Source organism: Hoplias malabaricus, chromosome X1 (genome assembly GCF_029633855.1).
Source record: "Hoplias malabaricus isolate fHopMal1 chromosome X1, fHopMal1.hap1, whole genome shotgun sequence".
Lineage (NCBI taxonomy): Eukaryota > Metazoa > Chordata > Actinopteri > Characiformes > Erythrinidae > Hoplias > Hoplias malabaricus.
In genome coordinates this window covers 24,357,634-24,429,046 of record NC_089818.1, presented here as the reverse complement: position 1 = coordinate 24,429,046, position 71,413 = coordinate 24,357,634, and the positions used below count along the sequence as shown (strand labels likewise).

Genomic DNA, 71,413 nt, shown 5'->3' with positions numbered 1-71,413 from the left:
ATGCGGAGGTGTGTGTACCGTGCACAGAGGTGATGCACCCATACGACCCAGAATCTCTGAGTCTAAGACATGATAATCATCATAAAAAAAGTGATAACAGACAACAACTAAGAATCAAAAACGAGTAGCTCACTCACCTGTTCAAATTCTTTCAGCGTATGAGCCTGGAGCGATGGTGCTTTATCCGCACTGTCGCACAAATAATCTACAGAAGAAAACGTTGCAGTATCACATTACACCCATGATGCATTGCACATACAAAGCCACAATCACTTCTTCAAATTAGGCCTAAGTCTTGATTACAAAGAATATACAACTGCTTTAATGCTCCACATGAAGACATCCATTTCATGCGAATGTAAACGTGCAGTTATTAATGTATACATTTATATGCGTGTATTGTATGTATATACATTTATGTTGGTATTGTAAGGTTTCAGACAGGGGCCCGTTTGCCCACTAGGCCACGCCTGGCCAGCAGAGGAAGGCATGGAGCCACCACACCTTAATTAGGAGAAATCAGCAGCACCTGCTCCTCTTGTACTTAAGGGAAGCCAACACACACCTCAGCGCTCAGTCTTGGGTTCCGCTTCTCAGGAGTGCCACACAAGTCTGGCTGGTAATTTTGGTAAAGCTCCTAGCGTGGCCTCCTGGGTCTCTTTTCCTCCTACCTTTCACAGCTCTTTTGGTTTGGCCTCTTTGCCTGTTTAGATGTCTATTTCCTCTTTAATTTGGGGAAGCCCCTTTTGTTTTTAGTTGCCTTTTGCTCTCAGCTTTTGAGCCATTCACCTTCCCTCTGAGGAATCCCTCTGATTCTTCAAATATTGCAGCATTTATCTCAAAACTAATCAATATGGTTTTCCCCTCCAATATTATTCAGTTGTCACTTCCTGATACTGCAGCTTTAGACCCATTTGTAAGATCCCTGTCACGTTTTGTTCAGATGCAGAAGTTAAATCTGTTCTGCCAGCCTCAGTAATATGACTGTGCTTATTGCACCGCTACAACATCTGTATGAATACATACGTGTCTTACCTGTCACATGACCTGTGTTTCTTGATACATTACCCTCTTGATCAACAGTGCATGTCCTGAAAACACATAAAAATAGGTCATTAAAATCACACCCACACACACGGAGGCGGCATGGTTGAGCAGCAAGTAGTGTCTCTGTCACAGCTCCAGGGACCTGGAGGTTGTGGGTTCAAGTCCTGCTCCTGGTGACTGTCTGTGAGGAGTTGAGGAGTGTGGTGTGTTCTCTCTGTGTCTGCGTGGGTTTCCTCCGGGTGACTGGGAGGAGTGTGGTGTGTTCTCCCTGTGTCTGCGTGGGTTTCCTCCGGGTGACTCTCTGTGAGGAGTGTGGTGTGTTCTCTCTGTGTCTGCGTGGGTTTCCTCCGGGTGACTGGGAGGAGTGTGGTGTGTTCTCTCTGTGTCTGCGTGGGTTTCCTCCGGGTGACTCTCTGTGAGGAGTGTGGTGTGTTCTCCCTGTGCCTGCTTGGGTTTCCTCCGGGTGACTGTCTGTGAGGAGTGTGGTGTGTTCTCCCTGTGTCTGCGTGGGTTTCCTCCGGGTGACTGTCTGTGAGGAGTGTGGTGTGTTCTCCCTGTGTCTGCGTGGGTTTCCTCCGGGTGACTCTCTGTGAGGAGTGTGGTGTGTTCTCTCTGTCTGCGTGGGTTTCCTCCGGGTGACTGTCTGTGAGGAGTGTGGTGTGTTCTCCCTGTGTCTGCGTGGGTTTCCTCCGGGTGACTCTCTGTGAGGAGTGTGGTGTGTTCTCTCTGTGTCTGCGTGGGTTTCCTCCGGGTGACTGGGAGGAGTGTGGTGTGTTCTCTCTGTGTCTGCGTGGGTTTCCTCCGGGTGACTCTCTGTGAGGAGTGTGGTGTGTTCTCCCTGTGCCTGCTTGGGTTTCCTCCGGGTGACTCTCTGTGAGGAGTGTGGTGTGTTCTCCCTGTGCCTGCTTGGGTTTCCTCCGGGTGACTGTCTGTGAGGAGTGTGGTGTGTTCTCCCTGTGTCTGCGTGGGTTTCCTCCGGGTGACTGTCTGTGAGGAGTGTGGTGTGTTCTCCCTGTGTCTGCGTGGGTTTCCTCCGGGTGACTGTCTGTGAGGAGTGTGGTGTGTTCTCCCTGTGTCTGCGTGGGTTTCCTCCGGGTGACTGTCTGTGAGGAGTGTGGTGTGTTCTCCCTGTGTCTGCACTGACAACTCAGTGTCCGTAGGTGTGAACGTGTGGGTGTATGTGTCGGCCTGTGAAGGACTGGCGCCCCCTCCAGGGTGGTTTCCCACCTTGCGCCTCTTTAGAATTCATGTCCATTTTAGGCCAATAGCTATAGTATGATTTTATTGAATGTTTCATTAGACAGATCAAAAATTCTTGGATATCTTGGAAATTCTTGAAATCCAAAGCCTGTAAAAATGACTGTTCAGGACGAATGAAAATACTGCAGGTTCAACAGTGAATACATGGAAAATCACATAACTACATTTCCCCTCAGACTTCACAATAACAAGCCATTACCATTCATTTCTACTGAAGCATGAAGCCTGGGTTGTGGTTGTATTTAAATGATGCCCTGGTAGACTCACGTACTGAAGGATAACATTGGGCTTGTTTAGATGTGATTTCTGCTGTTCATCACATAAACAAATATATAATATAAAAAATCACAAGGTATGACTGGCAGAGGTAGTCAAAGATGTATAATACATATTACTAATGATATATAAAAATAAAAAGGCCTGGAATCTATTGTCCACATTCATTGGGGTTAAGAAAACAATCCTAATAAAAGGAAAGAAAGTGTCCAGTGACGTACAGTACATTCTCTTTTAAAAAGGGTTCATTTTTTATGAAGCACTCCGCCAAGTTACAATTAAAAGAAGGCCTTGGAGAGTGTTCAAAAATAGGGCAGTGTCTGGAGCAGAATCCTGAGCACTACACACTGAACAAGGCTGTACCATTCAATGTCTAAGGGCTCTGGAAATAAAAGATACATTTCTTAATTTCTTTTCCAGAATTAACAAAGAGAAAATACACATTTACACATTTCACCTACAAGTTTTAGGAAATCCTGTTATAAATCCATAGACATAATATGGAGTTGGTTCCCACTCTTGGGAAGATGTTGGAGTGTGTCTCTGGGAATTTTGAGCATTCATTCAGAGCAGCATTGTGAGGTCAAACACTGATTTCCCAGAGGACGTGGTTCATCCTAAAGGGGCTCTGTGTGGGCCAGTCACGTTCTTCCACACCAAACTTAGTCAACCATGATTTTATGGACCTTGCTTTGTGCACTGGGGCACAGTAAACACTGGAGCAGAAAACCTCCTTCAAACTATTCCCATAAATTTGAAAGTAGGCCTGGGCTATAAAACAATAGCAATATTTATTGAATAAAACATATCATCAATAACGTTAAGAAAAAGGTTTACTAGAACATTTGATACTTTCGATTAAATGCAGGCGGCCAGTTAAATTCACAACAGCCTCTGGCCCTGGCTCCGAAAGGAACACTAAGATTTGGGTTTTTTGGATTCCTACCCTCGTCCAATAGATACATGGTGCAGTTTCCGCAGTGCTGAACGCAGAGTAGCATTGACAGCAGCTCTATTCTCTGTTACAGTTCAGTGAAGCATCACAATGATTTTGAACAATACTCAGAGTTTATCTTAAAATGTTAAAGTGGGAAGAAATTTCATGAACTGACTTGATGCAACGGTGGCACGATATTATTGTACCTCGCACTCATCCTTTAAAAAAATATTTATAAATGGAAACTGCATATTTAGGTGCTTGATTTTATATAACTGTTGACTGAAGATAACACTTACATTATTAGGTGTGTGTCCCAAAATATTTTTGAATGAATCCAATCAACTTCTGAGTCTGGACTTTTCAAGAAGAAATGCTGCATGCTTTGTTGGATGTAATTTTTCTGTTTGTTAAATGATTAGCCATGGCTCCCCTTTCATTATCTGTAACCCTTATCCAGTTCAGGGTTGCGGTGGGTCCAGAGCCTACCCGGAATCACTGGGTGCAAGGCGGGAATACACCCTGCAGGGGGCGCCAGTCCTTCACAGGGCAAAACACACACTCACACATTCACTCACACACTCACACCTACGGACACTTTTGAGTCTCCAATTAACCTACCAACGTGTGTTTTTGGACTGTGGGAAGAAACCGGAGCACCCGGAGGAAACCCACACAGACACAGGGAGAACACACCACACTCCTCACAGACAGTCACCCGGAGGAAACCCACGCAGACACAGAGAGAACACACCACACTCCTCACAGACAGTCACCTGGAGGAAACCCAAACAGACACAGGGAGAACACACCACACTCCTCACAGACATTCACCCGGAGGAAGCCCAAACAGACACAGGGAGAACACACCACACTCCTCACAGACAGTCACCCGGAGCGGGACTCTCAGAGACACTACCTGCTGCACCACCATGCCGCCCTATCAGTCAATCAAAAATCTACAAAAATTATCATCAACCAATGGGCCACATGTATAGTCATGTGACTCTGACCCATTTAATGTGCTACATGGAAGCAACATGGAGGGGAACCTAAACACTGAGGCCAACTTAGCAACTCAGGAATCTCATACCAAAGAACAATGCTGTGTCTGTCGTTTGGATGTGTTTTGACTTTAGTGAAGACAACACTGAACATTAAAAAGTCAAATGTAAACACAGACAAATGTCATTTAAAAATGTGAAAGAATTCAGATAAATATTAGAAATATACAATATTCAGATTCAAATACATGAGTTATTTAGCTCCACAGACTGCTGGAACGTGTGGGTCATGTAGCTCCAGCAAGACAACAGATGGTACCAAAGAATTCATGCCTCCACAATCAACTGAGTATGACCTGATGGCATTCTCCACCTCAGGCAAACAGCTATAACACTAGTCCATTCAAAGCTTGTTTTGAGACACTGACTGGAAGACAACTGTCTACATTTATCACGTCTCTGTGTAAGAATGCTGATCTGCCTTTACCATACCTTGAATAGAATTAAATTTACTGATGAGACAATACTGGACGTTATTCTCTTAAAAGTCTCGATAAACATGGGCCGTGTTCATTTTAGAAAAATTAAGAGTACTGGTTATTTTAAATGTAAATATTCTCAAAGCATTTCACCTATAAGACTGGGCACTGGGGGAATTTATTGTGAAGGTTCCCGTCTCTCTTCACACACCCTGCCATGTTTAAACAGCTGTTAAATCTGACACACCCTTACAGTACGTCTGTCAGTCAAAGTCTATTCAAATGATTTAACCGTGAAGAATATTTTTCACCTGAAAGTACATTTTATCAGTTTTTTCAGTTTTACAGCGATTATTTTTTCTGCTTATTTCATTTGCTTTTTCTGTATTCCATATCAATAGTCTGAACCTTTATGTCCTCCAGGTTCTACATTGTTAAGAAGCACAGCTGGCCCGGTAACAGGCACCTACCAACGTGTGTTTTTGGACCATGGGAGAAAACCGGAGCACCCGGAGGAAACCCACGCAGACACGGGGAGAACACACCACACTCCTCACAGATCCCAGGAGCTGAATATATCTTGAATATTCTACAGGTTTTGTCACTCTTATTTTGCCTCTACAGGCATCCAATTGTAAATTTATTCCCACAAAACACTACCAAGTTAGTCATTTAAAGCATTTGACATTTTTTCTTATACCAGTTAAAAAAAAGTCCAAGAGAAATGAGAAATCACACATTTTTGTATTTATTGCATAATACACATAATCACCACTTTTCTGCTAACAGGGACCATAGTTGTGGTAGTGTGAATGTGTACACCACACAGGGCTGTTTGCGTTCATTTTTGTGAAAATTTAAATTTGGATTTCAACCCTGTAAAGGGTTAATAGGTGGACTGCAGTCTACCTGTCAAACAGTTATCTCACAATTATAGTCAGTAGACCTGATAAAATGGACCCTGAATGAACGTACAACACATTTGGACTTTAAATGTGTCCTGTGTGTATCTTCCAGGCGAAATTAGCTTAGCTTCCACATCACACCTCAGCAGGACGCCATATTACACAGGCGCATCTGGTCACGTGACGCGCTCGAGCTGGAGCAGCTGCTCTTACAACCAATCACGTTAATCAATCAATCAATGACACGGGCTATTGGCCTCTATTACATTAAATAGAATAGAAACAAAGGCGAGAAGTAGGGCCTAAGATTGGGGCGTTTCTTCTCTTTAGAAACAGAGTAAATAAGAACATCAGAGGCCTGTTGTGACGCTAGTCTTCTCCAAGGTGTGAGAATTTAGGAGAAAACCAGGGAACTACATAAAGGCGCGGATTAAACGCTGTGTTTACTGAGCTGTGATAAGGCACCGCCACTGAAAAGAGTCGTTAAGCCGAACCAGGTGCTTTGCCTCGTATCCCCTCGTTAACACATACACGCACTGTAAATGCTGTTTTAAGGTTATTAAAGCCCCTCTCGGCTCTTCTCTCACCTCTCCGTCTCTCTCCAGCTCGGTTCTTCAGAAGTATCCGTCCACTCCATCGTGTCCAAACCGCGGAGTGATCCCGCCCCTCTCCGCTATCGTTACATCTTCGAGCGGTTTAAAAGGTGCTACTTATTTCCTCAAAAATAAATGAAAGAGACGCGCCTCGAGGCTCTTCATCTCCTCGCTGAAGGAGGGATGGAGGGATGTTCCTGCAGAGTGTGAGGGAAAGACACGGCGCCCCCTCTGTTCAATATGACTGTAACCAGCACCGATATCGCTCTGTGGATGTGGGAGACGCGAACTGAACTGCGTGGTCATTTAGGCTGCAATATAAAACCTATTCCGGGGTTTGTACACTACCCCAACCTGTTTAAAGGGCCCCTCCCCGTACAATCAGGCTTTTAACCTTGTTAACATGCCCATGTGGTGTTTTTAAAGTGCTAGAAGACTATTATTCCAAAATGAGCAGTCAGTGCCATGGCCCAGCATTTGCACTTTGAGACTGAAGTGGTCCAAAGACGATCTTAAGCAGGCTTTCTGATGTCATAAACCTAAGGAATGAATCCAATCAACTTCTGAGTCTGGACTTTTCAAGAAGAAATGCTGCATGCGGCTTTGTTGGATGTAATTTTTCTGTTTGTTAAATGATTAGCCATGGCTCCCCATTCATTATCTGTAACCCTTATCCAGTTCAGAGCAGTGGTGGGTCCAGAGCCTACCTGGAATCACTGGGCAGTAATACACCCTGGAGGGGGCTCCAGTCCTTCACAGGGCAACACAGACACTCACACCTATGTACACTTGAGTCTCCAATCCACCTACCAACGTGTGTTTTTGGACCGTGGGAGGAAACCTACGCAGACACAGAGAGAACACACCACACTCCTCACAGACAGTGACCCGGAGGAAACCCACGCAGACACAGGGAGAACACACCACACTCCTCACAGACAGTCACCCGGAGGAAACCCACGCAGACACAGGGAGAACACATCACACTCCTCACAGACAGTCACCCGGAGGAAACCCACGCAGACACAGGGAGAACACACCACACTCTTCACAGACAGTCACCCGGAGGAAACCCACGCAGACACAGGAAGAACACACCACACTCTTCACAGACAGTCACCCGGAGGAAACCCACGCAGACACAGAGAGAACACACCACACTCCTCACAGACAGTCACCCGGAGGAAACCCAAACAGACACAGGGAGAACACACCACACTCCTCACAGACATTCACCCGGAGGAAGCCCAAACAGACACAGGGAGAACACACCACACTCCTCACAGACAGTCACCTGGAGGAAACCCAAACAGACACAGGGAGAACACACCACACTCCTCACAGACAGTCACCTGGAGAAAACCCACACAGACACAGAGAGAACACACCACACTCCTCACAGACAGTCACCCGGAGCGGGATTCTACCACCCCTCATCGTTTTACCGCTTAGTGTGTAATCTCTAGCCATATTTAGAATTATTATTAATATATTTACAAGAAAAAAATCTCCAAAGGAAAAGGTTAAGGTGGAAATTTACTTTTATTTAATACAAGATAATCTACAAGAAGTGAATTCATTCATTCATTATCTGTAACCCTTATCCAGTTCAGGGTCGTGGTGGGTCCATTGTTTCCTTGACGTTGTCTTTGTAAAATCTTGTAGTATTTCAGAAAGCATTCACTTTTAAGTTTTCTAAATAATACAAGTAGAACAACACACATTGTATCTTTAAATGAAAGGTTTGTACAAACATTGGAACGTCATTATCTAGAGCTCCAGATATTTAAACAGAAACAGCAAAGACCAATATTTTTTAACATCTTTTACTTTGAATAACTCAGTATGTGTAGAGCCTTATGACATTTACATTACACTCTTTAAAAAGACGTATCTCTAATGGTTCTATTAGTGATGCCATAGAAGAACAGTGGTATTTCCCTAAAGGATCACGTTTGTAAATGAGATGTTTCAGTGCAAAAACCCTTAAAGTTTGTGAATCCTTCACGTCACCTCAGGTTCTCTGCCGTCGTGTGAGCTCTTACTTTGACCATTACATTTTCTAGGAGGAGAGGGCAAGTGACTTTATGAGTTTTTTCCAAACGCGACACGAGGCCCAGTGCGGGGGGGTCTGGGTTCGTCTGAGATCACCCAAATGGCTGGGCCGCGGACGTTGCCTTCCATGACCACTTTGATTTCCTCGGCTCGGGCCAGCGCCTCCAGCTCCGGAGTGGTTTCCGGACACCAGTCCACCATGAACTTATCCCTCGCCTCAAAGAAGTTTATCTGCTCCTCTTCCGGCTGCTCTCCAAACAGCCAGTCTGGAAAAGAGGGAGGGATCGGGGGTTACTGGGACAACTGCACTGGAGGATTGAGTTATTAATCTGTGAAGGAAGGATAGAAGATGGAACTGTGATGCACAAAGTATTGGAAATAAATGTAATACAGAAAAAGCTCCACTCAACCTGGAATTCCAAAGCAACGAATAGAAACTACTGGGATTGCTGCTATTTGTTGCTTTGGTATTCTAGCTTTTTCTGCATTATTACATTCATTCATTCATTATCTGTAACCCTTATCCAGTTCAGGGTCATGGTAGGTCCAGAGCCTACCTGGAATCATTGGGCGCAATGTGGGAATACACCCTGGAGGGGGCGACAGTCCTTCAAAGGGCAACACACGCACACATTCACTCACACCTACGGACACTTTTTAGTCACCAATCCACCTACCAACGTGTGTTTTTGGACTGTGGGAGGAAACCGGAGCACCCGGAGGAAACCCACACAGATACAGGGAGAACACACCACACTCCTCACAGACAGTCACCTGGAGGAAACCCATGCAGACACAGGGAGAACACACCACACTCCTCACAGACAGTCACCCAGAGGAAAACCACGCAGACACAGAGAGAACACACCACACTCCTCACAGACAGTCACCCGGAGGAAACCCACACAGGCACAGACAGAACACACCACACTCCTCACAGACAGTCACCCGGAGGAAACCCACGCAGACACAGAGAGAACACACCACACTCCTCACAGACAGTCACCCGGAGGAAACCCACGCAGACACAGGGAGAACACACCACACTCCTCACAGACAGTCACTCGGAGGAAACCCACGCAGACACAGAGGGAACACACCACACTCCTCACAGACAGTCACCCGGAGGAAACCCACGCAGACACAGGGAGAACACACCACACTCCTCTCAGACAGTCACCCGGAGGAAACCCACGCAGACACAGAGAGAACACACCACACTCCTCTCAGACAGTCACCCGGAGGAAACCCACGCAGACACAGGGAGAACACACCACACTCCTCACAGACAGTCACCCGGAGGAAACCCACGCAGACACAGAGAGAACACACCACACTCCTCACAGACAGTCACCCGGAGCGGGAATCGAACCCACAAATAGTGAAAAGAACAGCAGAAGCATTTACTGCAGCAAAAGGGGACAATGCTCTCAATACTTTGTCACAGTTTTCCAAATGTTTGGGCCATGAAGACAATAACGTGAAATATATGCTTGAATTTCCATTCCACAGCTGGAATTACACATTACCTGCGAAGTCATGGATGAGGTCTTTCATCAGGTGACCGATGATGGCATAGAGGGTCATGATGATGACGATGGTAGCGAGGAGCATATACAAGACATGAATGGGCATGTGGATGGCATCTCGAGCAGGAGGGATGTAGCTCTTAAATAGCACCTCTTCACTTGGAGGCTTCACCTGGAGGACTGGGGGCTCACGAGTGGTTGCCATGGAGGTGGGTGCGTGGAGAGGAGGGGGCAGAGGTCAGGGTGAGCCCTACTGACCTGGACAGGTTGCAACTTTAAAGCGAGGCAGTATTCAGCTGTAGATTAGAATGTAATGTGACCTTTGCAATACATAGGTGCTATACAGGGTTCTTTCAGTGATGCCATAGAAGAACCACTTGGGTTCCATAAAGAACAACGAGGAACAAGATCATTAGCGAGGTCAAGTACTGAGAAAATTCCACTCCAACACACCCCACAGATACTGGAAGGAGCACAGTCGTGGCGGAGGGTGTGTACCTCTCTAGCTGAAGTAGCTGCATTCATTTGTTGCAAGGGGTGTCTAGTGCTTGGACAATCTCCATAGAAATGAACTGGGACCCCCTGGTCATCATGCACAATGTTAGTTGTCAAATAGAAGAGTAGAAACCACTTCTGCACCAAGCTGTAGAGCACTGAGTTTGGAGTGGCTTCTATCATCAAAATGAACCATTCAACCTTTGCTCCTAACGCTCTCAGGTCTGAATGCAGTTAAATCTTTAGAGCAATTTTCAGATATAAATATAAAGCCTTCCTAGAAGAGTATAGAAGCAGTTATTGCAGCAGAAATTGAGAAAATGTCCTATTAATAGCCGTAATTCTAAAATAATGTTGTATTAAACGAATCATTTGGTAGATATAGGACACATATATAGGACACAAGGTAGGAGTTTGTATGTTAGTGAATATATAATAACATTATACACATTTACAGAATACCAGATCATGACCATGCATTACTAGTCTCAAAGTGCATACCTTAAGAACGTAATGAAGAATCCAACAAAGGTGCAGCTACCACAACACCACAGGGATCTTCAGAGTTTTCTTCTTGTGAATCATTTCCATTTTGCTTATCTTTTATGTAAATGAATGGGAGAGATATGGCCTATTACTCCATGCTCACTGCTTATGCCGTCGCGGTGGATCCAGTCTTGTGATTGGCTAAGAACCTCAAGGTCAAAGGGCTTAACTACACATCTTATCCTTCAGCAGGTGGGGCTTAGCAGCCAGCGTCGACAGTTTATCGTCTGAAAGTCTAACGCTGTAGGAACCATTCACGTTCAAATGCTATATCCCTGAATTACTGTAAAACCATTTCAGAACCTCCTTGATAAAGATCTGTTTCACAGTGAAATCAATGCACTTCCACCCACATACTCTTCTTCTCGTCACCTGCGCAGGTGTGGCGTGGCGTGATGGTTAAAGAAAGTGGGCTGCTGGTTCCAGGGGCAGGATGTTGGTGGCAGGGAGAGTGAAGAACCAGCACTGTCCTCTTCCCTCAATCCATGGCTGAGGTGCCCTTGAATAAGCTCTGGTGTTGGCTGCCCACCGCTCCGGGTGTGTGTTCACTGCCTCTAGTGCACTATTGTGTGTGTATGTTCACTTTTCTGGGGGTGGGGCTGAATGCAGAAGTGATACAAAAACCAATAAACACACATTTTTAAAGACTTTCAATGCACTTGTGGTTTTACTGTTATCTACATTAAGGAAAACCCTTATAAACAGGTGAACACTGAGGACATTTAGACCAATTTTTCATGCGCAGCTTGAATAATCTTCATAGAAACCCATTAAACAAATGGGATGCAGCTTACAGTCACCGTGCTCAGTGCCAATTATTGGCAAGAGGGGTATAGATCATGCCAGTGTTGTGTGACGGGGCAGTGGACTGATCAAACAAATCCATATCTTTGGGGTGAGTTTCTGTAGCAGTGAACAACGCCTCTCAGCAATGTTCCAACACCTACAGTATAGCTTTCCCAGAAGAGGAGGAACGTAATACCCTTAGTTCCAGAAGAAACTGTTAAAGTAGTATATTCATTTGTGAAAGGCGAACGTGTGCTTGGTCCAGGTAAGATAATAAATATACAAGCAGTAGAAAGTCTCACACATTTAACTGACCTCTGTGTCATGAACAGCACATATTTTGAAGGGAAATGTAGGGAATTTCTTTCCAGTAAGTTATTCTATAATGGTTAAGTTATAAACAGCCATTGTTTTGTAATTCTAGATAAACGTACTAACTCTTAATGGTTCAGTGTGTCAGTAAGAAGAGCCAGAACATCTCAAGAGGTTTCTTGTGTCTCTAAATAAAAAGGTTGTAGATAAAATGGCTTTATATTTGATGTCTGGTAAATAATTTCCCAATTCAAATTGGCCTTAAACATGTTGTTTGAAGCATTGTGTGGAAACTTCTCACAAGAAACCTATGGTTCGCTGGTTGTTTTCGGTGATGAATACAGTGGCTATGTAATGTCTTGTGGACACCTGTCTGTCTGGTGGTTCCTATCATTACCAGTCATTATTAAGAGATTCAGTGATATTCCCCTTTTAGTTACGGACATTCCTATAATGTTTTACAACTGTTAAAGACATGCTCCAGTTATGAGACCTGAAAAGTACCTTTGTCCAGTTTGGATGACCCTGACACGGACCCTAAGCTTTCTGTTCTGTTCCAGGCATTAGTGATGACACACCACAAGATGACTCAGTGTATATCTTTATTGAGAAGCTTAAACAACCACCTGTTACACAGGACTGTCATTCAGAACAGAACAGGACGTTTGGGAAACAGATTATATTCCAATAAGGTCTGTGGCCTATGAAGAGCTAGAACTCTGACCCAAGAAATTCTAGAACTCTGTTCCATAGAACCAACTTACATCATTTTTTTTGTAAACAAAATTCTGGAATCCTGGAGCAACACATCACAGAGTTACGTAGAACTACTACTGTTTGGTAAAACTCTACAACTGTGCAACAACATAGCAGGTTAATAACGTCACGGAAGTGTGATACAAATAATCCAATGCGTAGTTTGTGCTGCTCCCAACAACAGAAAACCACACTTTGCTTTTCTACAGCAACAAACTGAGAAGGATTATAATGGAAAGGTACAATAAGAAGGATTTTCCATGCTACCTAAATATGAATAGGTTTAATGTGCGCTACTAGAACGTTCCGTTAAATATTCTCCGCCTGCAGTGGTCTGATGAATAATCAGTGTCCAGCCCGCAGTAAAGACCATACTAAGAAATATAAAATACCGCTTATTGTACCTTAAAAAATTAAAAATAACAAAAAAAGAAGACGTGTGTTTAAAACTCATAGGGTAGTAACATATGGAATTGAGATTGATATTTCACTGGAAGAAGGACAGGAGTTTCTGTGCTGACTGGAAATAAGAGGTCGGACGCCATGTTGGTTAGTGCAGGGATAAGAGAGACTGGAGCATCTCTGTAACCCCGGCAACAAACCAACAACTTCCTCCTTAGTATGCACGTCTCCATTCATCCTCCTTCCTTCTTCGTTGTTATCGTCATTACTATCATCATCATCATCATCATCCTCATCCTCATCTCCTACTCCTACGCCAGAGCCTCTTTCTGCATCCCTCACTTCAGTTTTCAGACCAAGGACCCAGTCTGGAGAGAGAGAATAAAAAGCTAGGTGAGACAAAGATTAGCATGAGTTTATTCAGATTCATCTCTAAAATGGGTTCTTTCATAGCTTCTGCTGAAGGGTTGGAGAAGCGTACAGAACCTTTGAAAACTCCCTGCTATTTACTGAAGAAATCATAGTAGACATACACTGATTTTTCCAAGTTCAAATCTGTTGTTGTGGCTAACTCGGCTAATTGCTAACAACAAATGGTGCTCATTGGTAACGTTAGCTTGATACCATGGTGGTGAACGCTAACAGTGAAGCTTTTTACTAACATTTAACTTTGGAGTAAAAGAGTAAATAATGCTCTAAAGAACTTTTTAAAGATTTTTTTCTTCCTGTGTAAAGGTGGTCCAACCTCACAACACAAGCTGTAAAAGACAATGCATGAGTAGGTCATTTAGCATGCTAATCTTACTGGGTTTACAATATCATTTTGGAAGCATTAGGAATTGTTTCTCACTCCACATGCCATCAGACACAGAAGGGGCTCCATGGGGTACAGCAAAGTGAAGTTAGTTCATTTAGACAGAGGAAAATATGTTAAAGTCATGGCCACAGATGGACGTAACTTTCTGTTTGAAATGCTGAAATGGTTCAGACACTGAGTGTAAGGAAAATTCACAGAATTCACTTCACGAGTGTTTTATGGGACAGGCACATCGACACCAAGCTACCTGCCAGGTCGAGCATTAGGTCATTAATGAGGTGGCCCACTATGGCGTAGGTGGCTACAACCACCAGGACCACCCCAGCCAGAACATACAGAACATTGCGGGGCAGAGTGATGGCGTCTCTTGCTGGGGGTTTGTAATCCACAAAGTAAACTGCATCTCCACTCTGGGCCTGGAGCAGGTTTCGGGAACCAGTAGGACGCAGGCCTGTAATGTTCCATATCAGCTCCTCTCCACTGCTAGCCATTGTTCTTGACTCTTGCTAATCTTGTGGCTACAAACGCTGTAGATATTCTGTATGGACAGGAAGAAGTCCAGCACGGTTATATTGTCTGGTCTTACAGTTCAACTGTTTGGAAACAATGTTTAATTTATTAGTCATTTAGCCATAGCTACATACAAAACATGCTAATATGCTAGTTCTGTGCAGCTTTGTGATTTTAATAAGTAGCTGGAGGCACTGCAAAATTCTTTGATTTTAGATGTGATTAACTTTCTTTTACAGTCTGAAACATCTAAAAATAAGCAAAAACAATGTGAATCAAACACAAATATAATCAAATTGTGAGGCTGATAATTGAGCAACTGTTGAAAACAGACTACTATACATTTTTTAAATTACTTAATACATTTTATTTATCCTCAAAATATTTGGAATATTACTGAATAATATTAAATATGGTGTGTAGTGCACAATATATAAATATACATTTGCATTTGTAATTAAATATAAAAACTGTATTAGCGGTTACTGACAATGAATGAATGAATGAATGAATGAAGGAATAACACAAGTGGTGTTTATAAGGCCATAGGCTCCCAGTCTATTACTCAAATATACAGCAAGAAAGAGATAATTGTGTAGGTGAGGACATGAGAATTAACGCTTAGCTCTGTTTAATCAAGTCCTGCACATTTAGCCCATCCTCATTATGGCTGCCATGCAGATACTGTTTTTAGGATCGGATGTACTCCTGGATAAGAATAACGAGGAGATGTTAAGCTCTTATCCTTCTGAGACCATGAGTAACTTTGGGGAGTGTAGTGATGGATAAACGATTGATGGAGAACTCCTTCAAGGCACTGCAAGACAACGTTTACACCTTAATTTTGAACAAATGATGGAATTCTTCTTTAAATAAGTTGTGCATTATTATCCCAAAAGGCATAAGGAATTATCCCATCTGCACAGTTGTCAGAATATGTGCAAGAATTAGGTAGTGATGCAAGAGTGGATTCAGTTTTCTCAAGTAATCACACAACCAATCAAATGCAGTACAAACCAGAGCCCCTGGGCAAGACTCCAAATAAAGCTGCTGTCTAGTTCACGCTCTTACCTTAACACGCTCCTTCATGTTGCAGATGGCGCTGGTCGACAAGCAGCTGTTTCGAAACGAAAGACATTCTCCTACAACTATTCTCCACGAGGAGGTCTGCAGACCCCATGCTATGATTACAGACTGCTTGGTAGCATGCGCCTACACCGGAGCAACTGAATTCTCCTGAGTTTCTTCTACCTTCATGACCTCGTTCATCATCCAGGTCCACTCCACCACAGTGATCAGAGTGTTGACCGTTACGATCCCAATCATGAGCGGATGCAGCATGGCTGCTTTGCAGACGGAGGAGCTGGAGGAGCAGAATGGTGATATGGACACAGTGCTCTCACACTCCTGAGAGAGATGACTAGCAATGTGTGACAAATGTATGTTTGGGGCTCTCCATTATATCTCACTGTAATCCCAGGGGCATCCTGAATAACCTCGTCATAAGCGCCTCAAAAATAATCTACGTTGCATAAGGGCTTGAACTGACAATGCACCGATAGCACTTCTGAATGCCAGCACATAGACCAAGTGGTCTCGGCCTAATAATAACTTAATACGGATGTCGTAAACAAGCGCGGGTACTTAATATGTTACAACATACCGTGCTGTCAACTCATGTGACAACCCATGCTGTGAAGCAGAATACATTTCAACAATTCTAGCAACAACAACACAACTCTTAAACCTCACAATGTTTGAATACATTTGCAATCACAACTTACTAACGACACTAGGGCTGGATCGCAAGAGATACGCCAGAATGAGTTGATAACTTCATGATACAGGAGTGATCTGCACTGCAAGCACAGCAGCACTGTGCTGGTAATTGGACCTGGATCAGACACAGCAGTGATGTTTAAATTTTTAAACCCTGTTCCCACTCACTGTCAGCTGTTTTAGATACACCTACATTTGTGTTCCACTTTGTAGATGCAAAGTCAGAGACAGGAGCTCATTTGCTATTGCCTCGTTTGTTTTTCCTCTAGTCCTTTATCGTGTGTCAAAGGACGTTGCCCAGAGGACACTGTTGGCTGGATACTTTTCTCACTCCACAGTTTCTCACAGTTCTCACTCCAGCAGCACATTTCACATTCGAGCAGCAGACATGAAATATATACTTATTTTTACTATTCATCTTCATTAATCAGGTAAATCTCTATACTCCACATTAATAAACACTGGACTCAGAATTTAGTAAGAACCTTCTTAAGCTCACCATGACCCTGAATGAATGAATGAATGAATGAATGGATAAATGCTTAAGCTCCCGTTTTCATTAAAGATGTCTTCATCATTATGTTATTAATTTGTAAACACCTTCATTCCAAGTGGCTTGAGTTTACTTTGTGAAACACTGTTGTAGCAAACCTCACCGAGCCTGAGTTATTCACATCATTGGTGACAGGAATCACACCTCCACATTATTTAAAGATACATCAAATAAACCTCAAAGAAATGACACTGTTCCAAATCCACGAATTGATGCTTGAGATATTGTTCTTGTGAAATACGACTTTGGCGCGGATCATACTTTGTTTATGAATTGATTGAAGGTGTATGGAGACATTCAGAGCTTTGTGAGACAAAACAGACCTGCAACACTTTCAGATTTACTTCAAAAATGATGAAGACGTGAGTAGGTTCAGTGGTAACTTTGGAAACAGCCTGAAATCATTCCTCAATAAAAATCAGTTTCTAGATTGGATTCAGGTTTAGAACACGTTCCTCTACAATGTGCCTTTTATTTCAGAACACAGTGAAGTATGCTGTTCAACACCGTCATTTCAGAAAACTGGAAAAACCTGTGGACTTCCCCTTTAAAAACAAGCTGGTAAGGTATAGCTTTCACAGAAAACAGGAGCCAACGGAATAGAACCGTAATCTGTTCAGGATTATGAGATGAGATGAGATGAGTGTGTGCTGATCCTTACTCCAGCCACGGGGAATGAAAAAGACGATAGAGAATGAAACACAGAGAAAATGTATCATATAATATCAATACTAATATTATCCTAATAATCCATAATAATTGAAAGGTGTAGAATATCATCAGGACTTTAAACATTGTAGGGTGCAGGATAAAGGTTTAAAAAGTTTACAAAGACTACAATTAATACGTAATCAAGAAGATGATAACTGTAAAATGCTATTTGTGTAACTTCAAAAAACTACACATTACCTTGTGTTGGAGCCCTGGCTCCTCGTAGTTGAGATGGTAGTTGAATTCTAAAAGAAAATCTAAATCCAGGTGAAAAGAAAGAAAGAAAGCGCTAGAAAGCCATAAAGAAAATGCCGGACAGTGCTCAGGTCAAGCTACATGATGTCTGGGCTCCTATGCTGGAGAGACTTTGCTGGACTTGGGCTTGCTGGGCTCGTCCTCGTATTCTTTGAAGAAGGAGTTGGCTAGAAGCAACGTCCAGAACATCACGGACATAGATGTGTTGACGATGACGATGCCGATCATTAAAGGGTGGATCATTTTTGCAGTCGGCTGGGTCACGAATGCCGATGTTTTGGTCCCAAGAGTGTGTGTCTGTGTGTGTTTATGGCACTCTCTCTATCCCTGCCACCTGCCCCCTCACCCCCTTCATCCTTTCTTATTTCTTTGCCTGTTATAATTCTCCCTCGCTCCAGAAAAGTAATCCTCCTAGCTGCTAGCACCCGGCTTCATAACTGGAGTAACGGTCAGTCGAGGTCAGTGCTACAGGTCAGACATGTAACCGTTCCATTATTATTCCCTTAAAATAAGGTCTCTGATTGGTTTACACTTTAGGGTTAGTGCTCATTTATTAGCTATTCATGACAACTGACATAAACCTGCATGAGCATCTGACTTGTTGAAATAATACATGTTTATGTAGGTAGATAGTCACTCTTTACTGAAAATATTTACATTTATATATATATATATGCTAATTAGTACACACAGTATTTTGGTAGTGGTGTGTTCTCTCTGTGTCTGCATGGGTTTCCTCCGGGTGACTGTCTGTGAGGAGTGTGGTGTGTTCTCTCTGTGTCTGCGTGGGTTTCCTCCAGGTGACTGACTGTGAGGAGTGTGGTGTGTTCTCTCTGTGTCTGCGTGGGTTTCCTCCGGGTGACTGTCTGTGAGGAGTGTGGTGTGTTCTCCCTGTGTCTGCGTGGGTTTCCTCCGGGTGACTGTCTGTCAAGAGTGTGGGGTGTTCTCCCTGTGTCTGCGTGGGTTTCCTCCGGGTGACTGACTGTGAGGAGTGTGGTGTGTTCTCTCTGTGTCTGCGTGGGTTTCCTCCGGGTGACTGTCTGTGAGGAGTGTGGTGTGTTCTCCCTGTGTCTGCGTGGGTTTCCTCCGGGTGACTGTCTGTCAAGAGTGTGGGGTGTTCTCCCTGTGTCTGCGTGGGTTTCCTCCAGGTGACTGTCTGTGAGGAGTGTGGGGTGTTCTCCCTGTGTCTGCATGGGTTTCCTCCGGGTGACTGTCTGTGAGGAGTGTGGTCTGTTCTCCCTGTGTCCGCGTGGGTTTCCTCCGGGTGACTGTCAGTCAGGAGTGTGGTGTGTTCTCCCTGTGTCTGCATGGGTTTCCTCCGGGTGACTGTCTGTGAGGAGTGTTCTCCCTGTGTCTGCGTGGGTTTCCTCCGGGTGACTGTCTGTGAGGAGTGTGGTGTGTTCTCTCTGTGTCTGCGTGGGTTTCCTCCAGGTGACTGTCTGTGAGGAGTGTGGTCTGTTCTCCCTGTGTCCGCGTGGGTTTCCTCCGGGTGACTGTCTGTGAGGAGTGTAATCTGTTCTCCCCGTGTCTGCGTGGGTTTCCTCCGGGTGACTGTGAGGACTTATATTGTTGTTTTATTTAACAGTTCTACAGTGAATTAATTCAGATATTTACCTCTTATTCTGGAGAATAGAATGCCATGCACCTTTAGCGAGCACAACTTAAGTTTAAAAATACTGTTGGTACCTTTAGTGACGATAATGTACCTGTACAGTACCTGTTTTCTGAGAGTGTATCAGCTCTGACTGCACTGGTTAAATAACATTTAGGTTGATTTTCCAAGTGAAAAGAAGTAGCCCCCATTTACACCGAACCAACACATGTTCGGATTTAATGCAATTTAACATTCTGATCGAATAAATACAGAAATATTGTGGCACGTGCAAAGGCACCTCTACAGTTGATCCCCTGGTGTTATCTTTTGATAATATCTCAGAGCTCACTTGACTCATCAGGCCTTAATCCAAGTCTGGTGTAAACAGATCCAGCGCGTAATAAACGATGCGTGCCTTCAAACCACTCAGAGTTCAGACATTAGCTCGTCTAAGTAGCTAACGAAGGACTAGATAATAAAGATAACTTGATTCTCACATCACAGGAGAGATGATCAAACACACAGGTCCTCATTGGTCAGGATACCACCACTGAGTAGGTCTGATCTGGGTAGTGGATCGTTCTCTGTGCCGCAATGACACTGACGTGGTGGTGTGTTAGTGTGTGTTGGCCATGGCAAGCCCTTGATTGTGTGATCAATAAACCATTTCTGTGGTGGTTGTAAGGTCAGATTTGGCTGTTGTCTTTGGTTGAATGCTATCAGATCCTCACAGCAATGTTCAGACATGTCTAATGCGTTCTCAGAAGAGTAGAAGCTGGACAAATGGCCTACTACACGTGTGTATAGAGGCATCACGTATATACACTCCAGATAACCCCTTGTCGGCCTTTATTTTTTTAAAGGTATAATAACTCCACTAACAAAAATGATTTACATAATGAACATCCATAGTGTGTGCAAACAAGGGAACCACTGCTTCTGTGATTCAGTTAAAAATGCTTCAAATTTGAACACTAATGGTTTTCAGTCCAATTTTGTTTTCTCCAAATGAGCTGAACACACAGCAGACATCAAAGAACCGTGTCTGCTAAAATGCTCTGACCCTGATGTGTCTGTCTGCTCACATTCCAAAGCATTCCCTTTTACACAACAACAGGGAAGGTCTATATATATACGATATAATCCTCAACATAATCTTAACCCAGACTCTACCTCCTAGCCATTCTTAATCTAAATCTCCACCAGCACAGCTGCCGCAGCACAACAGAGGAACGCAGCTGAGGAGATTCGTGTCACCTGAGGGTTTCTGGGTAGCTTACATGAGTCTAGACTTGTGGGTCACCTCAACAGACACAAAAACAACATTTAGACCTATATATTATGAGTTAGACACACACTGCAGGGACAAACTGGGTGGTTTGGCATGACAGGGATATGCTAGTTATTAATGCCATCAAAGGGACCTTGAGGAAAGAAAGAGGGTTCTGCGTACAGAGTAAAGTTAGTTCAATTGATACAATAAAGGGAATATTATGAGCAAAAAATCATTCTTTACAAGAAAGAAGTGACATTAATCGCCTTAAATACAAAGACATTGAACTTTTTGGAATTTTTATTTAATAATCTGTTCCAGAATGCATTTTTGGCTGCGTCCACCCACAATGTAGTCTCCCACTGCCAGAGTCTAGTGCCTTTCAACATGGTCAACAACCGCCTACTGTGAGGAGTGTGGTGTGTTCTCCCTGTGTCTGCGTGGGTTTCCTCCGGGTGACTGTCTGTGAGGAGTGTGGTGTGTTCTCTCTGTGTCTGTGTGGGTTTCCTCCGGGTGACTCTCTGTGAGGAGTGTGGTGTGTTCTCCCTGTGTCTGCATGGGTTTCCTCCGGTTGACTGTCTGTGAGGAGTGTGGTGTGTTCTCCCTGTGTCCGCGTGGGTTTCCTCCGGGTGACTGTTTGTGAGGAGTGTGGTGTGTTCTCCCTGTGTCTGCGTGGGTTTCCTCCGGGTGACTGTCTGTGAAGAGTTGGTGTGTTCTCCTTGTGTCTGCGTGGGTTTCCTCCGGGTGCTCCAGTTTCCTCCCACAGGCCAAAAACATACGTTGGTAGGTGGATTGGCGACTCAAAAGTGTCCGTAGGTGTGAGTGTGTGTCGCCCTGTCAAGGACTGGCGTCCCCTTCAGGGTGTATTCTTGCCTTGCAACCAATGATTCCTGGTAGGCTCTGGACCCAACTGAACTGGATAAGGGTTACAGAGTGAATGAAGGAATGAACAACTGCCTACTTCTGTAGGAAAAGAAATTTGACAAGTCTGCTATTGTGGCATGACATGTGAAGGCCGTCTTCCACGTCGGACCAATACCAGAGCCGCTACAAAACGATACACGGAAGTTTTGTATATGCGCATGTACAGAGAGCCAAACAGCAGAATCCTGACGGTGAAGTCACTGAAAGTATCCGACTCTCCGACACCTTGGGGGCTGGTCTTATTTATTTTTTATGAAGATTACACAAGCTGCACTACCAGGCTGTGGTCATTTTGGGTGCATTAGTGAAGTAGCTATATTCAATGAATATAAGGCAATGGTGAATTTGTTATATACCTGGCAACTCTCAAACACGACATTTGAATGCACCATGTACAAGTGTGAAATTACTTACATTTTCATTTAATAAAAATGCCTTTTGAGAATTTATAAAGGATTACAATGATCAAAGTTCACCCAATCATGATGAAGCCATTATAAAATATAAAGGATGAGAAGGAACACGTTCATTAAAAAGGTTACAAGGTACAAATGTAACAGGTGGGAACAAATAAAGACATCAGAAATCCCAACCTGTAAAACAAATGTATAAAAGAAATATTGTAAAAACATTAGTATTTTATACAATTACGTTTTTTTTCCATATAATTCACTGCAAATGAATCCACCTTAGAACTGTGGAAGGGAATGTGGGAGAGAGATTTCTAATTCCTGGTCAAGGACCGCCTTTAACTTTGATTACGATTCATCGTCCATCGTGTTTAAGAAGCGTGAAGATACTCACTACATTAGTCAGAGTTAAAGGAATCGTTGCACTGCAGTAATTACCCAATCACGTGCACATTATTACTTTGATCCGGAACTTACAAACCGTAAAATAAAACAATGCATTTTTTTCTCAGAAATCGTGGGATAAAATGAAACGGTCTGACGTTGTGCTTCATCTTACATCTCACAGAGAGTAGAGACGTTAGAATTGTGCCTCCTCCTCATCTGAGAGTCTCACAAGGGACCTGCCTTTATTCAGAAAGGTTCAAAAAGGAGAGTAAAAGAAGAAAAACGAACACAACGAGCGTGGAGGAATAAGTGTTCTGATTAAATGTGGTTAAAGTGAGAACAGAAGACAATCAAGCAAAAATGGCTAAAAGAAAAAAGATTCTGCTCTTCGCTTCTCACTCCTGGGTTCTCAGTGTGGAACTGAGCTGTGGCTCATTGTCATTTAAAGGAACAGGGTCTAAAAACAGTTGTTCTGAACAGGACTGTGTAAGGGCTACGTTAAAATGATGCTGTGTTGTTTGCTCCTTGTGGTTAAGTGTTAAAAACCTGAGGATGACAGTGGGGTTTTTTTGGTTGATTCTTGTGCTGGAGACTAAACAGGGGTGGAGCTGAGCAGTGCCTTAATAGAAAAATATTAAAAATATTCGGGGCCAGCCCTGATTTACATGTTCGCATACTTCCACAAAAACATGGCTCAGTCGTTAAGTTTTAGAACAGCTCTCTTCTTAATGACAGCCCAATACACTTCTGTCAGTGTCCATCCACAAACTTTACTCCTGTTGAGAGTTCTCTCTGATTGGGCTTAAATTATCAGGCAAAACTGAGGGTGTCCGAGCCTTAATGTTGGGGAGTTTGGGGGAGCAGAGCTGCCCTCAGTTCTGCTCCTCTGGTTGGTTCTGCTGATTCTCCTGCTGCAGGAAATATTTACAGTACAGCGCTCTGACCTCCTCTCCTGCAGGACTGTCGCCCGAGGCCGGAGCCTCGTCGGCTGGCTGCGGGTTGTCCTCCTGCCTCACAGCCTGCACCCACTCATCCATGAAAGTGTCCCCATGCACTTCACACACGTTGTGGAGGATGCAGCAAGCCAGGATCATGGTGGGCACCACATCCATGTGGCAGTCATTTCTTTTTAAAAGGCACTGCCAGCGTGCCCTGAGCCTCAGGAAAGCATCATCCACCACACTGCGGGCCCTCTCCAGACGGCGGTTGAACGCCCGCTGGCCAGATGTTAGGTCCTCCGATTCGGGGTAACATTTCAGCAACCAGCTTTGTAGGGGATACCCAGCATCCCCCAGCATCAGGTAACCCAAAGGCTTCCCCATGAAGTTACGAGGTGGTGGGTCTCGGGGCGAAAGGCCACCTTCACATCCCATGACCCACAACGTGGAATTTTGAAGGATTTCAGCATGCTCAGTGCCCCCAGGGAAACCAGCACAAACGTCCCAGAACTGACCGAGGCCGTCCACCACGCCCTGAGTGACCACAGACAGCCAGCCACGGCTGTTCCAATAGCTGTCTGCGTTTCCAGTCGGTGCGATAATTGGCACGTGGAGGCTGCCCAGGACCCCTACACAGTGCGGGAAGCCCCAGCGAGTGCTGAAAAGACGTGCGGCATCCTCCAGCTCCTGTTGGCTTGGTGTGCGAAGATAAAGTGGGCGGAGCATGACGGCGATGGCATGGCACACCTCCCGCACACACTTGCAAACAGTGGAACGACCCACACCAAACAGTGTGCTGATGGTGCGGTACTCCACATTCGAAGCCAAGCGCCACAAGGCCACGGCCACACGCTTCTCCAGGGGCAGCGCTGGGCGCAGGCATGTGTCCTGCCGAGTCAGTCGTTGTTTCAGCTTCCCACAAAGGACAAAGAAGGTCTCCTTGCTCATTCGGAAGCGCTCTAGCCAATCGGAAGGCTGGAACTCTGTCATGACTACCCTCTCCCACCAGTCAGTGCTCTCTATGTTGGTCCAAGCGCGTGTGCGTGCCACGCTGACCGAGCGGGTGCTTTGAGCAATCAGCATCTGCAGAGATGAATATGGAAATTTGATTCAATGTTTGAAAGAGAAGTCTATTATTTACATTATTTACAATCTGCAAAAATAATAATAATAAAAAAAACTAACGTAATCAAAGAATGGCATGAAAATAAAAGAGAAACACTTCAACACCAGAACAGTGTTCATAAAGAGTTGTACTTTTATTTGGTTATCACTGATCTTAACTAGGGCGTCACGGTGGCGCAGCAGGTAGGTGTCGCAATCACACAGCTCCAGGGACCTAGAAGTTGTGGGTTTGATTCCTGCTCCGGGTGACTGTCTGTGAGGAGTGTGGTGTGTTCTCTCTGTGTCTGCGTGGGTTTCCTCCGGGTGACTGTCTGTGAGGAGTGTGGTGTGTTCTCTCTGTGTCTGCGTGGGTTTCCTTCAGGTGACTGTCTGTGAGGAGTGTGGTGTGTTCTCTCTGTGTCTGCGTGGGTTTCCTCCGGGTGACTGTCTGTGAGGAGCGTGGTGTGTTCTCCCTGTGTCTGCGTGGGTTTCCTCCGGGTGACTGTCTGTGAGGAGCGTGGTGTGTTCTCCCTGTGTCTGCGTGGGTTTCCTCCGGGTGACTGTCTGTGAGGAGCGTGGTGTGTTCTCCCTGTGTCTGCGTGGGTTTCCTCCGGGTGACTGTCTGTGAGGAGCGTGGTGTGTTCTCCCTGTGTCTGCGTGGGTTTCCTCCGGGTGACTGTCTGTGAGGAGCGTGGTGTGTTCTCCCTGTGTCTGTGTGGGTTTCCTCCGGGTGACTGTCTGTGAGGAGTGTGGTGTGTTCTCTCTGTGTCTGCGTGGGTTTCCTCCCACAGTCCAAAAACACACGTTGGTAGGTGGATTGGCGACTCAAAAGTGTCCATAGGTGTGAGTGAATGTGTGTTGCCCTGTAAAGGACTATCGCCCCCTCCAGGATGTATTCCCGCCTTGCGCACAATGATTCCAGGTAGGCTCTGCTATGTTTACCTAGATTTAGTTTGTGTGTGTAGGTGAGAAAGAAATGAGTAATGTTACATTTGAAAGGTAGTCATAAATATGGCCAATAAACATAGTTTATAAAGTTAATCTCTTTTATTAATGGAGTCCCAGTCTTCTTTCACCAGTAATAGAGGAGCTTGAGTTTCTTACCAAAGGGACATGGGTTTGGTTTCTGCAGTGTGTCCCCAAAGGTCCAAAACCCAACAGATAAAGATGTCCCAGTGCACAGGAGCAGTACTCCATTGTGCCCAGTACCAAGCCCGACTAGTACGGAGATGTGTGTTCTTTGGAGAGATGGAGAACCATTTAATACCTTTTAGAAAACTTGAAGTGGCACTTGGGACCTAGGACTAATTATAAACACCAGTGCCTAACCTCATTAAAGCCATTAATATGTTCACAGCACTGTTCCACCCTGTTTTAGGGGGTAACCTTAATAACCCAATGCCCTGTGCCTTCACACACTGTAAATGAGAATTAGTACATGGACGACACTATTAAAGCACTGTTTTGACACACAGCAGACACTTGGAGTTGTGGTAGTTTCTGATTGGCTAACTCTCAGGGAGACGGTTACAGACAATGTGCTCAATTCGAAATGACGTAAACACAATCAGCAGGTGATGAATGTACAAATAAAACTGTGTTACCATCAGCATTCTTTTCTGTCTCTGCAGAAAATACTGTCTGTGTCTAATTCTCTGCTGAGTTTCATTCCGTCTCCTCGTCTCAGAGTCGTTCAGGTCTCTCCGCCGCTTCATTAGCATGTACGTTAACGTGAACATTAGAGACCGCAGCTTCTCGTCGTTCTCCATTTTGAAGGTTTATTACTCTCACAGGAGCCTTCGAAACTCCGAGTCATACGTTCATTTATAAAAACAGCAGTACAGAGCTTTGTTTTTGTAATGTTTTTAGCTAGCGACTGAGCTAGAACATCTTCTTCTGTGTGAGAGAGGAATGGAAGAAAAGCACCTGAGCTAAACTCGCCACCTACTGGTCAGCGGTGACATTGACACTACCGCCTCGTCCGTTTTACCAGCTCCACCGACCACATATATGCGCTTTGTTGTTCTACAATTACAGACTGTAGACCATCCGTTGCTCTGCATACATGGTTAGCTCGATTTTATCCTGTTCCCCAGTGGCCAGTATACCACCATAAGACCACCACAGGACAGGTAGGGCCATTATTTGAGTGGTGGATCAATCCCAGCATTGCAGTCACATGAACAAAGTCATAGGTGTGTTAGTAGTACATGTGGATCAGACACAGCAGTGCTGCTAGAGTTTTTAAACCCAGTGCCCACTCACTTGCCGCTCTATTAGACATATTAGAAATGTCCACCACATATGTTTCCCTGCAGTGTTGAGGCTGATCCATCCAAAACAATATTCTTTATCTTATTTGTGGTGGCCCTTTATGGGTCGTGACCACTGCAGAACAGTGCAAAAAAGGGGCTAAAGAAGTTTTTTCATCATATTAACTGATGAACCACAGCCTATAACTGTGAAATTCTACAGTGAAATTGGAGCTGATAAAATGGAAAATGAATGTAAGGTAACAATAAAGGGCTGATCAGTTTATTTTAAAAACATAAACTATATATACACTGTGTGTTGTAATGAGAGCAAATTATCAAAGAAATAACACAAAATCCATGTGAAATTTCAAATTTGGCTAATGCCAGGAGTTTGGCTAATGCTCCATTCATCCATCCTTCCATTATCTGTAACCCTTATCCAGTTCAGGGTCGCGGTGGGTCCAGAGCCTACCTGGAATCATTGGGCGCAAGGCGGGAATACACCCTGGAGGGGGCGCCAGTCCTTCACAGGGCAACACACATTCACTCACACACTCACACCTACGGACACTTTTGAGTCGCCAATCCACCTACCAACAAGTGTTTTTGGACTGTGGGAGGAAACCGGAGCACCCGGAGGAAACCCACACAGACACAGGGAGAACACACCACACTCCTCACAGACAGTCACCTGGAGGAAACCCACGCAGACACAGAGAGAACACACCACACTCCTCACAGACAGTCACCCGGAGGAAACCCACGCAGACACGGGGAGAACACATCAACTCCTCACAGAGAGTCACCCGGAGCAGGAATCAAACCCACAACCTCCAGGTCCCTGGAGCTGTGTGACTGCGACACCTACCTGCTGCGCCACCGTGCCGCCCTGAGTATGCTATATGGCCATACTATATACCATGAAAAATAACACATTCCTGATTGTCACTAATTCTTGAAGCACAGTGAGAGAGAATTCCTATTGTATGTTTTCTTTGGTTTACACTACATGGGCCAAATATTTATGGATACATATTCCAAATATAACAACATTATAGATAACTTCATGTGCATGCTTTTCTACTGAGGATATACAAGCTGCTTGTTCACAAAGTTCCACAGTGGATGCACCACGAAGCAGAAGTAAATAATTATAATGGAGGTCTACAAGCAATTAGACACTCTTCCAGGATGTGAGGGTGTTCCTCCTTTCAGACAGCTAGTTTCAGAGAGAGAGAGAGTTTTCCAGAACGAGTGCAGTTTTTCTCTAGTGGGATCTTGTTGTAAAGTGGTGGAGTGGTAAGGCTTTTTTCAGTGTATTCTTTGATGAATTTTAACAGGACACGAGGAGAAGCTTTCCCACCCTGAGCTCGGAGATCTCTCTGGATTTCTCAAGTGCTTGTGTCCAAGGAGCCTCCAGTCACTCTTTCTTCCTCTGTGAATTCTGCCCTTCTGTTTTCTTTCTCTTCTCTTCCTTTCATCATAACATCCTGTGATTTTAGGGTGGGAAATTGCTATCATCCAAAATAACATGGTGTCATAAAAGCTCTCAGCAATCCATTTGCTTTTTGACAGAAACCAGCGGTGAAATCCAAGAATACAACATGTGTCCTCAACTGCATCGAACAGTCGTTAGACCACACACAAAACATACAGTTCATATTTTAAAGCGTTATATGTCCGTAAAACATGCACCAAATTCATTCCACGTGTTTTACTAAATACTTCGCTGTGTTATAGCGACACGTTTTGTTCGCTCCCAATGTTGTGATGAATAATTTGTGGATTAAACTATGGGAAGCCATTTTGACTTATAACCCAATGTTTCTTGTTGTCAGAAATTCAATTTAAACTAATAGAAAGACTTTTATTTTAGGACAAATTGTGTCCGGTTTCCTCCCTCGGTCCACAAACACATTGGTAGGTAGATTGGTGACTCAAGGGAGTGTGTGTGTGTGTGTGTGAGACCCTGTGAATGACTGGTGCCCCCTCCAGGGTGTGTTCCTGCCTTGTGCCCAATGAGTCCAGGTAGGCTCTGGACCCACCCTGGATAAACGACAATGAATGAATGAATTAATGAGTACATGAGTGAACACTATTATTAAAATGATTGTAAAATGCTAAACATTAATGTCAGTATGATTCAATATTATTAACACCCAACCAACAAAAGAGGGTACCACAACAACCACTATGCACCTAGCTAGCAACGCTCTGGACCCATAGCAACCACCTAACAGCACACTAGCAACTACCTGGGATATCTAACCAATCACCATGGCCAAAGGAAAAACAGTAAAATAAGGGAAAAAATATATATGTATGAATAAATATTATAACGTTTATAACGTTTCACATATGAAACTGATTTAGTTTACATAGTCGTACACGTTCAGCTGTAACCATAGAAACACAAATGCATTTTCTAATTCAAAATGGTGACGTCGACCATTACCCACAATCCCACGCGCTCTACAGAACAACAATCGCAGAGTCTCGGTTACAAAAACAACAGCGGAGAGCCTTTATCAGCGCTAGCACTCAGACCGGTACGAAACGAGCTTTTACTTCACATTTACACTTTAATCCACTGCCCGGTTTCTGAAGACTGTGGTTTTGGAGTAGACTTTGCCGTTCTTGAATGTTATTAACGCTCCGTTACTTTTGTTAACGTTAGCTTCTCTATAAAATTATCATTAGCGGCGACACTAGCGTCAGACCGAACTCAGCACGGTTTACGGTGTCTGAGAAACAGAAGCCTGTGTTTTTATTTAATACACGTCACCGTACACTTACTACAGACTGGGTCTAGCCTCTATAACGTGTGTTTAACCCCGGGTTTAACACTGTTTACCACTTAGCTTAGCCGAGGCTTAACTCCAGATTTTTGAAAGCTAACATCTGTTTGCTTCGTCTGCTTTTCCTCTTTTCGGACAAAAACAAACCGCTTTATTATGTGCACACTACAGCCTGTGAATTCAGTTTATAACCTCAACCCGAAAACGTTTTTTTAATGTACATAACTGGGCTGAATAGTCGCTGTTATGTAGCGTTACAAGTGAAATCCCTGCCTTTATAGTTTATGATATTATTAGGTGTTTGTTGAAGCTCTAGGAAGAACACAGTGGATTCTCTGTACTGTAAAAAGTTGTGCTTATTTCACGTTGTCCCCACCTTCCGTAGGTGAGTGACAGAAGCGAGTGTCATTGTGGATAGGGTTTACATGCCTATACATGGCTGAGAGCCTTAGTGGGACTTAAAGGTGCACTATGCTGTTTTATTATATTTTCACTGTCGTAAAATTGAGCTGTAAAACTAAAAATTAAAAATCAGATGTTTTGGAAATGGCATTAACACAAGTGTATTTTTCCAGAGAAAGTCTGTTTAAACAACTACACTCTGGTCCAAGTGGCTGTTTTTGTTGTTGTGGTTTGCCTGCTCGGCCACTGGAGGTCGCCTTCACTAATGCACTAGTCTAGTAGTCAGGATTCAGGATCTGTTGCGCTTTGTTGGAAGTGTAGGTGAATGGAATATTATTGCTTAGTTTATATTTGTATTTATTTAATTATGAAATAGTAAAATGGTGACGCAGCTGGTAGTGTCACAGTCACACAGCTCCAGGCGCGTGGAGGTTGTGAGTTCGATTCCCGCTCCGGGTGACTGTCTGTGAGTAGTGTGGTGTGTTCTCCCTGTGTCTGCGTGGGTTTCCTCCGGGTGACTGTCTGTGAGGAGTGTGGTGTGTTCTCTCTGTGTCTGTGTGGGTTTCCTCCGGGTGACTGTCTGTGAGGAGTGTGGTGTGTTCTCCCTGTGTCTGCGTGGGTTTCCTCCGGGTGACTGTCTGTGAGGAGTGTGGTTTGTTCTCTCTGTGTCTGCGTGGGTTTCCTTCTGGGTGACTCTCTGTGAGGAGTGTGGTCTCCGGGTGCACCGGTTTCTTCCCACACTCCAAAAACACATGTTGGTAGATGGACTGGCGACTCAAACGTGTCCGTAGGTGTGAGTGTGTGTTGCTCTGTGAAGGACTGGCGCCCCCTCCAGGGTGTATTCCCGCCTTGCGCCCAATGATTCCAGGTAGGCTCTGGACCCACCTCCACCCTGAACTGGATAAAGGTTACTGATAACAAATGAATGAATGAATCAACAATGCAGGCATATACAGCTACATATGCCTGCATGGGTTTACTCCATGTCTTCCAGGTTGCTTCCCACAGGACACATAATGACCATAAGTTATACAAAATGGTTATATAATGAGTCATTATTATTATTATTGTTATTATTATATTGTAACATTCTTATTGTGGCAAGGTAAAACATCACTGTACATTTTCGTCGACAGCGATGACTTGTGTGAATGCATTAAATTCATCCAAACACCATCTAAATCTCCGTCTGGAACATGAGGTCAGACAGGATGCTCACACCACTTAAAACACAGACTCATAGGCTCCAACCCACATCCCCAGGACCCTAGAGCTGTGTGACAGTGGCACTGTTACTTCTGCCACCAATGCCGTCCCTTATTTAAATGCGTATGACTTTTAATTACATTCATGTTGCAAACTACTCCACATCTTAGTTCCTATTAGTAACAGTGCACGGCTAGATGAGTAGTTCACTGAGGTTGACCTACTTTAGTTTGAACCATCATAAGCCCCTCTCTTTGTCTGCTGACCTTACTCTGACAGGAAGCACACCGTTGTCTCGTGTTGATGCCTTGTTCATTTACTTATTTAATGCTGTATTACTGATTTGACATGGTTTGGATACCAGTGATTGAACATTGTGGACTTGCCAGTTACCGCCAATGTCCTGGGGTTAGAGCCCAGACTGATTTATTAAAAAGACTTGAGAACATCCGTGGGATACGTGTGTAGTATTTGTTTATACATCAGTAAAGGCTCTAAGTGTCTCAGTGAGTAAAGGCAGTCTGTGTTTTAATGTTATTTTAATAACACATTGCTTTTGTAATCTTCCACAGCCATGGACCAGGATTATGAGAGTCGGCTGCTACGACAAATCAATATACAGAATGACAACGCTAGCCCTGTTGTAAGTCTGTGTTTCGCCTTCTTAAACACACTGTTTTCTTTGGGTTATCGTCATTAATTTGTACTCAAACCATTCCTTCAGTGATGAAGGAGGCACTATAGGAGTAATGCCACTATAGAGAGGGAAATAACAACATCACAGCACTCCTAAATGTTAAAATACCTCCCTTTTCTGAAATACTAATCTGTTCCTTTGAAGCAACAAACCTCCTTAAATTCGTATACATTTTTCTGTTAATGTTTTATTTGCTGCTACATTAAATTTCTTCAAAATCTAAATAATTTCTCAATGTTTCTTTTATTTCTCTGTAGAAAGTGACAGAGGTCATGCGAGCGCTGACGCCCACAAACTCCCCCCTGTCCTCACCCAGTAAACACGGAGATCGCTTCATCCCGTCTCGAGCCGGAGCCAACTGGAGCGTTAACTTCCACCGAATAAACGTGAGCCTTTAAATCAGTTCAGTGGTTTGGTCAAAACTATTATTGGCATTATCACATTCCCATGCCTAGTGCTGCTTCGCCTTTTTCCTTTATGTTTATCAGAATGTCATGAAGTTTAAAACATTAGGAAGTGTATTTGAGATTACTCCGCGCAGTTTGAGGCCTGTGTGCAGTTTGCAGTATTATAATTGCTAATTATAATTATTAGCTATTACTCGCTGGCTGCTTAGCCAACTGTCATTGAGAAAAGAAAGGAGCAATCTTCAAACACCAGACATAGTTCTGCTGACTACATTTAATGAAAGGGGGAAATTGGGTTAATTTAATTTTTCATTAAAGTAGCACTGTATCAGAGCCCTTTGAAGATTTTTTTTAACAGAAATCCATTGTTTCTGGGGGAAAGAAAAACAACAAAACCATTGCATTGATTCTTTACTGCACTGTTATGTTTTGTTCTAAGGAAAACGAAAAGTCATACAGTCAGAACAGGAAGACAAAAGATGGCACGTCAGACAACAGCAAAGGTAACTTTTCAGTCTCAGATTTTGTTGTGTATCTTAATTGTATTTAACTGGTACCTCTCCTCTTCCTCCTGCAGCAGTGAGTAGGGCTGGGTGTGTTGTTACTAGTCTCTGCTTCTGATTATCTACTTGCACGGAAACAGCATCTGATGTCTTTTGCGCACTAAGCTGGCAACAGCTGTCGGGATTTTGCCAGTTTCCCTCTGATTGCGTAGCCACACCTCAGTATTCAGGCTCTTTTCTATTCTTTGGGAAATGCAAAAAAAATAAGTTTTGCTTTTCCAGCTAAATTCGAGTCATCGAGGTGGGAACTGAGTAAAAACAAGAGTTTTAGAGTTTTTTACAAAACCGCCTCTCCCTTAACGCTGTGCCAGAACAAAGGGATTTTTAATGAGCTGATTATCTTTACACCAGTGCCTCGATTCAGGGGAAAAGCCCAGTGGCGAGTTCAGCTAATAAACATCTGATTTGTCCTTCCCTTTCACTTTATAAATGTTTAACTAATGGTATGCATCCACATGTACTTACTGTTGCACAGTATGCCTTTTCAGATCTCTATGGACACTTTTTTGTAGCCAAAACCTTGGGAGGAAACTGGAGCACACCACACTCCTCACAGACAGTCACCCGGAGGAAACCCACACAGACACAGGGAGAGCACACCACACTCCTCACAGACAGTCACCCGGAGGAAACCCACGCAGACACAGAGAGAACACACCACACTCCTCACAGACAGTCACCCGGAGGAAACCCACGCAGACACAGGGAGAACACACCACACTCCTCACAGACAGTCACCCGGAGGAAACCCACGCAGACACAGAGAGAACACACCACACTCCTCACAGACAGTCACCCGGAGGAAACCCACGCAGACACAGAGAGAACACACCACACTCCTCACAGACAGTCACCCGGAGGAAACCCACGCAGACACAGGGAGAACACACCACACTCCTCACAGACAGTCACCCGGAGGAAACCCACGCAGACACAGAGAGAACACACCACACTCCTCACAGACAGTCACCCGGAGGAAACCCACGCAGACACAGAGAGACGCTCACCTGGAGAGGGGTTCAAACCCACAACCCCAGGACCCTGGAGATGTGTGACAGCGACACTACCAGCGCTTCTGTGCCACCTTTACTTGTAAATCTATTAGCTTTAAAGAAGAGAAATATGGCCATTTTCCCCTTCCCTGCCCTTTGTACAAAGATTTTGTTTTTTGTTGGTGATGAAAGCTACTCCTCTTTTGCTTCACTGAACACAGTGCAGCAGGTGGTGTCTCTGGCACAGCTCCAGGGTCCTGGAGGTTGTGGGTTCGAGTCTCACTCCGGGTGGCTGTCTGTGAGGAGTGTGGTGTGTTCTCCCTGTGTCTGTGTGGGTTTCCTCCGGGTGACTGTCTGTGAGGAGTGTGGTGTGTTCTGTCTGTGTCTGCATGGGTTTCCTCCGGGTGCTCCAGTTTCCTCCCACGTTCCAAAAACACACGTTGGTAGGTATCCATAGGTGCGAGTGTGTGTGAAATTGTGAGTGTGTGTTGCCCTGTGTAGGACTGGCACCCCCTCCAGGGTGTGTTCCTGCCTTACGCCCAGTGATTCTGGCTAGGCTCCAGACCCACCGTGACCCTGAACTTGTTTACTTGTGTCATCAGTATTTTAGCCACTCACTCTGTTCTGTTCTCTTGTCTTCTCTAGTCTCTCTGTTGTGTTCTCTTGTCTTCTCTGGTCTCTCTGTTGTGTTCTCTTGTCTTCTCTGGTCTCTCTGTTGTGTTCTCTTGTCTTCTCTGGTCTCTCTGTTGTGTTCTCTTGTCTTCTCTAGTCTCTCTGTTGTGTTCTCTTGTCTTCTCTGGTCTCTCTGTTGTGTTCTCTTGTCTTCTCTGGTCTCTCTGTTGTGTTCTCTTGTCTTCTCTGGTCTCTCTGTTGTGTTCTCTTGTCTTCTCTGGTCTCTCTGTTGTGTTCTCTTGTCTTCTCTGGTCTCTCTGTTGTGTTCTCTTGTCTTCTCTGGTCTCTCTGTTGTGTTCTCTTGTCTTCTCTGGTCTCTCTGTTGTGTTCTCTTGTCTTCTCTGGTCTCTCTGTTGTGTTCTCTTGTCTTCTCTGGTCTCTCTGTTGTGTTCTCTTCTCTAGTCTCTCTGTTGTGTTCTCTTGTCTTCTCTGGTCTCTCTGTTGTGTTCTCTTGTCTTCTCTGGTCTCTCTGTTGTGTTCTCTTGTCTTCTCTGGTCTCTCTGTTGTGTTCTCTTGTCTTCTCTGGTCTCTCTGTTGTGTTCTCTGGTCTATTCTCTGGTCTCTCTGTTGTGTTCTCTGGTCTATTCTCTGGTCTCTCTGTTGTGTTCTCTGGTCTATTCTCTGGTCTCTCTGTTGTGTTCTCTGGTCTATTCTCTGGTCTCTCTGGTCTATTCTCTGGTCTCTCTGTTGTGTTCTCTGGTCTATTCTCTGTTGTATTCTCTGGTGTTCTCTGGTCTATTCTCTGTTGTGTTCTCTGGTCTATTCTCTGGTGTGTTCTCTGGTCTATTCTCTGGTCTGTCTGTTGTGTTCTCTGGTCTATTCTCTGGTCTCTCTGTTGTGTTCTCTGGTCTCTCTGTTGTGTTCTCTGGTCTATTCTCTGGTCTCTCTGTTGTGTTCTCTTGTCTTCTCTGGTCTCTCTGTTGTGTTCTCTTGTCTTCTCTAGTCTCTCTGTTGTGTTCTCTTCTCTAGTCTCTCTGTTGTGTTCTCTTGTCTTCTCTGGTCTCTCTGTTGTGTTCTCTTGTCTTCTCTGGTCTCTCTGTTGTGTTCTCTTGTCTTCTCTGGTCTCTCTGTTGTGTTCTCTTGTCTTCTCTGGTCTCTCTGTTGTGTTCTCTGGTCTATTCTCTGGTCTCTCTGTTGTGTTCTCTGGTCTATTCTCTGGTCTCTCTGTTGTGTTCTCTGGTCTATTCTCTGGTCTCTCTGTTGTGTTCTCTGGTCTATTCTCTGGTCTCTCTGTTGTGTTCTCTGGTCTATTCTCTGGTGTGTTCTCTGGTCTATTCTCTGGTCTGTCTGTTGTGTTCTCTGGTCTATTCTCTGGTCTCTCTGTTGTGTTCTCTGGTCTATTCTCTGGTCTCTCTGTTGTGTTCTCTGGTCTATTCTCTGGTCTCTCTGTTGTGTTCTCTTGTCTTCTCTGGTCTCTCTGTTGTGTTCTCTTGTCTTCTCTGGTCTCTCTGTTGTGTTCTCTTCTCTAGTCTCTCTGTTGTGTTCTCTTGTCTTCTCTAGTCTCTCTGTTGTGTTCTCTTGTCTTCTCTAGTCTCTCTGTTGTGTTCTCTTGTCTTCTCTGGTCTCTCTGTTGTGTTCTCTTGTCTTCTCTGGTCTCTCTGTTGTGTTCTCTTGTCTTCTCTGGTCTCTCTGTTGTGTTCTCTGGTCTATTCTCTGGTCTCTCTGTTGTGTTCTCTGGTCTATTCTCTGGTCTCTCTGTTGTGTTCTCTGGTCTATTCTCTGGTCTCTCTGTTGTGTTCTCTGGTCTATTCTCTGGTCTCTCTGTTGTGTTCTCTGGTCTATTCTCTGGTCTCTCTGTTGTGTTCTCTGGTCTATTCTCTGGTCTCTCTGTTGTGTTCTCTGGTCTATTCTCTGGTCTCTCTGTTGTGTTCTCTGGTCTATTCTCTGGTGTGTTCTCTGGTCTATTCTCTGGTCTGTCTGTTGTGTTCTCTGGTCTATTCTCTGGTCTCTCTGTTGTGTTCTCTGGTCTCTCTGTTGTGTTCTCTGGTCTATTCTCTGGTCTCTCTGTTGTGTTCTCTGGTCTATTCTCTGGTCTCTCTGTTCTGGGACCATTATGTGGATTTGTTTGAACACAGTGGTTTAGTATTACTTTGGAGTATTTAATGTCAGAATATTCTTAATAACTAGTTTATTGCTGGAGGTTCATTGCTGTTTAAATGGGTGTAATTGGATTCTTATGCCATTTTAATATCATTATTATATCAGTGGCATAAAATGAGGCTTCCCTTTGAATGCCAAAGAGGGACACCCTACCCTACAGTCCTTTCATGCATTGTCTCACAGTTGAGGACCTGTGAACCAGAGGAATGCAAGGCCAACAATTGGGACAGGGCTCGTGCAGGGCGTGGTTTCTTCTTTTGTAGTGCTGCGAACAATAAAAGCCCCCAATGCTATCTCTAGCATGTTACAGTCTACTGTACGGACAGTGAATGCATTTAAATATTCGAAAGCATTCAAGGTGCTAAAGTCTTTTTTTCGATTTGAAGTAATTGAGTCATCAGTGTTTTCACAATGTCATTTACACCTTTGAGGACAGCCGTTGTGGCCTTAATAGAAATAGACATTCATCATGTGTCATATTCAGTTCAGGTGTGTGTGTGTGTGTGTGTGTGGATATATAACGGCATTGAGCAGCTTGCTTAATATGAACCTGTTCTCTGCTCAAAACATTCAGACAAGGCCTCCCTTATGGCAGCCTGGTAACTATGACAACCGGGTTCTAGTTTGCCTCCAGTGCACTCACTCACCCCTTCCTGTCCTTCTGTTTGTTGATCTGCTTCTTCTTCTCTTCCTTCTGGGTTTCTGTCTGTCGTTTGGATTCCTCGCCCCTTTCAATCCATCACTTTATCTTTCAGCATTTTGTTATTATTATTATTATTTATATGTTTTTTTCTTCAGCTGTGTTAACCCCCACCTTGGTTTTTGACTGTGTTCTCATTTTCCCTCTCTCAGATGGCCTGGCGTACTCTGCCCTGCTTAAAAACGAGCTGTTGGGGGCAGGCATTGAGAAGGTGCAGGATCCTCAAACAGAGGACAGACGGCTGCAGCCATCTACTCCAGAGAAGAGGAGCCTGTTTAGTGTGAGTGATCACTGAGGGCATCTTAATGTGGTCACGATACCGCTGCTTGCACACAATCCCACGACCTCTGTCCGTTTCACGTCACTCAAGGAGCCACAGTTCTGAAAAATAATTACATTATAAAGCGTAATTCGTAATGCTCAGTTAAACAGTATGGATGTCAAGCAGCTAATGCAGTTATAGCACCCAGCCTTGTGGCAGTGGTAAGACACATTGTGAGTAAGGCACCCAAACATTGCAGTGTTAAAATCTTGCCTCCGCAACAACGCTATCCACTCTCCCACTCCCACTCATGCCATCGGCTTTGTCCAGCGTGAAGGACATGACAGAGGAGGAGTTCTAGTGTAGGCGGCTTCTGAATGGCCTTGGACGTGTGTTTGTGTGAATGAAGGTGCATGCAGCTAAAGCTGACCATTCACTAAACAAAACAATTCATTCCTTGTTTAGTTTCCTTGTACATTATTCAGATGTTTTTTTGCCTGATTCTGATCAGCGCACTTATGAATGTGAGTTTCTAGGAGAATTTGCAGTAGAAAATCTGAAGATTCTTTTGATAAAGGATCCAAACTATTGACAGACTCTAAGTATATTGCGATTATGTTGCTACGTGTTACGAGTGTGAGGAACAGATCATGAACTTGAACGAATGGCGCATTCTTTAAGGATTTGTTTAAAGTGTTTCTCTTTATTGAGCCAAAGTGATATTTGAACTCATGAATGGAAGGAAAACAATCGTGCAAAAGTAGTGCATTTGCAAATTCTGTTCACATATCTCTGTGAGTAATATTTGAAATACACATCATTGGATCTCACTCAGTACTGGCTGAAGGTATTCGTTGTACTCGTTCTTGTCTTTTTTGCTGTGGGAATATGGAGAAATATGTTGATGATCTATAAATTGCTGTTATCAAATAACTCCACTATATTTTCAAATATCCAAATTTCTAGTGGGGGGTTGTGGTTCTCTTCTAGTGGGGGGTTGTGGTTCTCTTCTAGTGGGGGGTTGTGGTTCTCTTCTAGTGGGGGGTTGTGGTTCTCCTCAAGTGGGTTGTTGTGGTTCTCCTCAAGTGGGTTGTTGTGGTTCTCCTCAAGTGGGGGGTTGTGGTTCGCTTCTAGTGGGGGGTTGTGGTTCTCTTCTAGTGGGGGGTTGTGGTTCGCTTCTAGTGGGGGGTTGTGGTTCGCTTCTAGTGGGGGGTTGTGGTTCGCTTCTAGTGGGGGGTTGTGGTTCTCTTCTAGTGGGGGGTTGTGGTTCTCTTCTAGTGGGGGGTTGTGGTTCTCTTCTAGTGGGGGGTTGTGGTTCGCTTCTAGTGGGGGGTTGTGGTTCGCTTCTAGTGGGGGGTTGTGGTTCGCTTCTAGTGGGGGGTTGTGGTTCGCTTCTAGTGGGTTGTTGTGGTTCACTTCTAGTGGGGGGTTGTGGTTCGCTTCTAGTGGGGGGTTGTGGTTCGCTTCTAGTGGGGGGTTGTGGTTCTCTTCTAGTGGGGGATTGTGGTTCTCTTCTAGTGGGGGGTTGTGGTTTTCTTCTAGTGGGGGGTTGTGGTTCTTTTCTAGTGGGGGGTTGTGGTTCTCTTCTAGTGGGGGGTTGTGGTTCACTTCTAGTGGGGGGTTGTGGTTCGCTTCTAGTGGGGGGTTGTGGTTCTCTTCTAGTGGGGGGTTGTGGTTCGCTTCTAGTGGGGGGTTGTGGTTCGCTTCTAGTGGGGGGTTGTGGTTCTCTTCTAGTGGGGGGGTTGTGGTTCTCTTCTAGTGGGGGGTTGTGGTTCGCTTCTAGTGGGGGGTTGTGGTTCGCTTCTAGTGGGGGGTTGTGGTTCTCTTCTAGTGGGGGGTTGTGGTTCTCTTCTAGTGGGTTGTTGTGGTTCGCTTCTAGTGGGGGGTTGTGGTTCTCTTCTAGTGGGGGGTTGTGGTTCTCTTCTAGTGGGGGGTTGTGGTTCGCTTCTAGTGGGGGGTTGTGGTTCGCTTCTAGTGGGGGGTTGTGGTTCTCTTCTAGTGGGGGGTTGTGGTTCGCTTCTAGTGGGGGGTTGTGGTTCTCTTCTAGTGGGGGGTTGTGGTTCTCTTCTAGTGGGGGGTTGTGGTTCGCTTCTAGTGGGGGGTTGTGGTTCGCTTCTAGTGGGGGGTTGTGGTTCTCTTCTAGTGGGGGGTTGTGGTTCGCTTCTAGTGGGGGGTTGTGGTTCGCTTCTAGTGGGGGGTTGTGGTTCTCTTCTAGTGGGGGGTTGTGGTTCTCTTCTAGTGGGGGGTTGTGGTTCGCTTCTAGTGGGGGGTTGTGGTTCTCTTCTAGTGGGGGGTTGTGGTTCTCTTCTAGTGGGGGGTTGTGGTTCTCTTCTAGTGGGGGGTTGTGGTTCTCTTCTAGTGGGGGGTTGTGGTTCGCTTCTAGTGGGGGGTTGTGGTTCTCTTCTAGTGGGGGGTTGTGGTTCTCTTCTAGTGGGGGGTTGTGGTTCGCTTCTAGTGGGGGGTTGTGGTTCGCTTCTAGTGGGGGGTTGTGGTTCGCTTCTAGTGGGGGGTTGTGGTTCTCTTCTAGTGGGGGGTTGTGGTTCACTTCTAGTGGGGGGTTGTGGTTCGCTTCTAGTGGGGGGTTGTGGTTCGCTTCTAGTGGGGGGTTGTGGTTCTCTTCTAGTGGGGGGTTGTGGTTCGCTTCTAGTGGGGGGTTGTGGTTCGCTTCTAGTGGGGGGTTGTGGTTCGCTTCTAGTGGGGGGTTTGTGGTTCTCTTCTAGTGGGGGGGTTGTGGTTCTCTTCTAGTGGGGGGTTGTGGTTCGCTTCTAGTGGGGGGTTGTGGTTCGCTTCTAGTGGGGGGTTGTGGTTCTTTTCTAGTGGGGGGTTGTGGTTCTCTTCTAGTGGGTTGTTGTGGTTCGCTTCTAGTGGGGGGTTGTGGTTCTCTTCTAGTGGGGGGTTGTGGTTCTCTTCTAGTGGGGGGTTGTGGTTCGCTTCTAGTGGGGGGTTGTGGTTCGCTTCTAGTGGGGGGTTGTGGTTCTCTTCTAGTGGGGGGTTGTGGTTCTCTTCTAGTGGGGGGTTGTGGTTCGCTTCTAGTGGGGGGTTGTGGTTCTCTTCTAGTGGGGGGTTGTGGTTCGCTTCTAGTGGGGGGTTGTGGTTCGCTTCTAGTGGGGGGTTGTGGTTCGCTTCTAGTGGGGGGTTGTGGTTCTCTTCTAGTGGGGGGTTGTGGTTCTCTTCTAGTGGGGGGTTGTGGTTCTCTTCTAGTGGGGGGTTGTGGTTCGCTTCTAGTGGGGGGTTGTGGTTCGCTTCTAGTGGGGGGTTGTGGTTCTCTTCTAGTGGGGGGTTGTGGTTCGCTTCTAGTGGGGGGTTGTGGTTCGCTTCTAGTGGGGGGTTGTGGTTCTCTTCTAGTGGGGGGTTGTGGTTCGCTTCTAGTGGGGGGTTGTGGTTCGCTTCTAGTGGGGGGTTGTGGTTCTCTTCTAGTGGGGGGTTGTGGTTCGCTTCTAGTGGGGGGTTGTGGTTCTCTTCTAGTGGGGGGTTGTGGTTCGCTTCTAGTGGGGGGTTGTGGTTCGCTTCTAGTGGGGGGTTGTGGTTCGCTTCTAGTGGGGGGTTGTGGTTCTCTTCTAGTGGGGGGTTGTGGTTCGCTTCTAGTGGGGGGTTGTGGTTCTCTTCTAGTGGGGGGTTGTCGTTCGCTTCTAGTGGGGGGTTGTGGTTCTCTTCTAGTGGGGGGTTGTGGTTCGCTTCTAGTGGGGGGTTGTGGTTCGCTTCTAGTGGGGGGTTGTGGTTCTCTTCTAGTGGGGAGTTGTGGTTCTCTTCTAGTGGGGGGTTGTGGTTCTCTTCTAGTGGGGGGTTGTGGTTCGCTTCTAGTGGGGGGTTGTGGTTCGCTTCTAGTGGGGGGTTGTGGTTCTCTTCTAGTGGGGGGTTGTGGTTCTCTTCTAGTGGGGGGTTGTGGTTCGCTTCTAGTGGGGGGTTGTGGTTCGCTTCTAGTGGGGGGTTGTGGTTCGCTTCTAGTGGGGGGTTGTGGTTCGCTTCTAGTGGGGGGTTGTGGTTCTCTTCTAGTGGGGGGTTGTGGTTCGCTTCTAGTGGGGGGTTGTGGTTCTCTTCTAGTGGGGGGTTGTGGTTCGCTTCTAGTGGGGGGTTGTGGTTCGCTTCTAGTGGGGGGTTGTGGTTCTCTTCTAGTGGGGGGTTGTGGTTCGCTTCTAGTGGGGGGTTGTGGTTCTCTTCTAGTGGGGGGTTGTCGTTCGCTTCTAGTGGGGGGTTGTCGTTCTCTTCTAGTGGGGGGTTGTGGTTCGCTTCTAGTGGGGGGTTGTGGTTCTCTTCTAGTGGGGGGTTGTGGTTCTCTTCTAGTGGGGAGTTGTGGTTCTCTTCTAGTGGGGGGTTGTGGTTCGCTTCTAGTGGGGGGTTGTGGTTCGCTTCTAGTGGGGGGTTGTGGTTCTCTTCTAGTGGGGGGTTGTGGTTCTCTTCTAGTGGGGGGTTGTGGTTCTCTTCTAGTGGGGAGTTGTGGTTCTCTTCTAGTGGGGGGTTGTGGTTCGCTTCTAGTGGGGGGTTGTGGTTCGCTTCTAGTGGGGGGTTGTGGTTCTCTTCTAGTGGGGGGTTGTGGTTCTCTTCTAGTGGGGGGTTGTGGTTCGCTTCTAGTGGGGGGTTGTGGTTCGCTTCTAGTGGGGGGTTGTGGTTCGCTTCTAGTGGGGGGTTGTGGTTCTCTTCTAGTGGGGGGTTGTGGTTCTCTTCTAGTGGGGGGTTGTGGTTCTTTTGCAGCACATTTGTTAAATGCAACACATGCTTTCTTTTTGTGAAATTTTTTAGCTTTCAAAAATGTGCAGTTGCGTTCCTAAAACGGAGCATGTATATTATCACTTTAACAGTGATAATGAATTTGCAGTTAGTTTATTTATTTATTTATAATTTTTTTCATATTTGCAGCACATTCTCAGCCACTGTAGGGTGATTATTGGCTGACATAAATTTCACTGCTGATTTCGCTCACACACACGTCTCCAGTGATAAGCGTGACCCTCAGCTGTCATAATAATATACTTTTGTGGGTTTGGACAGAATGTCTAATGTTTTTTTTAATTGACGTGTGTCTGTCTGTCTGTTACAGTATTCTTTAAGTGCCAAACGTTCACTTCCAGATGATGGCAACAGCATCTCCCCCTACTCTCTCTCACCTGTCAGCAGTAACAGGTAAATCCTCATATAATTCTTGACTTTGTTTTTTTTCTCCTTTTAGATCTAAGGAGCTGATCACTTTAAAAGACAGAGTTTACAGAGAACTGTTAAATAAAAAGCAGGATATATTCATTAATGTCACAATTGTGTGCTTGTTTTCCTTTGTTTTATTTTATAAATCTGACTTAACAACAAGTCAGAGCAAATATTGTTAGGCTCTTCTCTCACAACAAAATAAAAATCAGACGAATGAAAAAGAAATGTATCAAACACAGTTGGGCTAAAGTGCTGAAGGAAAAGCCGCATTTCACTTAACAACTGCGTGAGTCTTTGTCCTCTGTGTCCTCTCTTGTTCCCATTTAGTCAGAAACTCTTGCGGTCGCCACGGAAACCCATGCGCAAGATCTCAAAGATTCCATTTAAGGTGCTGGATGCCCCAGAACTGCAGGACGACTTCTACCTCAACCTTGTGGACTGGTCCTCCTTAAATGTGCTGAGCGTGGGCCTTGGGACTTGCGTATACCTGTGGAGTGCATGCACAAGCCAGGTAGGGGTGTGTGTGAGAGGGTGTGAGAGGGTGTGAGAGAGTGCGAGAGGTCGAAGCTGTCACCTGTGAATTAATTGTAGATTGGTTGGTTTTGCTTTTAATACACTCCCCGCTCTCCGCCTGCAGGTGACAAGGTTGTGTGATCTGTCCGTTGAAGGCGACTCGGTGACGTCGGTGGGCTGGTCGGAGAGAGTAAGCACGCTTGTGTTGTTTATCGTTTTTTTTTTTTTTTATGATCATTATAATTCTTTTACAAGTTGTAGATGTAACAGCATCTTGTTTCTATTCGCTGTATTCAGTCTGCTCTCTGGGTTTCGAGGTTTGTATTAGACTCCACCTCAAGCCTTTCCTTTTCATAAATTTCTTTTAAAAGCACCATAGTCTTCACTTATGAGCGTTCATGTTTGAATAGGCTTCCTGCCGACATTAATTCCCAGCTAAAAACCTACAACAACCCAGCAGCATGGATCAGTGTTCGGCACATGAAAGCCAACAAGGGAGCTTGTGAATTTTGCAATTTAGAGCAGGAGCAGAGCTGGGAAATGTAGAAATAGTCTCATGGGGCGAGGTGTAAAGCTCTGACTTCGACAGGCGTGGCTCAGTTTTTATTAAGGGAATGCTTAAATTGTTGACCCTCTCTTATAACTTGGTTTCCTCACACGTTTACCCTGAGGACTGGGAAATGCCTGCATTGTAATGCTTTGCTGTCTTTTTTTTCTAGGGGAGTTTAGTGGCGGTGGGCACTCATAAGGGCTTTGTGCAGATTTGGGACGCGGCTGCAGGGAAAAAGCTCTCTGTATTAGAGGGACACACAGCTAGAGTGGGTGAGTGCACTGCTGTTTTGGAGCATGGACGCTAACTAAGTTGGTTCCACTTGCTTGAAATCGGTTTCAAGCTCTTTGAAAGTTAGATATTACTGTAAAACACGTGTCTAGTGCCTTTAATCCTCTGTGTTTCTCTGTTACGCCGTCTCTGCCTTTCTCTCTCAGGAGCGTTGGCGTGGAATGTGGACCAGCTGTCTTCAGGCAGCAGGGACAGGCTGATTCTGCAGAGGGATATCCGAGCACCCCCCCTGCAGTCTGAACGCAAGCTCCTGGGCCACCGGCAAGAGGTGTGCGGCCTCAAGTGGAGCACAGACCACCAGCTTCTCGCCTCCGGTGGCAATGACAACAAGGTAGACCACGCTTCACGTCACAGGCCACGGTCTCTGCCTAAACACTAGCGATATCCAGGATGCTGCTGCTATGACGTTTGGGCCACAGAGGGGTATTCATTTAACAACACAAGATTTCATATTTGGTCAGAACTAAGTTATTAATGAAGTATATAAACATTGTTTCAAACATACCACTCAGAGGAAGTTGCTTGTAGCTTCAGTTACCCTTAACTTATCAGATTATCCACTTTGAAACAACCCTCAGGTAGACGTCTAGTGATTCTCTTTCTCACACAATTGCAGTATAGTGCAGTGTGGAAGCCGATATTGGATTAACGCTTGTGCAGACAGATGGGGAACCTGCATGTATACGTCTCTCTCCCTGTTTCTCTCCAGCTGCTGGTGTGGAATCACTCCAGCGTCTCACCCATGCAGCAGTACACGGAGCATCTGGCCGCAGTGAAGGCCATCGCCTGGTCACCGCACCAGCACGGGCTGCTCGCATCCGGTGGAGGTACAGCTGACCGCTGCATCCGCTTCTGGAACACACTGACCGGGCAGCCTCTCCAGTCCACTGACACCGGCTCACAAGTCTGCAACCTGGCCTGGTCCAAACACACCAACGAACTGGTGAGTAGTCTGGGGAACACACACATGGTTTCTGATGGTGTTAAAGTGAATATGGGCTAAATGTGCCAGCGCTTAAACTGATTACTGAATCTCTAAATGTTAGCATGGGTTTTCATTAGGGTAATACTGAAGAGCGTGTGTGAAGATGCACAGACATTTTGTTACACAGACACAGTTAAAATTCATTCATTCATTCATTCATTATCTGTAACCCTTATCCAGTTCAGGGTCGCGGTGGGTCCAGAACCTACCTGGAATCATTGGGCGCAAAGGAATACACCCTGAAGGGGGCGCCAGTCCTTCACAGGGCAACACACACACTCACACAACTACGGACACTTTTGAGTCTCCAGTCCACCTACCAACGTGTGTTTTTGGACCGTGGGAGGAAACCAGAGCACCCGGAGGAAACCCACGCCGACACAGAGAGAACACACCACACTCCTCACAGACACTCACCCGGAGGAAACCCACGCAGACACAGAGAACACACCACACTCCTCACAGACACTCACCCGGAGGAAACCCACGCAGACACAGAGAGAACATACCACACTCCTCACAGACAGTCACCCGGAGGAAACCCACGCAGACACAGAGAGAACACACCACACTCCTCACAGACAGTCACCCGGAGGAAACCCACACAGACACAGGGAGAACACCACACTCCTCCGGAAGACACCCTGGAGGGGGCACCAGTCCTTCACAGGGCGACACACACTCACACCTACGGACACTTTTGAGTCGCCAATCCACAGTTAAATTGGATCCTTTTTATCCACCACAGCTATAACATTTATGAAATGATATTTTGCTATTTTTCTGTTGAGATGTTTTGCAGTTTAAGAAAGCCCTTGTTTGAGAAGTAACCCTCACTTTGGTTTTGCCTGCAGGTCAGCACACACGGATACTCTCAGAATCAGATCCTCGTGTGGAAGTACCCCTCCCTCACGCAGGTGGCCAAGCTCACTGGACATTCCTACAGAGTGCTATACCTGGTAGGACCAATTCACGTTAATAATGTCATCATCAAATGCATTCTTTCAGAGATCCAGACACATCATAAGAACAACAATAATAATCCCAAAGTATTTAAAAAGGAATCGCGGAACACTTTTTATTTCTAGTGGCGTTCACCTTGAGCAGCTAGCATTCGCTACATAAGGAGAGACATTCAGAAAGAGACGCTGAGGCTGAGGATCTCATCGAGCGTTCATTCCACTGTTACACTGCACACTACAGAATATTTCTTGTTCTTATTTATTGCAAACGTTAATGCTGTTTTCTGACAGGCCATGTCACCGGACGGAGAGGCCATAGTAACGGGAGCAGGAGATGAAACACTGCGCTTCTGGAACGTCTTCAGCAAAACCAGATCCACCAAGGTTAGCCTTAAGCATTGAAACAAGACACACAGGTGTAGCTCAAAGTGGTTGAGGTTGTGAACTTAGATGCAATAAATACATATATTTGACCTCACCCTTGTGGGATTAGTGTGGACACACGTTGGATTGTTAAAAACTATTAGATGCTGTGTGTTTTCGTGTAGTGACTATGGCTTGTCTGTTGCCACAGATTATTACAGTAGGGTGACACTGATGGTTCTCTTTTTTTCTGTCTTTTTTTTAGGAATCTATATCAGTTCTGAACCTGTTTACACGGATCCGGTAATATCTGCATGTCTGGAAGTGCTAACATTTAGGACTCCAAAGAGAAAATATACACTGTTTATTACCATGACAACCTGTGTGACTGACGGACTTTAGACCACACCCCTGTTTGTGTGGCGATGTATTGAGGACCTGGTTGTGAAGAGAAGAGGCATTGTGAGAAATATGTCCTCCATTTTCTTTTTTTTTTAAAACGTTCACAGAGGAGCGGAACCATTACTGCCAAATAACTCACATCTGAATGTTTTATTTGTTGGTTTTTGTTTAAGCTTCGTTTCACCATTGTGCTTTTCCTAAATCTGTTTTTTATTCTTCCTCTTCCTCTTCTTCTTACCACAGTGGATGCCATTCTCTCTGTGGTAACGAGCTTTGTGACCATTAGCCTTAACTGCGATGTTGAATTAACCTGAGAGGGTTAACCCTAGGCCTTGGAACGTCGCAGCTGTTTTTTTACTTTTAAGCAATTATTTATTTGGACATAGACCCCTTGTTTTGTAATGTATAGTTTGTTTGATTTTATAGAAAAACAATATCAGAACGTATATTTAATTTTGACGTATCATAATATTCACTTTTAAATTCCATAGAACACATGGAGGTGTCGGTGTGTGTATAAATGACATAGTGGCAGAGATTTATTTTAAAAACCAGATTTAATTCTAAAGATGAGCGAATTTGAAATTCCACAACGTCTACAGTGCGTACAGCATCATATAACGGATCTTTGACTATATCTACACCAGTGAAACCACTGTTTTACTTCAGCAAACTCAAATATTCGTCCTCAGCACTTGTTTTATTCCAAGTTCCCCCCTCCTGGTAAATCAGGTTTCTTTCCTCTTGTGTCTTGTGGTTTGAATGCTGGGCTTGGCCCTGGGAGAATGAGTGGTATTTATTTGATTTGTGAGACTGTGGTAATGAGAGCTAACATTTTTATGTAGGTTGAAAGATGAATGCTTGCCTTTATCTACGATCCGCAAACAAATCCAACATAGCTGCCGTGTCTGAACGGCTTAAAGAATGTTGTACACGAAATAAGAAGAACAAAAGCGAAAGTAAGCTGGGAACAAATTGACGGTTTTCCTACCAAGGATATTGAATAAATAAGTGTTCCATGTTTCTCTTGTTTGTGTGTTGCTTTTAACTTTTGTAGTCTCCAGGCAGCCGTGAAGGTCTCTCTGCTGAAGTGAAGGTTTGGCTGTATGTCCGAGTGTGAATGAGATGAGTGGGTTTGAAGAGTGTGTTAGAAATTCCACGGTCAATACCGAAGCACTTGAAATGGTATTTAAAGCATCTGTAGATGTCAACACAAACATATCCTCTGAAGTAAGCGTTGATCTCACAGTTATAATAAAAAATGTGTTTGAATATGAGCTTTCTGTCTGTTTACCTGGAACTAAAGCTTACGAGAACGGGTTTTTGAAATGCAGTATTTAATTGTGAAAAAGGGATAGAAAAAAGGTTATACACTTAACGGACAGATCTTATATTATATTAATGCTAGTATATTAATCAAGCAGTGTTTATAAAGACCACAAAACTGAAATACAAGACGGTGGGAGTTGCAAAAATGCTAAAATTCATTTGTTCATTATCTGTAACCCTTATCCAGTTCAGGGTCGCGGTGGGTCCAGAGCCTACCTGGAATCATTGGGCGCAAGGCGGGAACACACCCTGGAGGGGGCGTCAGTCCTTCACAGGGCAACACACACACTCACACATTCACTCACACCTTCTGACACTTTTGAGTCACCAATCCACCCACCAACGTGTGTTTTTGGAGCATGGGAGGAAACCAGAGCACCCGGAGGAAACCCACGCAGACACAGGGAGAACACACCACACTCCTCACAGACAGTCACCCAGAGGAAACCGACGCAGACACAGGGAGAACACACCACACTCCTCACAGACAGTCACCCGGAGGAAACCCACGCAGACACAGGGAGAACACACCACACTCCTCACAGACAGTCACCCGGAGGAAACCCACGCAGACACGGAGAACACACCACACTCCTCACAGACAGTCACCCGGAGGAAACCCACGCAGACACAGGTAGAACACACCACACTCCTCACAGACAATCACCCGGAGGAAACCCACGCAGACACAGGGAGAACACACCACACTCCTCACAGACAGTCACCCGGAGGAAACCCACGCAGACACAGAGAGAACACACCACACTCTTCACAGACAGTCACCCGGAGGAAACCCACGCAGACACAGGGAGAACACACCACACTCCTCACAGACAGTCACCTGGAGGAAATCCACGCAGACACAGAGAGAACACACCACACTCCTCACAGACAGTCACCCGGAGGAAACCCACGCAGACACAGAGAGAACACACCACACTCCTCACAGACAGTCACCCGGAGCGGGAATCGAACCCACAACCTCCAGGACACTACCTGCTGCATCACCGTGGCACCAAAAATGCTAATTTGTAGATATTAATTATTTAATGTGACTATGTGAATGATGTGGTCATTTCTTGTTATATTTTTACATTCAAGTTTGTTTTTGCAGTGTTATTTCTAATTATTCTTTAGCAGTTTCCATTTATACACATCAGGATGATGTGTATGAATGTATTTTTATAGTGAACTGGTGTAAACTCACTGTGCATTGAACCTAGATCCATTAATGTAAGCTGTCACCATAAGCAACAAAAACAATGTATGTTGTTTATACAGTTATAATCTCTGTTAAAGGGGGGCTTCATAATTCAGGGGTAATCTGAGATCTTAACTGAGCAGCAGGGTTTCTTCTGTTAGCAGAGCACGCAATTTAGCATAGATGCTAATGACAACTTTTAAAAAATATATTATTTACATTACATCTTTACATGTAATACGTTTACGTGTAATACGTACATACGTTTAAAACAGCACCTTTGAGTGTAATTTAATGATAATGTTTCAAGGTAAAGATGCAGTAGACCTCAGCAGGAGCATATTCACGGATTTCATGTGTGAGGTAATCAGGTTTTATTAAATTAATGTACATTTACATGTAGGAAATATGCACATAGTGTTTCTGACCAACATTTATATATTTATACAAATATATTTTCACTTTACTCGTGTAATCTTGTTTGATCTGGTTCACTCTGGATGAATCTGGGTTATTCCTCGGTTCAACCACCAGGGGGCAAACCCAGCTCTTCCCCACAGACGATACAACACAGTGTAGTAGACAGCACATTTAAACACTGATCCTGAACCTGTGGTTTAAGGTCACTCTTAAAAGGGGCTGCATTTCAAAACAAGGTTTTTTTTTTAAAGAGACAAAACTGGCTTTGTTTATCAGAGATATGAGAACATAAAGAGAACATAGTCGAGTTGATGTAGATGCCAAAGGAAGCGCGTTATTGTTCTTATGAAAATGTCAGGAACTACAGTCTAATCCACCTTTAAAAGAGAACACATCATTCTCCTCGCCTCATCACAAATCAAGTATTCCTCTCACACAATCTTCCATTCATCATTTAGCATTCATGAACCTCGTTTATTCCTCCACAATTCTGATGAGAGAATGAGGGATGATCCGCAGCAATCAAAGAAACGTTCCCTTCTGTTTTTAGGGCTGAAAAAAAAACACACCCCAAGCTGAACACTGTACACGGTTTGAGGCGAAGCTTTAGTGATTTACTATTAAATCAACACCTCGCCACAGGCCTATTAACGCCATCCTACTGCAGGGGCTTCAGTGATGAGCCTCATTCTGGCATCACAAGCTGAGGTGTGATTAAGGCCTGGATAGAACTGAAAATTTGGCTGCTTTTGTTGAACAGTACATTCAGTTTTGGGCTTGTCGTCATTTTCCCCCTTTTCCTGTGTGTTTTAGCAAAGAGATTCTCTCTGGCAGATTGCACTAAATATAACAAGCCATACGTTTTAAATTAGACCTGATATCTGATGTAATCTGAACCACATGAAAACCTGCAATGAATATGTGAACACAGATTTATCCATTATACAACTAACGTGTAACTCCTGGAGCAGAGACGGTGCGCTAATGCAGTGCTAGCCATTCTCCAGCCCTTTATCAGTGGCTAGTCGGTGGCCAAAGACCCGATTTTGGCTGGATATGTTCGATGTTAGACTCTCCTTGACCAACAGAGACACTGATGTGTTCAGCACCCAGTAGCAATGTCATTCTGAGGCAGTAGTTTACAGTGATTGAACTTGTAATGGGTGTTAGCCTCAAGTGTTAGCATGGTTATATACTTGTACTATTCTGTTCAAATGTCTTTTGGATTTTTTTAAGAAAGAGTGGCAAAGTAAAATGTGATTAGACTGTGTCTGGGTTCTTTGGGTTACTGTTAATAATAATCAACATAAACAGGTTTTCTGAGCAGTGTGGTTTGCTAACAGTAAGATGTTTTTTTTTTTTTTTCCAAGCAATATGACACAGTGTTTCTTAGAAGGCGCACTAGTCTCCAGTAGCTTGGTGCTTTAACAGAGACCTCAGCTCACCTTGCTGCTTTAACAGAGGCTTAGGTTATTAAATTTTAGTAGTGTAAGTGGCTGTTGACTTAGGCCTTCAACCGTGCACACACAGTTTCTACAAGCTACACTGAAAAACAAGAAACAAAATAGGAACCTCTGGAACAGCCAGTTCCAGGTCACCATGCCCAATTCCACACATCAGCTCGAGGAGTATAAATCTCCCAGTGGGCTGCGGTGGAGCAGTGAAGGTTGAGCTTCTTTCAGTTTCTGAGATGAGTTCGAGTGGCTTTCGTGAGTACCTGACCTCACTGCAATTCAATGAATGCAATCAAATCCTCACAGGATTGTTCCAGCATATAGTGAAAAGGCTTTCTAGATATTTAGCAGAGGCTGTTACAGAACAAATGCTTTTGACATCAGAAGAAACACTGGACGAGTGTTTAATGTTGCGCTACTCCCCACGACTCTACTCTGTTTATTTGGAACCGGGTACTATTTTTAAGGTTTGGTTGGGGTTCCAAAAGAGCTAAGTACGGACTCCTCACAGACAGTCACCCGAAGGAAACCCCCACAGACACAGGGAGAACACACCACACTCCTCACAGACAGTCACCCAGAGGAAACCCACGCAGACACAGAGAGAACACACCACACTCCTCACAGACAGTCACCCGGAGGAAACCCACGCAGACACAGAGAGAACACACCACACTCCTCACAGACAGTCACCCGGAGGAAACCCACGCAGACACAGAGAGAACACACCACACTCCTCACAGACAGTCACCCGGAGGAAACCCACGCAGACACAGGGAGAACACACCACACTCCTCACAGACAGTCACCCGGAGGAAACCCACACAGACACAGGGAGAACACCACACTCCTCACAGACAGTCACAGACAATGTTACAGATTGTGTTTTGCAACATCGCCAGTTACATTTCAGGGGGTGGGGAGCTGTAGTAATGGAAATGGATCCGGTCCAAAGCGAGGATACAGTTGAATAGAGTAGGTATCATGCAGTGGAAAAGTGCTGTAATATAATATTTGCTTTAATGTACTAGTAAAATATGCTTTGTTTATTTCTAATAAAAGTGTTATGATATTTTTAGACACATGTTCATTCAGTGCATTTTATTCTGAATCATTAAAACACTTCTTGAAATGTACAATGCATTTTTCATAAATGACTGTAACTCGATTGTTGTGATGTCATTTACATGATCTATGTGTTCTTTCAGTCACAAGCTAAAATAAAAAACCCAAAAACAACCTGTTACAGTGAACTGCGAGGACACCACACGAAACGCTGCCTTTTTCAGGAAAATCATTTAGGATTAAAGCCGTGCCACACACATGCACACAATGGAGCACGGCTGCTGGCGCGGGGCCCTCAGGCTTCACCTTGATTCCAAATAACCGCGCTGATCCAAATCCAAATCAAAAACCATTGTGATGTAAAGATGCATCTCACTAGAACACTCTCGGCGCCCCTCTTCCCAAAGCCGATAGGTCCAGGAGGGAGAAAGATAATGGAAGGGACGCCTTCAATATGCATAATCCCTCTCCTGTCCGCTTACGGCCAGTGGAACGTCTCAGGCCTCCGCCATCGCTTCTAATCCATCCATTATAGCAGCCCCCAGGAGCTTGGTGACCACGGTGAACCTGCGCATTGTTACCGGTCAATCCTGTTTCGCCCCAGGCTATGACAGCACAGGGAAAGGAGCAGGAGAGGGTCAGGTTTCATTCGCAAATTGAACAGCGTCTCCACAGAGAGCACCTACGGACACACGGTGGACGGTGCTTTCACCTGGCGATGGGTAAAGCCTGGATGGACGTGGGGTTGGGGTGCGATTAAGATAAGGTCGTAGTTCTAAATGACTTTAGCAATAGTACAACCGTCCAGTTCCAGTCACTCGAGGTATGCTTGTTGTCTTCTTTCTTTCTTCCTTTTTTTCACTCTTTCTTTCATTTTAGAGCTGCGAGGCTACACAGAACTACAGAGACCAGTGAAGTCCGTGCCGCTCTGGCCTTGGTTTACCTGCTCACCCAGCATCATAACTTCCAACAGAAAATGTACGTTGGTTTTGCTGGTGATCAGGATATTAATCTACCTTTTGGCGCTGTTCCACCGTGTGGTACCTACTCGGCTCGGCTCGGCTCTACTCTGTTTAATACCGGGTGCTTCCTTTCTCCCTGCATTCCTGTGGAACCTTGCAGAACACAGATTGGTCGGAGAGATTTGTCAATCACGACAAAATGCAGACAACCAGCATAAAGCCAGTAATTAACATTTCCAGACCAATGCATGCTGGGAATTGTAGTGTGTAGAGGTGAAAACCAAGAAAATCAAACCAAATCATGATTTATGTCAAAGGTCAAAGCGAGAGGTTAAAATGGAGGCAGGTCCTGGGTTCAAACACCACCTATATTTAAGTGTCTGTGAGGAGTGTGGTATGTTCTCTCTGTGTCTGCGTGGGTTTCCTCCGGGTGACTGTCTGTGAGGAGTGTGGTGTGTTCTCCCTGTGTCTGTGTGGGTTTCCTCTGGGTGACTGTCTGTGAGGAGTGTGGTGTGTTCTTCCTGTGTCTGCGTGGGTTTCCTCCGGGTGACTGTCTGTGAGGAGTGTGGTGTGTTCTCTCTGTGTCTGCGTGGGTTTCCTCCGGGTGACTGTCTGTGAGGAGTGTGGTGTGTTCTCCCTGTGTCTGCGTGGGTTTCCTCCGGGTGACTGTCTGTGAGGAGTGTGGTGTGTTCTCTCTGTGTCTGCGTGGGTTTCCTCCGGGTGACTGTCTGTGAGGAGTGTGGGGTGTTCTCCCTGTGTCTGCGTGGGTTTCCTCCGGGTGACTGTCTGTGAGGAGTGTGGTGTGTTCTCCCTGTGTCTGCGTGGGTTTCCTCCGGGTGACTGTCTGTGAGGAGTGTGGTGTGTTCTCTCTGTGTCTGCGTGGGTTTCCTCCGGGTGACTGTCTGTGAGGAGTGTGGTGTGTTCTCCCTGTGTCTGCGTGGGTTTCCTCCGGGTGCTCCGGTTTTCTTTCCAATCAGGTCGATTGGAGACTGAAAAGTGTCCGTAGGTGAAGTGTTTGTGAAGCTTGTGGATCAGATGCAGAAGAGAATCAGGGCCGTGTCATAATCGGGAAACGATAGCTTTATTAAGAATGGTCCTCTCATAGCGCTTCCTCTCACTTCCTGCGGCACGCTTTGGAAGGCAAATCCCCGGGGCCTGGTAATAGATCTGAAAGGAAATGGACAAAACAATGTGTCCTCCGAACAATGACGGAGAAACTGACAGAGCAGAGTGGAGTGAAAAGAAAAAGGCAAAGCACAGACACATTAAATTCTGAAAATACTGATGTTATATTGAACTGTTCTGGTCTTAGTTGTGAGGCGTGATGGAGCTGCATGTGGTGTCCCTATCAAACACATCTCCACCTCTGTGTGTGTGTGTGTGTGTGTGTGTGTTTCCTCCAGATGCTCTGGTTTCCGCCCACTGCTGGGGAATTGGGTGGCTGTGCAGAAGTGAGTGTGTTACTGACTGGGTGAATGTGTGAAAGTGTCCACAGGTGTTGAACGTGTGAATGACTGTGTGAGTGTGTTACACCTGGATATGAACTGGCCCCCTGCCCAGAGTCCATTCCTGCCTTGGACCTAATGATTCCAGTTCGGCTCTGGACCCTTCCATGACCCCGAAGAGGATGAAGCCGTCACAAAGGATGAATGAATGAATGAATGAATGAAAGTTGAACTGGATTTCTGCATTTTTCTGACACTGAAGCGTGAATAACCTCCTCTCATTGGCTGTTTTATTACTGGAAATATAATATGTAACATGTTCATAGCCTGAGATTTACACTCGGCTCAAGCAGCATTTGGGAGCCTGTGTTTTTAAGAGAGCACACGTCTGAATGTGCTTTAAGTTTTCCAAAGATGTAAGGAACAAACCTGAAAACAATAAATGCCTTGATACTCCGTCTGGAAGAGTTTAAACGTCTGTCCAATGTTCCGTCCGTATTCAGCACCATGTAAATAAGCTCATTTACAGTATTACACGCGGCTTCATGAGAGGAGTTTAATGGTTGTACCTACGTTAGTGAGACGTGTGTGTGCTCTTTAAGTTCATTTACAGTCGTTAAGAATGAAGAAAACGTGTGTATCATGGTGTCCTCTGGTGCTTTGGTCTTTTCTCAACATTCAGGCATTTTTTCATCCTAACGTCCATAAGACAGACAAGGGGTTTATTTCTGAAAGAAAACATTGCGCACCCACACGCACTTCAAGCGCATATGAACCCACAACCTCACTGTCCCTGGAGCTGTGACAGAGACACTACCTGCTGCACCACCATGCCGCCCTCTTTCATTTTAGGTTTTTTCTCAAATCTGCTGTGGATTCTCATGGAGTGTGTTGGGTTTGTCGGCCACTGTGGGCTTTTCTGCAGTTCGTTAAAAATGTCTTCCAGGATTATAGTCAAAAGAGAGCTATTCGGTCGGTGTGATTCTATTGTTAATGATGAAAAATATCTATATCTTAATCTTGTTAATACACAGCGGTCTCCTGTGGACTTTCTTGTTGTTTCTGAAGGTCCATTAAGATTCATCATTAGAGATGGAGCCATCAGCGTAAAATAAAAAACAGAAACAAAACAAACCCTGTAAGAACCCTCTAAGAGCACAATGACTAACAGCATCTTTACAGAACAAAGCTTTCTATTTTCGAGCAGCAGAGATATGGCCTGTATTCATGGAGGACACTTGGCCCGTCTCGAATGGGAGGTATTTCATAGGAAGCTACACACTTAGGCCCTAAAACATCTTCTACAATAAAAGATAGGAAGTTCCATTATGCATGAGCCCGCTGCTGTAGGTTCAGGGCACGAACATGCTCCTCCGTCTACCCGTATGATGATGAATCATGGTGTAGTAAGGCCATTAAAGCCACTGAGGAGAGCCCATGCAAATAGGGCCACTTCAGGGTCCAGTCAATGCGACCAGGACTCATTACTTCAGAACGCGACCCCTTGCTTTGAAAAGGCAGGTTTTAATTTACTGTAGAATTTTAATGCATCATAAGTGCACTTTGTAGTTCTATGGTTATAAACTATAGATCACCTGTTGCTCTGCATACTTTGTTTGCACATTTGACCCTGTTCTGCAAGGATCGGGAAAACCAGGACCACCACAGAGGAGGCTGCAGTGACACTGACGTGGTGGTGGTGTGTTAGTGTGTGTTGTGCTGGTGTAGAGTGGATCAGACACAGCAGTGCTGCTGGAGTTTTTAAACCCCTCAGTGTCTGGACTGAGAACAGTCCACCGACCAAAAACATCCAGCCGACAGCGTGAGAGTCTACAAATATTTTCCTGCTTTTTTGTCGTATTAAAAATGACAACTGTCATTTTATTCATTCATTTATTGTCTGTAAGTGCTTATCCAGTTCAGGGTCATGGTGGGTCCAGATCCGAGCCAGAATACACACCCTGGAGAGGGCATCAGTCCTTCACAGTGCGACACACACTAACACCTACAGACACTTTTGAGTCACCAATCCACCTACCAACGTGTGTTTTTGGAGTGTGGGAGGAAACCGGAGCACCCGGAGGAAACCCACGCAGACACAGAGAGAACACACCACACTCCTCACAGACAGTCACCCGGAGGAAACCCACGCAGACACAGAGAGAACACACCACACTCCTCACAGACAGTCACCCGGAGGAAACCCACACAGACACAGAGAGAACACACCACACTCCTCACAGACAGTCACCCGGAGGAAACCCACGCAGACACAGGGAGAACACACCACACTCAACTAAAAAATGTTTTGAAAATTACATGCGAGGACAAATTATTCCTCACTGCATTTGTTGTTTTTTCTTTCAAGGAAAAATGTGCAGTGATTTGTCGGGTTCTTGGGGATAAAATTGTATCCAAAAGTAAATAAATGAGCTTTGGCTTCGACGATTTAAAGGAACTCTGCAGTTTTACTTTAAAATAACAGCTTCAAATTTATTGTGATGCTACATTCACCTGTAAAAGTGAGCACTGCAGAAAGCTCCAGAGCCAAAAACCCCTAATCTTACGTAGTATTCCTTTAAAGATGGCGATTTTATGCATGATAATATTTAATTTTTCGTTTTATAATACTGAATAAAATGACAATTGTAATGTTTTATATGCGACAGTTACCAAAAAAGGAAAGCTAAACAATGTTTGAATTTTGAATTACAATAACACACTACACACACACACACACAAAAAAGGAAACAAACGCTCACAAAATATATTTGAACATCTACTGGGCTCTAGATGTGTGATCTACAGAATCATTTCCAAAGAAATCATGACCTCACTGCAGTTTTCCGAAGTGTAAACAAGAACCCTATCACGTCCAGATGCCTGTTGCACCTCACAACGAGCAGCAAACTGGAGCCATGTTGGTCATCTCCGACCACAGCGGCATAAAACACAGAGAGACGCGCTGAGGCAGTGCCTGGACAAACCTCGGGGAGCGTTTTAAGGACGTGTTGGATGTTTTCTGTTGAAAAAGCCCAGACCACATGTGTCTCAGTGTTGTGAAGACTCGCTGTGGCTCCGAGAGCTCGCGGTGACTATGAGGCGCGAGTAAAGAAAGCCAGCGCGAGATTCAATTGGCTGGACCCTGGGAGTCGTCACCGCTAATAATCCGTCCCTCCGTCTTGTTTGGACAGTATATAAACAGACAGGGCGCTCGTGCTCTCTCCGCGAGCCGCCCAGTAACATCATCGCCGTTACGCTTGGGTTTGTGTGTGTGTGTGTGTGTGTGTGTGTGCGTGTGTGTTTGTGTACGTGTTGTTGGGGGGGTTAGCAGCAGAATGGACGCTTGGGGCTTTCATGGCTGAAGCTGAAGACCACCATCAACATCCACAGCGCGTCAGAATCACCTGTTGCTTTGGAAAAGGGGTGAGTCACATTTACAGCTGAAAGCAATGAAACTGGCGACATTTCGACTCATCCACACCCAACGCCCGTCACGACAGGGCTGAAGGCGCGTTTTGTTGTTGTTCGAGACTTAAACGCTGGTACGCCCTTCTCTCACTGGCCTCACGGTGCATTGAATCAAGTTCTGTAAATGTCTTCTCCATTAAAACAAGCTGACTGCGGTGGTCAGGTTCATAAACAGGTGGCTGCTGTTTATCTGCGCTTCCGAACGGGTCCGAGGCGAGAAAACGAGAGTTATCCCTCGCAAAAGGCCCTTTTAAGCGACTGAAACTTTCGTGCAACAGGTGGTAAGTTCCCTTGGCCGAAAGCAGAGAGAACGGTGGCTGGCATTGGGCGGGTTTCAGCACCAGCGCCGTGGACAGCTCCCTTTTGCACATTTTCCGTCTTCGTGTTTGGACAGCACTGTATAATAAGACTATCCTCTGAAAGGGTTAAAGAATGGTTTGTAGTGAGTTTATTCATGTTTTAAACTAGGTCAACAGACATGTTATAAATCATTAATAAGCGCTTATAGCCTTCTAACCAAAGGACAACACGTGTAGATGGAAATCTGATGAAGAAAAGAGGTTCAATACTGTAGAGTGTAGACTAATAGAGTGGGCTCACTATTTGGCAAGCAACAGGTGTTGCCCTTTTATTCATGTGTTTTAACTGCTTACCAATGGCAGTAAGGTGTTTGTTGCCAAATTGACAACCGACACAATAAACACATTTTACAATTCAGAAAAGAGCCAAATTCCCTCTGTCTGAGAGGAAGAGAAATGACCGCCGATGCCCTTTTCTTAACAACATATGTCTTGGTTGTCTCAGACTTGGCTTATTTAATGCTCATAACCCTTCTTTTCCTTCTACCAACTGCATTGATGTAAAGACTGTGGCTGTAAGATGTAGGGAAGGGTAGAAAGTGTCAACAGAAATGTTATAAGGGGTCAAACTCAGCGCTGATGCAACACTTTGACTACGCGTGTTCCTTGTAGCATCCTGTTATTTATTAACACGCTGAAGAGGCACAAAGAACCAGATGTTCCTGTAAAAGAGTGAACCAGACCCAGTGAGATTTAAGATGCGGTTTCACTGCAGAAAGGCAGTAAATAACATAACGCCATAGGGTCCAACAAAACAGCTAGTGTCCAGCAAACAGCAGCGTGGCACGAAAGCAGACAACAGGTAAGTTTTCTTCCGTCGCTACTGGAGGCTAATCATCCTCCACGTCCAACAGGCCCCCTTCCCCCATCTTCCTCCACCCCCCCCCCTTCCCCTTCTGCTGCTTCAGCCCTTGTTGCATAGCTACCAGCGCTGCCCATGAAACACAGCACAGATGAAGGACAATGATTAGAGAGAGGGAGAGAGAGAGAGAGAGAGGGAGAGAGAGAGAGAGAGAGTTTGTGTGTGTGTGTGTGAAGGAGACATGATTCTGAGCTCATGTTCAGATGATTCTTGTGAAAAGCAGGTGACAGTGAGCACAGACACGTCATCACTGCTGTACATTCACCGTGTTCTCTCTATTCAACTCTGCAGTCTCTCTCTCTCTCTCTCTCTCTCTCTCATATATATATTCTGTTTTTATTTCTCTTTCTTTTTTTACTCTATTCCTCTCCCAGTTTCTCTTCTCCTCCTGCTTTCTCTCCCACTATGTCTCTTTACCTTCTCTCTTGCTCCTACCTCCCCTTTCTCCTGCTTCCTTCCCCCATTTGCTTCTCTCTCTCTCTCTCTCTCTCCCTCTCTCTCCTTCACATTTTCTCCAGATTCATCCTTCCCTATCCTTGCCTTTTGTCTCTCATCTTTCTCCTGTGTTTGCTTTTATCTCTCTGTCATCTTCCTGTCTCCCTTATCCTCTTTTTTCCGCCTGTCTCTTTGCTTTTTCTCTCTTGTTCCCTCTCTCTCTCTCACTCTCCCAATTTCTCTCCATTTCCCATTCTCCCTCTCTCCATCTTTCCCTCCCCCTCCTTCCTCTCTTCCTCCTTCTCTCCCTCCTGTTTTACCAACCCCCCACTCTCACTTTCTTTTTCAAGCCCTCCTCCTCTCTCTCCTTCTCACCTGCTTTTTTTGAAAGAGGGGGAATAACCCTTGGCATCGCTGCAATAAAGAGAACGTGAATGTCAACAGAGAGAGAGAGAGAGAGAGAGAGAGAGAGAGAGAGATAGGGAAATTAATTTGTGTGGGATGCACCCCCCCCTCCCCCACCCAACCACAACCATTTGCCTTTGGCTGCCATTCTCTGTTTTCTTTTGTAGCACATAGAGCATCACTATTTTCTGTAGTGATGGACAAACCACAAAAAGAACACAGGAGATCAATACAGTCTCCAGAACCACGCTCATTTCTCTGATCTGTCCAGCTGCCCTCTCCATGCTCCACCCACAAATATGTTGTTTCTTAGCAACTGTTGCTAAGTCGATCAAGCTTTTGAGAACGCTGTCCAAACCCGTTCTGTTTAATGAGAAAACGAACTGCACATAAACTCCATGAACGCATAAATGAATGAATCTAATATCTCCAAATAGGCTCCAGTATCTTTACAGGATGAGGACAAAGTATAAATTCTCAATCAATTTTGTGGTGTTTTTACACCAAGGAAAGGACAGTAAATTTTTGTAAAATTATAAAATAAAAAAATTAAATAAATCAATAAAATAAATGTAAAAATGGGGAGTTTTTTGTTCCAATTATGCTTCTATATTAATGCTGAATTTCAGGTTTAAAACGCTACAGTCCCATGCTCAGTTAAACAGTTAAAGCTTGTCCAACAAAGCAGCAGTTCCAGTGGATTAGAATTAATTTGTGGGTGGAGCACGCATTGGAAAAAAAGAGAAAATAAAAGCCATGGAAATATTTTACTGTAAGGTTTTATTACAGGATTTTATTGAGTTATTTTGGGCAAATCATTTCTCATGACTTTCTACAGGACACAGTGGGGGGTGTCATTTTCCAACAGTGTGATTCTTAACAGAGTAATAGATTTTTAGAATAAAATGTTATATTAAAAATAAGCCAATAATAGTAAGTGATTTTCATACGTTTTTATTTGAATATTAATAGTTCACAGGAAATGGTTTGGAACAAGTGAGAAATCCAATATGTACTTCTTAAGATTCTTCTTTTTTCCTAGTTTTTCCGCCTCATTTTTCAGCCGACCAAGTGCAGAGTGCCATAGAAACAGAAAATGAACATAAACCAGCTGTGATTACTATGTCACTTATGAGAATTGGAGGCTTTTCCAATTCCATAGAGCTCCAGTCATCAGCCTCCACACAGAGGCAAATCAACTAGCCAATCATTACTGAATAATAGGCTTAAAAAGCAGCGATACCTCGCCTCAAAGGCTTTCTTTGTCGCCCTAGAACAAACCTGTGTTTTATATTTTCTGTTTCACTTGCAGATACACAGCTGAAGACATCTGTTATTGAACAGAGATTGAAGTCTGAATGGCCTGCAGTGCTGGGTGGAAGACTAGTGATTTTGTTGTGAAACTGAACATAGAGACCAACAACAAAACCCAGTCTACCTCTCAGTGCCGGGTGCAGTCAGCAAACTACACACTAGCTCCTGGTCAGATGGAGTCATCCTCAAGATGGTGGCAGTGAAGACGTTCCAGACTTGATTTGGCTTGAAAACAGTGGCTGAAAATGGCTTCAGGAAATAGCTGTTTGTTTTATTTGAATGTATTTATTTATTTATGTTTGTATGTATTTATTAATGTGGAGTAGGTGGATGGGGTTGGGGTAAAGTGTATTAATGCTAATGATGACTCATGAGTGTGTCTCGTATTTTTTTCACTGTAATATTCTGTAACAGTGTTTTATTTATAGAAGATATTTCCAAGAAAAATCTATAAATGTGCAGAGTTTCTAAAATTCAAGGGGTTTAAATCATCATGATTAAAAAGTCAAAGTTCACAAACACTAGGCCTACAGGGGATGTCAAACAAAAATGAACAAGGCAATTTTGCAATGTAATGATATGGGTGCACACCAGCCATAAAAAGAAAGAAGTAGATCAAAGCGACCTAAATCTATGCTCATCTTTGTGTACCTTATGCAAACTGAAAGATTTTTATGTAAATTATTTGACAGTTATTTTGGTCGCCCAGGCTGTTATGTTAATATTTCAAGGGTTTATTTTGTTTGTGGTGTTAAGCTGCCTCTCCGCAAATGTACTTCATTTAACGTTCATAGTATGGGTTTCACAATGAGAAATAAATAATGTGCTCAAGTCTATTTTATAGGTGTAAAGGGGTCCTTAAACCAGGACTATCCAAAATGCTGCTTTGGGGCTTTTCCACATACTAATATATATTTTTTATGTTAAAAATGTAATTTATACATATTAAAGTTTCAAATGTTTTAAAACATATTTTGGTTTGCGTTTTGTCTTTTTGACCATCAGCTCACAAACGTTGCACTAGCCACCAAGAGAAAAAAATTGGGAATAGCTTGAATTGAATTGGAAAATCACCCTTCTTTGTAAACTACATTTTATAAAAGCTTATAATAAATAAATCAAATTGTTTACACGTTTACGAATTCTGTCGCATAAATTACGGTAAAGTCACATTTTTATATTTTATTTACATTATCATATTTCTCGACTTTCGAATGAATTGTTGGGAATGTTGTTTTAAAAAAAATAACCCAAACAAATATGCGTCCGCAGTCTCATTCTACTTCACTACACTACACAATACACTAAAAAGTCCACTTCCATAATGTGGAGCTCTTATTTTTGACACACTTAGTAGTGTGCCGTCGAGTTGTTTCGAACACAACCTGCGGTTAAAACTACAAACCGTCGTGTCAGTTTTAGCGCATTGTGTGAACTGTATTTCCAACGTCCGTTTCTGTAGTGCTGCATTAATCAGGATCAAACTACAACTCCCATAATTCCCAGCGCCAGCTGCGAACACGGAGCTGTCAAACAACATCGACGCCATTTTGATAGCAGCCTTAAAATGGCAGCAGCAACAGCGGGGAAGAGTCGGAGGTTTGCCGACGTTTTGAGCGCTAAACGGGAAGGGAAGTGTCTCATGGTCGTCCGGGTTTAGTTGAGGGTTTGAGCGGGTCTAATGCGGCTAAGATGGATATAACGACGGCGGTGTTTAACGCGGCGAGAGACGGCAAACTGAAACTTATCCAGAAGTTGCTGAGCAACAAAAGTCCGGAGGAGTTGGAGGCTCTGGCGGAGGAAAAGACTCAGGGAGGCACGCCGCTGCTCATAGCCTCCAGATACGGACATCTGGAGGTGGTGGACTACTTACTGGAACATTGTAAGGCGAATGTGGAGCTCGGAGGCTCGGTAAACTTTGATGGCGAGACGATTGAGGGAGCTCCGCCGCTGTGGGCGGCTTCTGCCGCGGGCCATTTGCCTGTGGTCAAAACACTGCTCAAACACGGTGCTTCTGTCAATAACACGACGCTCACAAACTCGACCCCGCTGAGGGCTGCCTGCTTTGACGGGCATTTAGAGATAGTACGCTACCTCGTTGAAAATAACGCGGATATGGAGGTGGCCAACCGCCATGGTCACACATGCCTGATGATCTCTTGTTATAAGGGCCACAAGGAAATTGCCAAATTTCTTCTGGAGCGAGGGGCTGATGTGAATCGCAAGAGTGTGAAGGGCAATACGGCCTTGCATGATTGCGCAGAATCAGGGAGCTTAGAGATTATGAAAATGCTGCTTAAGTGCAATGCCAGAATGGAAAAAGATGGCTATGGCATGACCCCTCTTTTGGCTGCCAGTGTCACCGGACACACCAACATAGTCGAGTACTTGGTCCACCAGCCAAGAGCTTCTCGAGAGGAGCGTATTGATGCCCTGGAGTTGTTGGGGGCCACTTTTGTAGACAAGAAGCGAGACCTTTTAGGTGCCATGCGCTTCTGGAGAAGGGCTATGGACCTCCGGCAAGCCGGAGATAGGGTGAGTTTCCTGGCCAAGCCACCCCCAGGACCCCCTGTTCCAGCGTATGACTGCGCCCGAGAAGCAAGCACAGCGGAGGAGCTGGAGGCCCTGATCACAGACCCGGACGAGATGAGGATGCAGGCATTGCTTGTGAGAGAACGAATCTTGGGGCCTTCACACCCAGACACATCTTACTACATCCGCTACAGAGGTGCAGTCTACGCTGACTCTGGAAACTTCGAGCGGTGCATCAGCCTGTGGAAATATGCACTGGAAATGCAGCAGAGCAACCTGGACCCCCTGAGCCCTATGACAGCCAGCAGCTTCCTGTCCTTCGCTGAGCTCTTCTCCTTTGTCCTCCAGGACAGAGCCAAAGGCGCCCTGGCAACGCGGGTTACCTTCCAGGACCTGATGGGCGTCCTCGCCAAAGGCGTGCGGGAGGTGGAACGGGCCGTGGCTCAGCGTGACAGCCCCCCCGAAGCACCACAGTTTGCAAAGGCCCTCTCCATCATCCTACACCTCATCTTCCTGCTGGAGAAGCTGGAGTGTAGCCCGGCGCAGGAGCACCAGAAAAAGCAGACGGTGTACAAGCTCCTCAAGCTGAACCCGAGAGGCAGAAACGGCTTTACTCCACTCCACATGGCTGTAGACAAGGACACGACGTCGGTAGGCCGTTACCCAGTAGGTCGATTTCCTTCGCTGGAAGTGACTGCGTTGCTCCTGGAGTGTGGTGCCGATGTGGACGCACGTGACTGCGACAACAACACACCCCTTCATGTGGCGGCTGCCAACGGCTGCCCAGACATCATGTCTCTGTTGATCGGCTCTGGGGCTCACTTTGACGCCACCAATGCAAAACGCAAAACGCCCTACGAGCTTCTAGAGGAGCATGGCAGCGGGAGGCATGCACTGCACCCTTTGAACTACGTCACCTTGCAGTGCCTTGCCGCCCGTGCTGTGGAGCGACACAGACTGCCCTACAAAGGACTCATCTCTGAGGAAATGGAGGCCTTCATTGAGCTGCATTGACACTCTCTCACCCCCTTTTACCATCTTTCTCACCTCTAGCCCCCCCATATAGATATATTCAAAACACATTTTTGGTGACCCTGGTCAATTAGTGTTTTGTTCAGTTTTCTAAATGGAATACAACACTCATGCAGTGCACATAGAAATAGACATTTTCTGTGAAAATGCTGTGTTTAACTAAACAATAAATGCACAAAGCGTTATTTGACCAGGGGTGTTTAAACTTTTGAATACATCTGTATGTCCCAACAACTCTAACCTAACCTCTCTCTCTCTCTCTCTCTCTCTTTTTCCTATTCTTCCCTCTTTCACTGCAGACTCGACCCGAAGTCGCCACATTTCAGGCGTCTCACGTTGCTCAGCCTAAACCACAGCAATAATTCCAGGCTGTTTATTGCAAATAAGGAAAATGTGTGCATTCAGCGACCTGATGTGGTGTGTGTGCGCGTGCGAGAGACCTTTCTTTCTATGCCTGCCTGCCTTTTAAGGGCTTAATGAAAAGGAAGAAACCAAACTGAGGACACTGTTGTGTGCCTGGACGCTGTTTGCAGTTTACCAGCGGGGAAAAGACTTTTGGGTTTAATTTAGGCTTAATCTGTTAATGTTTCTTTATTTGATCTTTTCTCCCTCTTCCCCCTCATTCACGCGTTTTTCCCGTTTATGAGCAGGATACGAACAAATTTTTGCCTGTTTATTTCTTTATAATATTGGAATGGTGCGGTTGTGGCCCTTTTTAAGGCCAGGTTTAAAAACTGCATTGTTATTATTAATAAGAACACACTCTCCAGTTTGACAGCATGGGTGTAAGTGTAGGAAGAGTCACAGGGATGATATAATTTGATGTGCTCTCTTTATAATACAAGGTAGAGTAAGCATTGCTGACATTCTCACTGGCAACATTTTCTCATCAAATGTCATATGATGCAGTTTCAAAGGAGTGGGTTCCTCTTGTGCCAAATCGTAGCCTTACATTTCTGTCTACTTGATGTGTTTGGGTTTTTAAAGCTCTGGGCACTGTCTCCCACCTCCCCCTTGAAGGGAACGGTTGAACCAGGCGATGCTAATGGGTGCTGACAATGAATGAACGCCAGTGTTGCTATGATGGTGATGTCATGCTAGCTGCGATCATTGTCTGTTTATTGTTAAACGCATTAGTGTGGTGTGGTTAAATTGTCTCTTGTAAAAACGGGTGAACGTGGGAGAGATTCTTTGGCCTCTGGAACATCTGCACAGTCTTTTGCACTTGATTTACTGTGTTTATTTTACTCCTCAGCCACGAGAGCAGAAATGGTTCTGGTTTTTCCCCTCTTTTGTGAATTTAGCACTTTACCCAGTACGACAACAGCTATATTTGTTGGCTGTGGACACTTCAATATCTATGCATTTTTATCATCACCAGAGGTGGATTTAGAGTGACGGATTTGGCAACCTGCGTTGCCGGTTACATACGACTCTTTAGTCTTACTTCTGATTTGTCTGTATCATTTTCTTTGAGTTATTCTCTGTATGAACTTAACATTTTCTGTTGGTCTTTCAGTTGTTTTCTCTGCAAATTCTTCTCAAAACAAGCACTTTGGAATATGCTAACACTACTTAGCCTCAAAACCTGAGACTTTTTCTCTCAGTAATTGCATCTAATTTGATTTAATTTATGACCTTTTACTTCAGGACAGAAATGTGTTTGGAGATGCCTGAATAAAATTCACGTGTCCCATTTGAGTATCACTGTGTGGAGGTCTTGTTGTTGTTACATAAACGCTGTAACTTATATAGCGTCTTTCTCGTATGCTGCTGTGCCTTGGGGAGAATTTTCAGGAATTTTCCACTCAGGTTTGACAGCAAAATTGTTGCCTATTTTTATGGACGAGTTTGAATATGTCACACTTGTGTGTATTTACTTTTGCACTGTTACTTAGTCAAATATCTGCTGATTAGAGATACGTCTGTAAAATGTAAACATGGTTCAAAAATTCCACCTGCAGCGTAAAAAGGACAAGGAAAAAAAGTTAAAAATGGGCCGTGCAAGTCTTATTTTGTCTTCACTTTATAATTAAAAGGAGTACAATAACTTGCTGAAAATGTTGTTAGGGGAATTTGGGGGTGTCTATATATTTAACGTACATTTTAGCCCTTTTTTATTCCGCATTCGTATCTCAGCTACAGTTTGCGCTCATTTCATTTATTCAGTTTATTTTTTGGAATACGTTTCTTGTTCATCCTTCTGCAGAGTTTTGCTTCGGCTAAAAAACCTTTACCGCTTTGACTCTGTTAACCTCACATGCACCTTGAAGTGTATCACAGAAACGGCAGCGCTCCAGCCACTGCTTTATTGTTTGTCCAAAGCCGTGGTTAAAGGTCTGCAGTTTCAGGGAGGGTATAAATTGCTTTACGTGCTGTGTGCCGGCCGGTTTGAGTAGTAGCTGCTTTAGTGGCAGCCTGTGTGAGTGAGATAGCATTACTCCTGCTGTTGTATTTTAGTGGTTGGAAGGGAGCCTTCGCTCAGCCTCTGAACTGCCACGTTTACATTGTCACAGGCACTTTTTTCCGCTCTTGTGCAGCGCACTGTAGCATAACTGTGTCAAATATGTACTTGCTACACAATTGGTGCCTGAAGTACCTTGGACACTTGAAATGCTCTCCTGGTTTGAGTACAAGTGTGATTTGCCTCTTGTTTTTACAGGAATTAGGGTCTTGAATCAGACAGCCTGCCTTTGTGAGTTCCCATTCATATCAAAACCGTTCTTTATTTCAGAATGGCATTAGTTGTTTTGAGAAATACATGTACGTTAAAGGTGTAGCTCAAGATTGTGTTTACTAGTAACTGGCTTTTCAAGGACTGCTCCGGTAATTTTAAACCATGGGCAGTATCTTTTATGAATCCCCTGTCAACAGGAGTCACAATGTTCCTAAAATTGGAGCCAGTGAGTCGGTGCTGTTCCCACTGATGTTTAGAGTTATGTGCCTGGAGTATCACACCTTCCTTTTGTTTTTTGCTTAAAACTACTGTGTCAAGTTCAAAGGTATAACAAAGGCATCCATGGCACAATATTGTTAGCTTAATTCTTTTTGCCAGTGCAATTCCAACTTTCCATCCATAGCTGGAACACGCTTCTAATTAATACCCCTCACTATCAAAAGAAGAAATGATAAATAGATACTATTTTCTGTATGGATTATGTGACTCAAGGGCAGCACGGTGACGCAGCAGGTGTCTCTCTCACATAGCTCCAGGGACCTGGAGGTTGTGGGCTCGGGTTTGTTGTGTTCTCCCTGTGTCTGCACTGGTTTCCTCCCACGCTCCAAAAACATGCGTTGGTAGGTGGTTTGGTGACTCAAAAGTGTCCGTAGGTGTGAGTGAATGTGTGTGTGTGTGTGTCACCCTCTGAAGGACTGGTGACCCCCTACAGGGTGTGTTCCCACCTTGCGCCCAGTGATTCCGTGTAGACTCCGGACCCACCGCTGCCCTGAACTGGATAAGGGTCACAGACAATGACTGAATGAATGATGTGACTCTGATAGAAAGAGCAGTTGTGACATGAACAGGAGGCCTGTAGATATTTGTACACTACTCTGTGGACGTTTAGACCTTGCTCATAAACTTGAGTTATATCATAACCGCGTGTTGATCTCCTGGAGGTTTTGGCAGGGCTTTGGCTTTGTGACAGGTGTTTACATTAGGGAGAGAGAGAGTGTGTGTATATGCAGGAGCCAGACAGCTGGCTTTATTTGTGCTCTGTGTCCTTTTTATTCCCACAGGCCCTTAATATAGTGGATTCTCAGAGGCAGAAGGGAGCGTAACTCTTCCAGGTTCACGCAGGCCAATGAGCCGAGTTAGAGCAGCTTACAAACGTTAGAGCTGAGCAGACGCGACACGGGGAGCTATTCCTGTGCAGAGAGAGAGAGAAGAATGCTGGGTATGCCCCCACACAATCAGTCACACTGACGTGAAACTCCTCTCCAGGATACGAGCACGTTGCAGTGCTGAGGAAACTTATTCGGAGCTGATATTCCTGTTCATGTAGAAACACAAGGTCTGTATACACACACCAGCCATTAATTTACAGCTACTGTTCATTTGATCACCTCCACTGTTTGGAATTTGACATCAATCACAGGCTGTAGTCCATTTGTTGCTCGACAATGTATTATCATCATCCCATTCAGCCTTTTTGTTATTTATGTTATTTCCGTGTGCTGCAGTGACACTGATGTGGAGTGGTGTGTTGGTGTGAACGTGGATCAGACACAGCAGGGCAGATTTACTTTGTAAATACCTCAGGGTCACGGTTGGGCTGTGTATAGTTCACCAACCAAAATCCCCCCCCCCCGCAGCATCCTGTGAGCAGTGTTGAAGGGCTACAGCGTGACCGACTCTCGGTGCAGCAACAGGTGAGCTACTGATGACTGACTGGCATTGGTAGCTTTCTCTTATTCTTACTTATGAGCTCCTCTCTCAAATCTGCCCAGAAATATCTACAGGAAAAGTCATAAATGGTATTTAATTGTTGTTTTTCACTGTATGTAAATGCTAACACTCTTTCTGTCTTTGGCTGACTGAGCAGCTCCTTCGTGTTCGTTGGGATGAAGCAGACAGAAAATACCTATGAGAAACATGATCTTTCAGCATCACTGACTACTAAGGTATAAATAGCGAGCAATGAGTGGCAGCAGGACTGTGTGTGTGTGTGTGTATGGGAGGGGGTATACTGTGCTAATGCTGGTGTTTCCTTGGCTTCACCCTCTTGTAAGCCAATACTATACAGTGGAGATCAAAGATCAGTTTCATTCGTCCGCGTTCCCCTCACCTTGTGTGACTGACCTCACTATTAACCTACTGAGTGACCATCCCACTGCGGGGTGTCATATTAATTCAGCATAAATCACTCCCCTATTTATAGTGTACCCTAGTTATCTGTAGCTTACACTTTAGCACTGGTGTGGAGTGTTAGGAGGTGATTTTGAATAGATACGGTTTAATTAAACTGCATTTGATAATTAATTCAATAATTCACACTGTATACACACTCACTGGCCTTTATTGTCAACTAATAGACCACGGTTACACACCTCTGTTAGTCATTACTCTGGCCCAGGTAAAATTATACACTGAACGATCACTGAATTAGGAACACCTACCTTGTATCTTCACTCTTCACTGTCCTTTTAATTAGCTCCACTGACCACAGGAGCACTTTGTAGTTCTACAGTTACAGACTGGAGTCCATCTATTTCTCTGCATACTTCCTCATCCCCATTTCCCCCTGTTCCTCAGCGCTCAGGACCCCCACAGAGCAGGTGTGATGTGGTGGTGGATCATTCTCAGCGCTGCAGTGACACTGACGTGGTGGTGGTGGTGTTAGTGTGTGTTGTGCTGGTGTAGAGTGGATCAGACACAGCAGTGCTGCTGGAGTTTTTAAACCCTGTGTCCACTCTGCCACACCTACCTCGTTGGGCGCTGCAGTTTTTTCTTGGTTGTGTTGTTCATCTTCTAGTCCTTCATCAGTGGACACAGGACACCGTCGGATGGATGTTGATGGTCGGTGGACTTTAGCAGCAATGCTGTGTCTGATCCCATCCTCTCAGCAGAGCACACACTAACACACAACCACCACGTCAGTGAATACTCCACCTTCAAATCATACCTGAGGAAATGGGGGTAAGGAAGTGTGTAGAGAAACAAATGAACTACAGTCTGTAATTGTAGAACTACAAAGGGCTCCTCTGTGGTCAGTGGAGCTGATAAAATGGACAGTGAGTGGAGATAAAAGGTTGGTGTTTCTATTCCAGCGATCATTCCGTGTATTTTGGTCTTCTCCCTACTCCCGATCACCTGATCCAACTAATCAGCTCATTACTGAGCTCTTTCTGAGCTGAAGTGGCTGTGTTCCGGCAGCAAAACATAAAAATATGCGAGACATTGTGTACCCCTCGGACCTGGGTTGAAACCTCTGCTCTAGACCTTCATTAAGGATATGTTTCTGAGCACAGAACTGTGGCTGGTTGTATGTTTTTGGGTAATGAAGCATTTTCAACCAAGCAGTGACACTGACGTGTGTTAAACCACAGCAAACACACACACAGCCAAGCCACTGCTAAAATGGTCCACAACTCAAATAATATGTGGTCAACAGCAGTCATTTGTGCACTGTTTACATTTTTAAAAAAATTTTAATAAATAAAAGATTAAATAACAGAACAAAAGTTAAAATAGAAGTGCAATAAATAAATAGAAATGTAAAATACAAAAAA

General features: G+C 44.8%; 3 protein-coding genes across 4 annotated transcripts; 2 read left to right on the top strand and 1 right to left on the bottom strand.

Annotated features, from left to right (window-relative positions):
* Window positions 1-21,865: 21,865 nt before the first annotated feature.
* Window positions 21,866-26,572, bottom strand: LOC136675732 (uncharacterized). Its single transcript, XM_066652462.1, has 2 exons — window positions 26,242-26,572; window positions 21,866-24,616 (listed from the first exon to the last, which is right to left on the bottom strand). The coding sequence occupies exons 1-2, from the start codon at window positions 26,404-26,406 to the stop codon at window positions 23,468-23,470; spliced, it is 1,314 nt and encodes a 437-aa protein (XP_066508559.1). The 5' UTR covers window positions 26,407-26,572; the 3' UTR covers window positions 21,866-23,467.
* Window positions 26,573-29,368: 2,796 nt separating this feature from the next.
* On the top strand, window positions 29,369-48,137 carry LOC136675576 (fizzy-related protein homolog). 2 transcript variants are annotated; one of them, XM_066652198.1, is made up of 14 exons: window positions 29,369-29,441; window positions 31,871-31,941; window positions 32,253-32,381; window positions 32,842-32,905; window positions 37,582-37,709; window positions 42,727-42,809; window positions 43,158-43,341; window positions 43,468-43,533; window positions 44,063-44,165; window positions 44,331-44,515; window positions 44,894-45,127; window positions 46,024-46,128; window positions 46,423-46,515; window positions 46,760-48,137. In XM_066652198.1, the coding sequence occupies exons 2-14, from the start codon at window positions 31,873-31,875 to the stop codon at window positions 46,799-46,801; spliced, it is 1,485 nt and encodes a 494-aa protein (XP_066508295.1). In that variant the 5' UTR covers window positions 29,369-29,441; window positions 31,871-31,872; the 3' UTR covers window positions 46,802-48,137. The 2 variants fall into 2 exon arrangements, with proteins under 2 accessions (XP_066508295.1, XP_066508294.1); XM_066652197.1 differs by lacking the exon at window positions 29,369-29,441 and adding an exon at window positions 30,726-30,960.
* A 15,020-nt stretch (window positions 48,138-63,157) lies between these two features.
* LOC136675965 (protein fem-1 homolog A) lies at window positions 63,158-67,147 on the top strand. The gene has a single exon (XM_066652793.1). It carries the CDS (start codon window positions 63,311-63,313, stop codon window positions 65,162-65,164), a length of 1,854 nt encoding a protein of 617 aa, XP_066508890.1. The 5' UTR covers window positions 63,158-63,310; the 3' UTR covers window positions 65,165-67,147.
* Window positions 67,148-71,413: the final 4,266 nt, after the last annotated feature.

Bases quoted from the DNA above. Each gene is read 5' to 3' on its own strand.
- LOC136675732 (XM_066652462.1), bottom strand. From the start codon at position 26,406: ATGGAGAACGACGAGAAGCTGCGGTCTCTAATGTTCACGTTAACGTAC. The intron at 24,617-26,241 runs GTAACACAGTTT...TCATCTCTGCAG, and splicing joins GACAGAAAAGAATGCTGATG to ATGCTGATTGCTCAAAGCAC.
- LOC136675576 (XM_066652197.1), top strand. From the start codon at position 30,855: ATGGACTGGCGACTCAAACGTGTCCGTAGGTGTGAGTGTGTGTTGCTC. The intron at 31,942-32,252 runs GTAAGTCTGTGT...ATTTCTCTGTAG, and splicing joins ATGACAACGCTAGCCCTGTT to AAAGTGACAGAGGTCATGCG. The intron at 37,710-42,726 runs GTGAGTGATCAC...TGTCTGTTACAG, and splicing joins AGAAGAGGAGCCTGTTTAGT to TATTCTTTAAGTGCCAAACG.
- LOC136675965 (XM_066652793.1), top strand. From the start codon at position 63,311: ATGGATATAACGACGGCGGTGTTTAACGCGGCGAGAGACGGCAAACTG.